The following is a 72,089-nucleotide window of genomic DNA, read 5'->3' on the forward strand; positions in this document are numbered from 1 at the left end:
CCAGTAGCTTATTGCTTATTGTGACAAAACATTTGATAAAGATCAGCATCACACCAATTTGTAATCCTGTTTGGATGTTAAATACAAATACACCAACATGCTTTTTAATCAAATCATAATTTCTCTTTTTCCAAATTAGCTGAGCTGCTCCACAGTCGTTCGTCGAACCCCCTGGCAGCTGCAGAAGTACCCCCTGGGGCACAAGCACCCCTGTTTGGGAATCCACCAACTGAGTAAGCCGAGCCCGATTGGCGGCTTCACCCTCTGGGAAGATCGGCAAACGGCAAATGACATGAAATCGCTTTGTAGCACATGCTCCATGAACTTGACACCATTGATTGGTTTATTAAACACAGCCGCGTTTTAAGACTCTAACATGGGAGTGGCGCAGCGGTATACTGCCACAGGGCAGCATTCACTGCGCGAACAATAAATCAGCTGCCCGCTCTTTATCTCGGCGCTGCCACAGCCGTTAACAGGATTGGACTGACAAGATTCCATGTAGCGTAATTACATCAATCTGATTACAAATTGTGCTAATCCTAGTACAAAAGAGTGGTAATTGAGTACAATGGAGATACTTTATGACATTCATTTGACACATTTAAAGAGCTAAAGGCACATTGATTGTGATGTTACATGGTTGTAAATATTGACTGTTCAGATTTTATTCTAAAGCTGTGAAAATTGATAAATCTATTTGCCTTTTTGGACAATTTTCTAGCAATACACCTGCCTGAATTAATATAAAGCACTCCTGAGCCTGAATGGTCTAATAATAAAGGCACCGAGTAATGTTTTAGCAGGTACTGGTGATAAATATCATTCTGAGGGTGACCTTGCCCCGTTTCAGCCCAGCAGCTGCTCTGTCTGTCAGGCTTTTCTCCGTGTGCCGCAGCAGCAGCTGAGGAGCCATTTTGGGGCCTGATGCATTCAACAGCTGGTGGTGCCAAGCCCAGGTTGGGCGTAGGAGGAGGAGAGAGGGAGGGGGAGCGCGAGGTCGTCTGTCTACCGAGCCGTGGAAACACGGGACGCGGAGCGTATTGGACGACAGGCACGCAGCCAAATGGTAAAAGAGGAACAGCGCTTCGCTCGCATCACTCCTCTCAGGGCTGACCTAAAATCACATTTAAACTGCAGCTATAAGTGTCCCGTCACTCAAACGACTCTGTAATGCACGCCGTGAGAGCGCCACGTGCGACTTGCCCATACGCCGTGTGTTTTGGGAAGGAAAAGCCAGAGCTGGCCTCGGTTCACGCCGCTGTTCCCATTCTTTTCCCGTGCGTGCGGACGCGGCGAGACAATGCACCGCTTGTGGATTTTTGAGCTTCACTTTACAGCAGTGTGTAAAAAAAAAAAAAAAAAAAGAAAGGAAAAGTGGATGGCATCCCATTTTTCTTACGATCCCAAGATGTGTTTACATAAAATCAACCTTAGCGGTGTCAGGTAATGGAAAAATCCCCGCCAGATTGAATGATTGCAGACACTGGAGGATATGAGAGAGGGAATCGTTTAGCCAGTGACCTTTGTGTTGAAGAAATCTCAGACCTCCAGCAGCATTTCACTGCAGCTCGCTGACTCTGTGATGACGACGCTCATCCAAAGCCAGATGTTCAAAGTGCCCCCCCGCCCCCTCTTCTCTGGTGCTGTTTGGAGTGTCGTGGCGTCCGCAGAGCATCGGTTTGGTTGAAATAAAGTAGAGAGTACGCCACATGAAGGTGGAGCTTCCTGTGAAGTTGTTCTCACATGTAAATCATCCTCCATCTCTGAACCAACACTCGGGGAAGAAATCAACTCTGCCTTCATGTTGCGCTCATTCACACAATCTGCTGTGTGTGTTAGAGTTTCTCTGTCTCCTGACAAATGATGTGTACTCTCTACGCTCTGTGTGTGTGTGTGTGTGTGTGTGTGTGTTTTAAGGAGATTCTGTAGAGATGACAAGACAGCTGAACAAATGAAGAAAGAGATAAACATTTGGACAGGACACACCAGGTGGATGGCGAGTAGTATCCAGATGGCACTGTGACGAATCGCAACGTGCGTCATTTCTCAGTGTGTGATTAAGAATTTAGAGGAAAATTGTAATTTAGCAAATAGTCTATCAAACGATCAAAGTTTTGGTTTGATAAAAGCGTGCATATTACAGTCAAATGTGTATGCATGCCATGATTTTCTCACTTACATCCTTCTGTGGCCAGGGCTCCTAATCAATAATCAAGCCTATAGTTTCACAGCACAAACAGCCCTCACAGATAATGTGTACAAATGGCCCTGCGGCAGATATGATCATCTGTGTGCCCACTTGTCACATGCATGCACACCGACATGCATTTATCTACAATGCATGCGCAGTCATGTACAACACGTATCGACACGTGCATTGATGAACCGAGTATCTGGGCGGTTCATATTTAATCGAGGCGAAAGACGCTTCCAGCTGAAACACGTTTGAAAGTGGAGCTGAGTGTCACGAAAAAAATGGGAAATTCGTATCCATGTACACAAATCCTGCAGATTAAATTTTGTGACTATGTCATGAGCTGCAGTGAAACTGTGTTGCATGTACACATCCACACAGTCAGTTTAATCAGCAATCTGTCACATCAATGTGCTGTTCAGTTGTTTTAACTCAAATTTAAAAGCTTCATCACAGATTCAGATGCTGTGAATTAGCTTCTGCTGGACGCCTTTTATTAATCTGTTGCGTGACTTCTTTTTACATGACTCAGTAATGCCTGGGTCTAACTTTTGCACTTTTGGCTATTGTTTTTGTTCTTAATATTTACTTTATATTCACGAAGTGAATTTTGCTGAAACATTTGCTAATCACCAGTAAAACAAAAGTGTTAGACAAGCAGAAACTTTGAAATGAAGATGGCGCTAAATGAAAGGCCAAAGACTAAGATTTTTTTACAGATCATCCTCTGGGGACCATCAATGTCTGTACCAAATTTAACGGCAATCCAACCAACAGGTGTCAAGATATCAAAGTTATTGCATGTAGGATATATATCCTCTGGTGACCATGAGTGTGTGGACTAACTTTCAAAGCAATCAATCTTTAGATATTTCAGTCTGGAACAGAGCCGCTAACGTGGCTAAAAAGGGTTAGCAGACTTGTATCAAACTTTCCTTTTAAAAGAAATTCAATTCATTTTTCTTTGCAGTATCTGAGACACACAACACGGCTCAGTGTACAGCTCCTCGTCAGATTAATGAACAACCACCTGTTGACAAACACGAAACCTCACCTGAACCTGTAACGGCCAAGTGAGAGACGAACGTATGTGGGTCAGGGTTGTTATGCAAAACATCCTAATTGCACTTAATTCCCTGCACGTTGAGTAACACTGACTCACTCATGATTGCGTACTGAATAGGATTTATTATAACCTCTTTCAAATGTAGCCTGAATGAAAAAGAGGGCATGCACATGAGATAAAGGGAAATTAATGAGTGCAGCGGACAGCTGGAGCATCTCTCTCCTCAGTAACAGAGGCCTTATAGGAAGTACAGGACCTATTTTAGTTCATAACATCGTGTGTATTTGTATGAAGCGTTAAATCACTCCTCAAAATAATAACAGAATCATTCATGCTGTTAAAAGTGTTTTTCTTGGACAAATTCCTTTCCGTTTTCCTCGTTTGGACTGATAACACAGTCGGGGCTCGGCTTTACGATGATTCACCGCGATTAACCTGCATTTTCAAGAGGTTGGACGAACGCCGCTGCCATAACCTTATTTGACACACTCTACACCTCCTCTGGTGCACCCAAGGTGTGCCAATGAATATTTCACTAAGTCAAAATGGATATTACTCCCGAGTCAGACATGCTGGCACAGGCTGCAGCGCCACAGGTGGGGCATTAGAGCACAGGGGTAATGTATCGAGACATTATGGGCCGGGGTCGCTTCGGTTTCGCTTCTGTTCCGGTGAGAGGAGGTTGCATGTGGAAGATGAAGCTGCAGTTAAAGGGGACTTTAGAAAGAGTATGACAGCTTTTGCTCAACCAAATGGATGCGACACCATCAGTTTAGACTTGCATCACTGGATGTTTGCTAACGTTTTGGCTAACTCCAGATCTGGACGCTCTGCTAACCTCTGCATAAAATATTAGCACTCACTAGCGTGCGCGTTTCCCTGGATTGTGCAGACATCAACCGCATTATGTTCGTAAAGATTTCACTAAGCACTCAAAATCACATCCATTCATCCACCTGCTTACATTGGATTAAAATATGCTATAGTGAGCATGCAAACACTGACTTCAAGCTAAACTGCAGGTTACTCAGACTCTCGCTCGAGCTACTTATGTGTCATCCAGAAGGTTTTAGGCAATAGAGTCCTCACATAGCTCATCAAAAGATAAGCTCCTCTTACAATTCTTGTATTTCAGCTGAGACCTCTCTTCTCACAATTATAAAGCCGAGTGTAAGAATTGCCTTTAACCAGTCACTGTACAAATACTTTGACGTAAGCCCTGCATGAAGGAGCTTACTTCTTCCCCCAGCAGTATTTAATGAAAGAGAATGCACAAAGGAAATATGACACTGTGCTTTTATATAAACCTCTGAAATCAACGCGTGCTTAACAAATGATAACATTGGACTTGGTAAACTGTGTAGCCATGATCTTATAAGGCTGTGCAAAGCACAGCAGCCATTATTTGGACATGAGAGACATTATCCTCTGCTGTCGGCTTTGAATTTGCTGCGAGCCCTATTCAGGGCTTTACTCTTCCCTTTCACTCTCATTGCTTACGCTACTTCTTATCGTAGAGTATCCATCTCCTTTCATGTCTCTCCTCGGGGACGAAACCAGTATCATAAGTAATGTGCCATGCATCAAACGTGGTTCTGCCCATTTATTTTCCATAAGACCATGTCAGTCAGGCTCCAAAGTAATAAGCCAGCGCCACTGGTAAAGACATTTGCAAAGTAAATAAGGCCCCCATTCTGTCGCCATGGTGCCGCCTGTCAGCATCGTTGTCACCGGTGTCGTCATGGCAGCGTGGACCGATGTTAATCTTTTCCGCGGGTGTGACAGCTTGTGGTCGGGCAGAGGGTGTGGTAAACGTGTCAGTCAGCTACTGTTTGGGCAGAGGACCAGGACAGAGTCAGAGGGCAGGGGATGGACCTGAAACAAACAAGTCTGGTTTTACTTTTTCACCACCTTGCAGCTCAGATATTTGTTTTCCCTTCTCTGGCTTTCCTTTGGTAGCCATGCTAACTGCTTGGTCAGTCCGCCACCTCCGTCTAGATAAAGAGGCAACGTGACACAGCAGAGCAGCAAATTTCACATTACAGTAAATAAGTCAAATTAATGTGTATCCATGATCCTGTATTAATTCATTCAGTACCAATTAATATAGCCTAAAATTAAACCTACACGCAGTGAATCTGGAACACAACCACATGCTACAAAGACGGAGCCAGTCCAGCTACGTGACACATGTCCCACGCACTTCGGCCGTTTGTCTTGGAGGAGCCTTGAACTGATTTTATTCAGCCAGAGAGGAAACGTGCTGCTATAAAACAAGAGTCCCTTGTAAGGCGCGGATAGTGATCAGCTGGTGTTCTGGACGAGCTGTGGAAGAAAATGAAGGACATTTTTCTTTTCTCCGCCGTTCTGTTTGTTCAGTTTGGTCTGTTTCTCTCTCTTGGGGGGAACCAGAGCCAAGCGTGGGACACATCTGGGACTGGACAGGTCTGGACTGGTCTAAATGTGTGTGTGTGTGTGTGTTGGATGAGGGGGGGTACCCACTGCAGGGTAGACTGGGTGCTGGAGAGAATCATAACTGTTTTCTTTTTCAGAGGCGTGCCCTGGGCAGGTTTACGTTGTCGCTGTGCCATATGCTCTACCAAGGAAATGGGCTTTATTAATACGTTTAAGAGCACGTCGGGCTTTGGTGACTTATGGGCTATGTAAGCCAATGTGAAGGTGCATTGTCGGCAACTTTTCACAAATAAAGGGGGAAAGAAAAACATTCTCCTGGGGCCTCTGTGGAGCAGGGGACCGACTGGCTTCAGGCCTGTCGGTGGGGGGGGGGTTTAGCCGAGCCCCTGCGTTCCAGGTGTTGCTTTTTAATTGGCAATTCCGCGAGCAATAAAGCATTTCACTTACCTTCGCTTGTAAAGTGCTTTCATTCTGTCTCCAAATGATGTAATTACCCTGCCGTCCCTGGCGAGAGGGCGGCGGGAGAGGAGAGGCGTTCGCTCTCCGTGCAGCCTGCTCTCTCAGCAAGAAGCCTGGTGAAGGGCTTCCTGGAGTATGTTTTCATTCAGGAATCCAAACACCATAAAGTGAGCTAGTCGTTCGCACAATAAACCTACGCTTTAATTTCATTTCAAGCTCCCCCTGCTCTGTGTGGGTCTAATATTTGTGAAAATATGAAAAAAAAAAAAAAAAATGTAGGTTAGTTCTCTTTGATGTGTGAAGGGCGGCGGGGGTTGTTCTTTGGAAACAGATGGCGATTGATTTTGTTTGTCCAACATTAATCTTTTTGTAGCTTTCATAAAGCCACAGGAGCATATTTTTGTTTTCATCATAGCTGGAGATCAGCTCCTTTCAAAGAATGTGATCAGTGTTTGAATTCGACTTTGCTTTCGTTGGTGCTGCGACGCAATTCTTGTTCGCAGCTTCACCCGCGGATCCAGGGCCAATGCAAATGAGTCTGAGTCCTGCGCTTCGCCTTCCCAGAAGCCTGTTTTTTAGGTAAAGGACGAGGAGGTTTACGGTTACACATATGCAAATGAAGTCAGCCAAACCGCGGCGTGATGTTATCATTTGAAGTCTTATGGGAAGGGGAGATTTTAAATAACTTGTTTTCCTGTTTATGTAGTGCGGAATCCCCTCTAAGACACGAAAAGGTCAAAACCAAAGCCAAGTGTCTGTCAGCCGAGCGTGCGGAGGCTGTAACACTAACCTGAAGTCATTTGACTAAAACGGATCCCGTGATCCACCTGAGGATTGTGAACCCTCAAGAACAAGTTCAGCCTGTCAGTTTGTGGCACGGAGCGAGCTCAGAAACATAAACGCCGTTTGATCAGCTTCGCCCGGCGATGGGTGGAAAACGCTGAGCCCCACTGAAGCCGTTTGCCCAAATAACTCAGCGTGGATGTAACAACACACAGGAGAAAGTCGGAGGGGAAACATTCTTTTCGCACGAGGCCTACCTGGCAACGCTTTTGCATATCAGACCTCCCCAGTGCCTGTCAGTATTCCAGCAGCGGCAACATTGCCAAAAAACACAAAAACAAGCTGTTCGCTATCACCGCCGTTCCCATGGGAACAGGCCCCGCAGAGGGTGTGCCCGCTCCGACACTCATCTGCACAAACAGTGTGCGAGCATACTCCCCAGCATGCTACACAGACCAGGACGAGGTAGCGAGGGGGAGAGTGCTGCACTGCTCCGCCGCCCCCAGCCTCTTGCTGCTGGAGCCGGGGCCCCTCACAGAACCCTGCTATCAGCGTGAGCGATTAGCCGGCCCCGCTTGTGAAAAGTGCCGCGAGGGGAAAAAGGATCAAGATTCCTGAGATGTTGGGCCTGCAGTGCTCATTCGCACACTTCCTCTCTTTAATAAAGACCACACATTCCCAGCGGCTGCAGCGATGCTGGGCCACAGAGGAGGGGGGGGGGGGGGGGGGGGGGGGGGGGGGGCGAACAGCACCGACTGGCAAAACAATCAACAAACAAACGCCAGGCCGCTTCAATTAGCCACACGGATCTTTGTCGGGCGGTATGAGAGAGGGAAAGTCACTTTGACGGTAGCATCTGGAAAGGCATCACATTGTTCTCTGCCTTTTTTTTTTTTTTTTTTTGGCTGGCGTTAGCCATCAGTGGGAATGAGCATCCTCTCCTCGCACCTCTACATGCTGCATCTCCACAGGTGGCACAGACACCACATAATTAGAATGGCGTGTACCTGCAATTTTTAAGGGAGCGCGTGCAAATGCACCACAAAACAGGTGTCAGTGAAAAACAGTCATGCATTTACAAATCAAGCTAGAGTGCTAAACTATATGGTAAAAAAAAATCACTTACAGAAACTATAAATGCTGAAATGTTTTTTTTTGGGGGGGGGGTTGTACATAAACATGGATTTAAAAAAAAAACTATAAAATTGAATCAAAGGGTCACTTCACCCAAATTACAAAATAACATGTTTTCACTTGAGACGTCATTCACATTTGTATTGCATGCATTGCATTGGAAACACTTCTCAGCATAATGCGCTTCAAACACACTGCGCAGACACCTTTCATTCAGTTGAACAGGGCTGCAGATGCTACCCACCTTGCCAGCTAACTCGACAGGTTGGCGTTTTAAGCTTGCATATTATTCAGTGTTACGCTGGGGAGCCGGTGTTAACAGAAGGAGCTAGCGGCGTAATTCAGAGTTATCTTGGCAGCGTCGCGGCTTTTAAAAGTGCTCTACAAAGAAAGATAAACACACGAACCGCGAGGCGCAAACACAAACTGTGACGCGGCCTGGCTGCCGCTGCCAGCGGGATGGAGCTAGCGTTAGGTAGCTGCCAGCTGTTGTGTGCACGGAAAGGTGAGGGGGCAGGAATGAGTGACAACAGTGCTGTCAAGAAGAGTGACACTATTAAAGAAAAAAGGCTTTTTGGAAAAAGGAAGTGAAGTATAAATGAAACCCAGCATAACCCCGAGGCTCCATGGAGGGGCTCCTCACTGAACGTTGTTAGTGTTTCCTTCAAGATGCAGAAGGTAATCCTCCTGTAGACACTTTCACCGTTGCTCGTGTCCTTCACACATTCTTGCTTTTCGTGGTTCCGGTTTTTAAACTGCTTGTCATCTCATCATTTCCATTTCGCTCATCATGATTGTGAATTACCTTATTGCAATCTGTCTGTCTGGCGTGAAAATAAAAACACGATTATCCGTGTGATGATTCGATCCTCATAGTTGTGTTGTTTTCATCGTATACATAATTCACATCTCTGACCCAAGACTGCTCAAATGTGAAGAACAGCAACTCCACACACAAAAAAGAAAAAAAGAAGCTTTTCTCCTGGACGAAAACACCCCCCTCTCTAAGTGAGCAATAAATCTAGCACTTAGGAGAGGTTGCCTGTGTGTGTGTGTGTGTATTTGAGCGTGTAAATGTACTCAGTGTCCTCAAGTCCGTAGCCTCCAGAGCTGTCAAACGCCGCCTGGCCCCGCAACTTCCGTAACCCGTGACCCCTGTAACTCCTGTTTTGTTCTCGCCACTCCAGGCCCCTCAGATATCCCTCCGCTGGAACTCCCCCAGATGACAGACACCCCCTCTCCCCTCTGTTCCTGCACACCGCCCCGGTAGCCTTTGACCTCCCCAGCACCTCTGCCTCTCTGTGCGACTGCCCTCGCATTCCAGTGAAGGCGCTGAAACCTGAGCCCGCGGTGAGCTCATCGCCGGGCCGCCGAATCAAGAGTTAAATGATACCAAAAAACAGCGAGGGAGAGAAGACGGAGGGAGAAGGGGGGAGAGGCGGCCGTCGGTGCAGGACAGGTCTGGAACTGGTTCTGCGCGTCTGCTTGCCGGGGCTCTTCGGGGGTTGAGTTACACCAGAGAGAGCGACGAGGAGGAGGAGGAAGAAGAGACTGCTGGCGTCTTTGAGTCCTCTCTGCTTTCGCCTGCCTCGTTCTCGCCCTCTCGCCGTCTCCAAGCGGCCTGACTGACTGGTGCCTGCAGTTTCCTCTTGACGCACTCCAGCGAGCCCGCCGCCTTTCAAGTTAACGAGCCCCGCCGGCCTCGTCCTCTTGCCTGGAGGCTGGGATGTGAGCGTAACGCCGCGGGGTCGCGCTCTCCCCTCCGTCTGCGTCTCTGTTCTCTCCTCTGACCCCGCCGTGACCACCAAGTGTCCAAAGATGGTAAGTGCCCCTCTTTAAGTTGTTTGCCAGCTTGTGGATTTTGTGTGCTGGGCTGGGCGATTGCACGGCGTCCTCCGTGTTAAAGAGTGCACAGAACAACAGGGGGAGGAAAGCTGCTCCCCAAATGTCACATCTCAGAATCATTGTGATTCATGTCTCATATTGTGATGAGTGCCATTAAGACGCTTCATCGCTGCAAACATAATTAAACCAATCAGCGATTCTCTCAAGCTGAGCTCTGAGGATAACTGTGGTAAGTTAGAAAAAGGGGCTTTTTAGCCAAGAGCATCTCCAGCTGAAAGCAAAGATCAACTTTTAAAAGTTTCAAGAGCGCCATTAGATAAACCTTTCATCCATGCATTATTCATGGCTGCCATGTTTCTTTCTAGTTCACTGCCAGTTGTTCACCGTGTCTCTGTCTGACCTTGTGCACTTGTCTTGTCGACCTTTGGGGTGACAAATCCCTTTAAAACAAAGTTTTAACCGGGGTGATGATTTTAATGGGTGGCCTACGGGAGGCTGTAAGTAAAAGGTTGAGTACATAAAATTTAAAAGAAAAAACACATATTAAAAGAGTGCATCCGCATCCTCAGGGGTTGTTTTTGAAAAATTCAGAACAGCTTAAGGGCCAGTTTACAGTCTCAAATCTGCCACCTGCACTTCCTTTCACAGCAGAAAGCAATTTAAAATAATTGTGAACGTTTCCAGCAATAACTTTTAAAAACGTCTGAGGTGAAACAGTAACAATTATCTCGAACATCTTTTGCAATGGTCTCATTATTTAAATGGGTGTGAAGTGCTCCATTGCTCCTCACAGGTAAATACACCACACTTCTTGGGAAATAATGACATCTCTATGATCAAAAGCTTTTTCTTGTTTTTCTTGTTTTTTTTTTTTTTTTTTTGCCCTGTGTGCACTTGATTTACAAAGCTGTGTTATTCACAGGTTTTACTTAACACACCGCCAGCATGCCAAATCCAGAGCCTGCCTGCCACTGGACGTAATTAATGAGTAAACATTACGACTTATGGAGGATAGCAGCACATATCTCGCCGGCTTTGACATGTAACTTCTATCACTTCATTATCTAACAAATTCACATTATTCAGTATTATCAAGCACAGAGTTTGTTTTTCTTTATTACACTGCTTCTTGCAAAGAACAAAATTACTGACATGATTTCTGTTCCAAAATGATGGGAACAAACTGCAGTCAGGGAGTCCAGGGTCAGAGCTGCAGCGTGTTGGGAGCACACATCAGTGGCTCCCAATGTGCCCATCGTCCCTGCCAGGTGAACTAAAGTACCCCCTCATCGGCTCCAACCAACCATGTGCTAAATGTGTTCCTTTCAGCTGATTTTAAAGTGGGTGTTAAGTAACACTACATAAAAAGTGGATATTGTTATAATCATTTTTTCATGCAGTTGAATTGCCGGTGTTTAGTTTGCACTCGACTAACAGAGAATCTGCTTCAAATGTTTCTGCATTACTTTTATCTGCTTATTTCAGCTGTTTCTGCATCAGTTTTAGCTACAAGGTAGTCCATTCTATTCATTTAAGAGAATGTATTAGCATTTAAAAGTGTCATGAAGGTAGAATAGCACCTGATAATATAGATTTTTATATGTAGTATTATTGGGTTATCATTACTGATGGGTTAATATATAAGCAGTAGTTTAATGTTGTAGCTGGTGGAGGTGGAGCTATTTTACCTGCTTTAAATACTCGTAGCAGAGATGCAGACCATTGTGTGTTTGCAGCGTCACTGTGAGGATTTGCTGCTTTTCTCTGTTTAGATCACTGTCAGCTGAATGTCTGACCATTGAAGGCGTTCAAAGACATCGCTGTGAGCCCATTTTTACTGTTCTCCGATGTTTAATGAAGTTTTAAGACCAAGAGATTCATTGATGAGTTAAGAAAATGACTGGCAGATTGATCAAGGAAAAAAAGTTTGTTGCAAAATGGCATTATACATATCTATATAATCGGTGAAGTAACTAGCAGTCAGAGCTGTCACATAAATGTGACGGAGTACAGCATTTTTTTTTTTTAAATGCAGTGGGATAGAAGTCTGAAGTACGGGCCTGACTGAGGTGAAACATCCAGATCTTTCCAAATCACTGCAAATTTCATGCATCACCATTCATGCATCAGTTCTGAAGGCATGTCACTGAAGTGTCAGTGCGGCTGACAGCTCAACATGCACCTTTTTGGAGCATAGGGGCTCAAGTGCTAAAAGAGAGCTCCTTCACCTATAATTGCTTTAGGGGACAGGCAGGTAGTCAGAGAGGGTTTTATATAGAAGGCCACGAACGAGCGTATTTGACAGCTGGAATGTGTTTTTGTGCGGCGACGGGGGGAAGAAAGAGGCAGTGACTCAAGCCTCTGTTTCAAACAGTCCATTTAAAGACGTTTAATAGCCAGATTTTACATCGTTATTTTGACAACAAGAATGACTCACTGTGTCTGAATATATGAGAAATAAATTATAAAGACGCTAAAGTAGAAAGATGAGAAAAAAAAGGCATATTTATGGTTGAATTCTTGGCGTTTGATTCTAAGCTGTTCTTTTAAATTAATTTCTTATTCAAGCACACTGGAATTAATCAGGATATTGAATCAATCCCCCGACAAGCTCAGTCCTTTTGTAGCACGCAGTCAGCTGAGCGCAGCAGCTAACTGCGGGCATGAATCAGACGTTGTCTGGCGCTGGACATGGCCCGAGGGCAGAGCTCAGATATGCAGCGAGGGAGCAGAAGGAGGGCAAAAAGGCAGCGCGGGGAGAGCGTTGAGAAAGATCCGAGGGCGAGGAGGGGGAGACAGAGACGGGGAGAGTAGACCGTAGGCCGCCTCTCTGGCCAACTGGGAGATCCAGCACAAGGAGAGGCCTGTTCTCGTGCTGCCTCACTGTTCTCTGGGCATGTAGCAGGAGGACATGGATGAAAGAAAAATAGACTCAAATACCAGAGGATAATGTGATTACAGGCAAATAGGAGAATGAAGGTTAATTGGAGTTAAGTGTCTATAAAAAAACGGCCCTATATATATATACATATATATACATCTGCAAGACAACCTATGTTCTGCCAGCAGGGCTAGAGTTCTCCCTGCCTCCTTTAAAATAAACACATAACTCAATAGTGCAGACAGAATGTTGCACATGTGTATTTCCTGGAGATAATGCCTGCAATCATTAGATTGTAGTTGGTGGTTCAGACATGTGAGCGGAATAACATGAGGCCCACTGTAAAAAACGCGGAGCTGCCACGGTGACTTTGCTGCAAGCATCTCACATGCGTCTGGAGGTCGAACGGAGCGATTCGGCACCACCCATGATGAATCCCAGCAGTGGCTGTTTCCATCAAACCCTCATAATCTCCCACTCGTGACCGTTTGCGGCCACTTTACGTCGGAACTGTCGTTCGGACGGGCGGACTCCCCTCGCTGAGGTAAAAATGCCACAAACCTGACCTCTTAAAGGCGACCGGAGCCGAACACTGCAGGGGGAAAAAAAAAGGCTTCTTTTTGCCATCATTCAGCTTCCAGGGTGACGTTTTTTTGACGAGAGCGCTGACATTGACGGCGTCGCGGTAAATGTGTCTTAACATCAGAGGTGACAGATGATTTTTTTTTTTTTTTTTCTCTCAAAAGAATCACTCAACATTTACCGGCACCTTCGATTGTTCTTTGCAGAGCGGTATAAAAGGAAAATCACAGCTTTGATTGCTGCGGTAACAATGTTCTGAAAAACGCTCTGCAATTCAAACCACTTAGGGATGAAGAAAGCCCATAAACATTCAGAACAGCCATTTAAACCTGGCTCGCATGCCCTTCTGTATGGAAGAGACCCAGAGGCTGCCACACTGTAAATAACAAACTGCGTTATTAAACTGGCACGCAATTGGGCTGGTTTGAAATTTGCTTTACGACGTGAGCGGTGGAAGACAAGAGTGTGACAAGGAAGTGAACGTGGCTTTGAATTAAAACCCTGAAATTGAAACCTTTTTTTCTGTATCAGAATATATTTCTTTGACTTTTGTTTGGACTTTTACCGACAGCGCCAAAAATAATTTTAGCTTGAAACACTATGAATTAGAGCTTCAAGTGTCTTATGGATGATCCTGACTAGTTAGAAACTAGAGGTTGGCTTATGAAGCTTATAATGCATCATATGAGCGCTGATACTCATCTATACACACACACCTCAGCAGTCAGCTGTAGTCAGGACTCCTCGTATGCTACAATAGTTCATGCAGTGTCATAAGTTATTATAGAACCGACACTGTGTGCTGAAAAAGGAGGGTCAGTCAGGCCTACGCCGTGTTTGACAGCTCGTCTCTTAGCAACACTGACTCTCAAATGTCAGTCAACAGCTGCCGTAATGCCTGCGCAGAGGTCTGAACCTGACCCGTCTCTACAAATATGCCAGAAAACGACTTTTCTTATAGTATTTGTTTATTGAAAATGCATGAAAAGCTATGCGCGACAGCCACAGTATGATCACAGTTTAAATGTCCTTACACAAAGGGTGAGGACGCTTCATGAAAATGGCTCGTTCACCATCATAACTTGAGCTTGATAAGGACACGCGGACTCTCCGTGCCATATTTAGAAGCGCAGCGCTGCGTATGATTGAGCGGGCTGATGCGTGAGGTTTACGGCCTGCAAGCCGGGCCCTCCGTGTTTGCTTTGGAGCCTTCGAATGCCAGCCGGAGCAGCTGCCAGCGCACAACCCAGAGCCCCGCTCCTCCACTCTCTCATCCAACCACGCCGAACTTTCAGGAGGCTTTACGCTGCTGACGCAGTTTGGGCCCAGCCGGCCCCACCACCCTCATCTCACCCCCTTATCTTAAATTTTATGTTCACACCTCATAAAAACTCAATTTGTCTGCTAAGTCTGATGCTCAGGGCTGAAATCCTGTTTGTCGTTTACAAGCAGTGGTGCAGTTTGTGTTCAGGCACTGTGAACCTGTCAGGATTAGTGTTTGTGGTAACGTGCAGGCTGAAACCAAAACAACGAGCTGCAGATGTGACGGAGAACGGAGAGCTCTCAGCAGCACAGGCAGCATCAGACTCGGCCTACCGAGTGTTTCCATTCTCCCCTGCACGTCAGGGGGGAACCTTTTGCTTTTGAATCCGCCGCATTTATTTGACGGATATAGTTGCTTTTCAGTTTAAGATCACAACCTTTTTGGCTCGTGACCTCTGACAAAAAGAAACACTTCCTGGATGGGGTTGTCACGTTTCAGACGCCCATGAGCTGTTAGCAGTTTCAACACAGAGTAGCTTTAACTGTTGGTTTTATTTAAATAACTGATCCAGCTAGTGAAAGGAGCAGTTTTATTTTTCATTATGCTGTTGGGATATTTACCCAAACTGGAATATGGGTAAAAAAAGGAGACAGGACACGTCACTATTTGTGAGTGACCATTAATAACAGGCCTGTGTGCACCGTAGGCAGTCTAAAATGTCACATGTGCATCATCATCATCAGCAGCAGCATCGTTTCCACCGATTTAAGGACACAGTGGAAACAAAAATACACTTTCCAAATTCCATTCATGTGTCCTGTGGGTTGATCAGTATCAACAATCTAATACTGTCATCTCTAACGGTTTATCAGTCACAAGTCGAACCAGAACTTTTTGACACTTTAAGTACATTTTGCTGATATAATGTCTGAACTTTAACTGACTGTACATAGGCCTTTTCACATTGTTGTCCTGGCACTTTCCCACTTCTCCCACCAGCGGTGACGGCCAGCTGTGATGTCACCATCATGTGTTCCGCGTTACGCTCCGTGAGTGACGTAAAGGACGGTTTCAAATCTGATTTGGGTGGCCCGGCTGAGCCATTTGAAATTTGATTTGAGTCAGATTTCAAACCGCCAAACAGTCGAGCCCCTACGTGTTTCTCGCCGTCCACACATGATGGAGGCAATCTGATTCCAATCTGGATATGCCAGTCTGAAGGAACCCGAGCGCCTGTCTTTGCTCATATTCTCTGTTTCCCTGCTTCTCCTCTTTATCTCCCCGGCGTATCTGTTTACAACCTCTTCCTCACCCTCTCTTCTTTTCTCACCACCCTCGGCCGGTTTCGTTGTTGCAATACCCAAACTCATGACTCAGGAATGCAGGTTGGATCAAAGGTCTAGTCAGTTCCAAACTGTGCACCATTCAGGCAGCGTGCAACTCCCTGGACTTCCTGTTATTGCTCACCTTAAGGTTTTTCTTTATTAAACCGTCCCAACCACTATAAGACCCGCTGCATAATATCGTGAAATGAAACCATCCTTTCATATGGGAACAAATTTAATCTTTCTGTTTACGTGTACCGCTTTAATACCAGCTGATACATGATTCATTCTCAATAAAGCAGTTCGGAACATGCCCGTCCAGGCCGAGGCTTCCCTGCCTGTCCTGTTTCCAGTCAGCTTTGACAGCGCTCACCGGAGAGTCTGAATATGTGCGCGTGTCTTTTAGTTTCGCGTAGGTTCATTTCACCTGTCTACGTGAGTGTGTTTTTCCCGTCTCCTCCTTGTTTACTCCGTGTCTCCGCGCTGCGGGGACGATCGTCTCTTCTGGCGCTCGACACCATTATTTTCCTATTTTGCATGTCGCTTGCTGAGTTAGCTCACGCTGTCAGCTGCCTGCTGAGTGATGCATTCCACTCCATCTCAGAAGCGTCACAGTAATTGCTGGGTAATTGTTTGTCCAGTAATACAGCGTGCAAAAGCCTGATCTCTCCTTGAATTTTGCTGAAACATCACACCATCCAAAAAAAAAAAAAAAAAATAGAAGAAAAACCAGAGATCTGTACCTGGTCACATGTTTCCAAACTCAATTATTCAAATAACCTGGACTGTATTGAAACAGGGAGGAATAATCCCTCCCAGGTGACATCCAGTTTTCACTTTGTTTTTAGAAAAAATAATCTTTCTTGACTATCGCAGCCTCTGGCGAGCATCCAGCTCAGCCACATTCCATTTTCACATGACCTTCTCTCAGACCTGGCCTGCAGCGAGAGCCGCACCGTCCATCCCTGACCAAGCCTCTGTTTGACTGGCCTAGATATTTCAAGACCTGCTTATCTTTTCTTCTTCTCCTTCTGCCTCCTCCTCCTCCTCCTCCTCCTCCTCAGTGTTTACAAGTTTGACTCAACTCCAGATATGCAATTGGCCTGTAAATTTCATTTATGTGTATTTACCGGTCTGTTTTACAAGGACAAATACGCCCCCGCTCAAACACTAGAAGCCTTTGAAATGCATCATTGTGTCGAGGTCGTGTCAGGTGTTATTCAGTCTGGCTGTGGCAGATCTGAGCGGTAGATGTTATGTTTAGACAGGTTCAATGTTAGGAATCAATCAATGAGGGCTCAGACAACAAGTGGACTTTTTCACTGCTTTGCTGCTGAAAGGATTAGCTTAGCATTTTAGGAAATGCACGTATTTGCTTTCTTTCTGCTCGAGCTGAGTGTTGGACGAGAAGAGTGATACCACGCGTATGGTTGTTAAATATTGACGTTACCACCGGCAGCAGGTTAGCTTAGCTTAGCACAAAGACTGGAAACTAGGGCAAACAGTTGGCCTGGCTCTGCGCCCTATAACCACTTTTCTAATGAGCACATTATATCTCCCAGGTGTGACAGTGACAGTTAGTGGTTTTACAGGTGATTACGTGTGTGACTAATTGTCACTTTTATGCTCCAGTTTTGGGATTAAACAAACAATGGGTTAATACGAGTAACATGCTAAATACTGACCTTTAGAGGTCCTGGTTGGCTGGTTTTTTAACCCAGCTGTTTCCCCCTGTTTCCAGTCTCTATGCTAAGCTAAGCTAATTACCTCCTGGCTGTTGCTTAGCAGTTATCCTGCAGATATGAGGGTGGCCACTAACTCTAATAAAAGGGAATGAGTGCCTATCCCAAAATGTTGAACTGTTCTTCCTCCTCTGTTCTTCTGAGGACTTGCAGCTTCTCTATTTTCAATTAATGTAAATGAAATATCTCATTCCATATAATTCATTATCTCTCATTCTTCTCTCAGAACTTTTTGTAGATTAAGTGATTTATAGCTCTAACCCTAACATCATCAGTAGATTACTAGATAATGAAAATCATCATCGCTTTCAACCCCATAATCAACACCACTGCCCCAGCGACCCTCTATCTGTTCTGAAATTCCCGGCCTGAGATTTTATTGACTTTCTGAACAACAGAGGGAGGCTGTGAAGCTAGCTTCTGAAGCAGGAAATGGAATTGGCTTTTGCAAATGATGGTGTGTGTGTGTGTGTGTGTGTGTTTGTATGAAGGAGTCAGGGAGACAGAGCCACGCAGCACTTTAATATCCCCAATAACGTCGGAGAGACGGGGCATCTGTTTGAGGATCCCACATCAAACGAGACGGCATGTCAGCGGAGGGTTATGCATATATTTCCCCTGCTCGTCCCATCCAGCAAGAGCGGGCAGGCGTGCAGGGAGCGCTGACGAGGGGAAGGAGATACACTTTTGATCAGGGCTAGAAAGTAAGGAAAGCAGAAACCAAACAGACAGGATACATGAGTAAATACATACATACAGAGCCAATACAGCTACAAGGGGAACTCGCGAATCAATTACGTCATCAAGGTTTGGCGCTCTGTCTTCGTTCCGTGGCGGTGCAGGCGGGGATGCTGTTTTCCTGCGAGGGCATCTGGAGGAGATTAGGGTCCAACCTGACACTGCAGCCCCGTGAAACATGACTCAGGGATGAATGGAGGCTTTTAGACCAGTGTCTGTCTTCCCACACGTCGCTCTGCTATTCTTTATTTGTCCGTCACCCAATAAAACACGCACGGCGCTATCTGATACCCTCGCGCTCGTCGAGCAAACAAGGTTCTGCCTATCTTTAAAAAAAAACAAAAAAAAAACAAGCCATTGTTGGGGCTTTTCACGTCAGGTGTTTTTTATCACGTACGAAAGCAAGGCCTCGGAAAAACAAGATGTCAGCGACGATATTAATTTCAAATCAGCTGTCCGCGCAGACTACACATCGCTGTAAGAGGACGTAGTTTGTAAGGTCAGCGAATGTCTGCTTTTTTTCTCTTAAAGCAACGGAGCAGAGCAAGAGGCTCGCCGAGCGGGGAGCGCGAGGGAATGTAACAGAATAACACCAGTTCAGGCCCAGCCGAGACCGAATTACCTGCAGAAAGAAGTCCGCATTCAGGGCCTTTGTTTTGATACAGTCTACGCAGCCGCGGGTCGGACTCTTATTAGATTCGGCCTGGGTTTCCACTTGTGGTCGAGACGGAGCCCTCTGACAGCCTTTATCCAGTTACGTCTGGGCCCCGGCGCTCTGGGGAGCTCGCATTTGCTCCTCCGTTAGGGGGGCGGGGGGCTAATGCATGTCGCCGATGCCACCTGCAGTTAGAGCAAACAGAGCTGACCGCCACCCAGCTGGGCGCTAATGCAGCAGGAAAAGAGGGGCGGCTTAAGCATCACGGCTGTGTCGCCGCGTCGACCGACCCGGGTCACGTAGCTGAAGGATGCGTACAACACAGATGCATTTCAAACATTGTGAGAACTTCCTGTGGCTGCTTTATGCTGCAGCTCCATGTGAAAGCTGTTTAGTTGCCTCCATGATTGAGGCTGCTGCCGTCAGCTGTATTCCTCTGGTTTTTATGGTGTGGAAATATGCGAGCTGAGGTAGTGACCTGACACGTTAGCGTAGTGTAGAGCGTATCTGCTGGTTTGACAGACATTTTCTGTGGCCCTGAGCATGTGTGTGTGTGTGTGAGAGAGAGAGAGAGAGAGAGATGCAGCAATCCTACATTGTTTTCATTTCTGCAGCAAGTCAAATGGCGCTGTTCTGTTCGAGAGCGTGCCACTGTCCCTGCATGGGTTTCAATTTCAAACCCCTCAGCACATCAGCGATGCAATTGCTTCCTACTGCAATTTATTACAGGCAAATTGAAAGATTCCAAGGTGTGAGTCGGTTTGTGTTGGCTCTGAATGTGCAGGCTGGGTACTTGCAATCCTTTTCTCCGTCTCTCTTTCTCCGGCTTGTCCCCCATCTGGCTTTGTGAGCGCTGTAGTTATTGTAACCAAGTCCTCAGGAAGCAGAGAGACAGAGAGGAAAAAGGGAATTGCTGCTTTTCCAAAGCAAAGAGGGGAAGATGGCAGTGGTCCCATTAGTTGACCCCCAGGCGAGCTCTCTGGAGGCATATAGACTTACCAGCGTCAAAGCATAAGAATATGCACCAGGCAGCATCAAAGCGCAGCGCCGGGGCAGCTGATAGCTTGTGGTGACATTGTGCTGCGGGACAGAGCACTCTGCGCCATCATTACCGTGGATCTCTCACTTCGCCTATTTATAATCAATTTTCCGTTCCGAAACATGCTGCATCTCTGTCTCCCATATGGCGGAGGAGAGAAAGAGACGAGGGACGGAGAGGAGGCCGAACAGGGAGCCGGCCGAGTATTGCTAACAAAGAGGAGAAATTATACAACAGGGACGGCTCACATAAATGGAGCCAGACGTGTAAAAGTAACAGCGGTTTAGCGAGGCCACTTCTCTAAAACCAAAGCTCAGACGAGGAATAAAACCACTCAAATTGTATGGGGCCGTACTTCAGAACGTCCCCCCTTTTAAATTAGCCTGTAAACTGCGTCAAGCCGCATCATTATTTGCAAGAAAAAGGCCTCATTTACAGGCACAACTATCAGCAGACAGTCAGCGAACATTGTTCTGCCGCTTTCATCCTCTCTTTATTATCAGGGGACTTTTTACACTCTGATTACTGCGAGTGTAGTTTTGCACATTTGTGTGTGTGTGTGTGTGTGTGTGTGTGTGTATTGAAAATGCACTCATGAGCAGAATTAGTTTTGCTTTGGTTAAATGTCATAGAGGCACCGTGTCAAGGGAAGCGCGCCGCTAAGACATGCACATTTTACTACGCCCAGGTGAGGAACAGCAGCGGCGGTGTGTGAGGGCGTGCGTCCTCCCTCCTTTCCTGAAAGGATGAGCCGCAGCATTCTTGACGGAGGTGGTGAACCCACGTTGCAGTGACAGTGTGTGTCTCTGCGTGCCTGTGGCGTTATGTTTTGTCTTTGACGCACTGATATGCGCGAGGAAGTGGATTTCAGCTCGGGGCTCATGACTGTGACAGGGAAATATGACCAAACAAGGAGACAATAGGGGTTAAGTGCCGCCCCCGTCCCCACCCCATCCAACCGCCCGCAATCCTAATATCTACCATTCATTCAGGGACACATGGATGAGGTTTGTGGCCTTGCGGCGCCACTTTATACCCACTTCCCCTGCAGCGACAGTAATGGGCCTGGAAGTGTAACCAGTTTCAGAATTTATGCAGGTTAAAGGAAATGAATGGTGGGGCTGACCTTTTTGTTAATCTCTCTCATTTTTCTGCTGCTTCAGGACATCAGACGTGTAGCCCAAAGTGGCACCGCGGCGCCCTCTGAGGCCTGTAACATTTAATTAATGTTAAAGTAATAATCTGTGACATTTGCTGTTAACTTTGGAACAGCATGAGGTTTGCTGCGCTCGCTGATGTAAACACGGTTTGACATGAGGGCCTAGTTCTGGTGCACCAGAAGCGATGCAAGTTACTCCTGCTGTCTGTTACACCCGTTACAGTGAGACTTACAGCCGTCCAGCAATATATGAATAAACTAATGAAATACTTATTTATTCTCACAAGAAAATGTGCGTCCTTGATGAGAATCTGCAGCTTAAATATGCGGAATAGATTAAATCCTAAAAAAAAAAAGCTGAAGTAGTAGCTGAAGACAGTCGAAATGCAGCTATAGAGGTTGAAATAGCAGTTAAAATGGAAGTGCTGAGAGAGGCTAACGTTTCAGTTTGAGTGGAAGCGCTGAATGAAGTTAAGGTGTCAGTTTAAATGAAAGCCCCGAGTAGAGCTGAAGCATCAGCTGGAGCATCAGCTGGAAAAGGGTTTGAAGATTCGGCTGAAACTCAGGTAGGACTTGAGCTGGAGGTGTCCGCTGAGGTGGGAGGGCTGAACGAAAGGGGTGTGAGTTAATGTAATGTCGAGTGCATAAACTGAGAGATCAGCACTTAAAAGCAGTCGCAGGAAGTTGTGCGAGAGCGGCGAACATGGTGCGACTGGGAGACGCTGAAGATTTTACACTGAAAGGGTTTGAAGTGTTGAAGCGCTGAGAGCAGAGACGAAATGAGAATTAAATAATAACATCTGAGCTAATAATAATAATCATAATAAGGATTATTAGCACTTCTGACATTGCATCTCATGTTAGTGATTTTATTTCTGCTGCTCAAGTTTAACACTTCAACTGACAATTTCTTCTCAGGACTTGTGCTGCAACAGTTCAAAGTAACAAAGTGAGATTATACCTGCTAAAAATACTAATTTCTCACACTTTATTGTGCGGTCCAATTACACAACATAGAGAACGTTCCTGCAGGAGGAACAGCAGTTTGTCACAATCATAATTGGGTAGTTACCAGGAGTAATGAGCTTTGATCGGGCAGATGAAATAATACAACTCATATGCAAAAAAAACTCCAAAGTCGGGACAGAAAATCTGGAGAACAAAGACGTCACAGCGTTGGACACATTTGATTGACTGACAAGTGATCTCGGAGGTATTGCAGGGTAAAAACGGCGGCACGTCTTCAAAGGCATCACTGAAATAAAAATACAGCAACAAAAATAAGGATCATTATTTAAAAAATTCAATCAAAATCCATCAAACATCCCCCCCGACAGGCAGTCTGTCATGTGGAGGCCAAACCAAACTTCAAGCACGGTAAACTTTAAAAACAATATGCAAAATGATTCAGTGGAAACTACGGCCCTGCTAACACTGCTGGTCATTTAAAGAGTAGATGGGTGTGTGATGGAGAAAGCTGCTCTGAAGAAAGCGACACAAAAACTCCAAAAAGAGTGAAAATGATTGAATTTCTAATCAGAGAATGGTACCAGTTTACAGTAACTGTCTCCACTGTTATGCAGCATCATTACTGGTGTGAAATGTAGGCAAACTTTTGGAGAAAATAATCATGTGTAAGTCTGCTAAATGCTGAAAATCTCTCTGAAGTTCATGAACCTGGCAGCCTTCAGACAGACTTAAAACATCCACCTCGCTTTACTTCACCGAAAAACAATTAGAACACTTTGAGGGCACTTAATACTGCAGGACAGCTTCGCCACTAATTACTCAGTTATAGGGGACCATTAATATTTTTGACAAGGCACTCATTATTCATGGATTACATTTGCATTAACAAGGTAGAAACTTGGTAGATTGACAATGGATTTTTCCTTTGACCCCCTCCCTCAGGACATCTTAAGTTTTAGTCAAAAAAGTTCCGATGATAATGACAATATGACGTGAGAGATGCACTCATCTTTACGTTAGAGTTTCGACGACAATGAGATGAGTTGAGCGTAAAGGCAGAAAAAGAAGCATCTGCTAACACTCGTCGTGGTCGGGCCGCCTGGACTCAGAGGCCCCCCACGCTCTGCCTCGACTCTAGAATTATGTGACTGCTTGATGAGTGGTTGTGTCGAGTTGGAAGGTCCTTGGCGAGAGGCCTTGGGCACCACTGGAAGACTATCAGAGTGCGGAGTCATTAGAAATCCCTCATTCTCACTCCGCTGTGTAAACGGCCCCGGCGGCCTCCAGCCGAACGAGCCCCGAGGAGGGATCACCTCCGTCCGGCTGAAATTGGATCGCGCCGAGAAGAAGGGGGCTGTGGGAGCCGAGCGGGGAGGAAAAAAATGTTATGCGTTCCTATTTATTGACTCTGCAGAGATCACTAAACTGTTTCAAAAACAGTAAAGTTTAGGGAGTTTTTCCCAGAAGCACTGCGGACATTAGGGGAGTGACAAGTTGCCTTCATAAAAGCCTCAAATGACTACGGAGAAAAGAACTCAATTGGAAATGTACTTAAAGCCACATCAGGTCAACAAATTATTTTTTTTTTTCCCTTACACAGTAGTAGTTAATCCCAGCGCAGTAAGTCCCTAAGCACGTAACGGCAAACTATCCATACTGCTGGAATAATGTTTATTTTTTAGAAAATCATGACCCTGAGGAAGCAACACAGAGCACCACCTGCAGCATCCGCAGAGAAAAAAAAATCCAGCTGAAAATGAAACGCAACATATTTCTGAACAGATAAACAGAAATGTTTCGAGCTCACCACTTGAGACCCTGAATTGGCCTCTTCAGTCTTTACGTAGCTCATCCTCCAAATGATGAGAAATGTGAATTTAACGGTTCGTGTTCCTCAAGCCAGTTCTGCATCGCTGCAGAAGGAAGGCGACTGAAAGACGAAAGCCCTCATTCACAGCAAACACAAAGCCAAAGAAAGAAAGGAAGGAACCGACATAGTGACCAATTTCATCTGAAATGTTTGCTCTGGAGGTGAGGCCTCAGAAATGTTCTGTATTAAGATTTCATCCTCATTCAAACTGTGGACACCAAAAAGAAAAGAAGAGGCAATTACATGCTACTCTCTGAATTAAGCAGCACATTTGTTCCACTATTTGTTTCATTACTGTAATTTGTCAGCGTGCCTTTAAACAAGTCCCAGACCTCCACACCCACAGATCACATCGTCTGTATTTAACTTCCAGAAGCAGCGAAGGGGACGTGACAGTTTAACAAGCCCCCAGCCTGCAGTCAGACGGCTAGCGTTAGCTTAGCTCCTTTGACAGCGCTCCAGCTTATTCTGAGACGCATGCTAACATTAGCACGTCAGCTAAAGGAGGCCAGTGGCTGACGTTAGCGAGCCAGCTCGAAGGCACAACGTGAGACAGCAGCGGGGGCGCTCGTCTCGCTTCGAGGAGAGAGTCGCTCCTGTTCTCGGCTGAGGTTCGCTGACCTCCCTGACCTTCAGCCCCTGCACCGGGCGAACACGACCCGGAGATGTGAACGCACTAAGACCACATGACCAAATCAATCCCTCATTAAACTCCAGGTTTAAGTCAGAAGCTGAACCCACGCTGTTGAAAAATGTGTTGTATACATCCAGATTTTATAACAACAACAACAGTTATCCTGCCCTAATGTGATGAGACAGCTTGTTACCATGGCGATACTCACTCATACCCACTTGACACGGCTGGCAAAGAAAGTACTGTCGCCTGAATGAGTTGTCGGCATAGATAAAACACTGTACATTTGATTTCTGCTTATTGTTGAGCTTCACCAGAGGACGAGGAGTTGTTTGTGTGATCAATCCATTTCATTCCTCTGCTTTTACGTTCACTGTCACAGAGGGACATCGGCATAGCAACCGTCATCTTTTGTCCGGAGTGTCGAGCGACCAGGCATGAACTAAGCTGAAGTTGTACAACAGAGGTACGCTGCTGTATATACCACAGCAGAAACTCTCACTACCTCCCAGGAAACCAGGCTCCGGCTCAAAAACCGACACCATTGCAATGAATGCATAATTTAATCCCTCATTTACAGTAACACGCATTACATCCTCATGCGACTATATAATACCACAAAAACTGTGCTTACAATCGTATCAAACCCACATTCATGCTGCAACAATAGAGCTGGAACTGAAATATGCCGGGACTGCGTGTAATTGCCTCCCACTTAATGTTGAGTTTTGCTTCTTCACTCGAAGTGCTGAAACTGTGTGTATCATAAAAGTGCTCAGCGATGGCAGAAGTGAAAGTAGCCCACATGGAAGACGGTAATGAGCTGTGTGATTAAGTCACATGAGGAGAAAAAAACAACACACACGTGTTGTTTAAATATGATGGAGTGCGGTGGTAAATGCGGCCGTATGCTTTGCGTTCCGCGGGCTGTTTTTAATGGAAAAAAACAACAACAACGGCAGGATCTTGTGACTTCCTGGGTGTAAGAAACCAACAAACCAAGGTTTGTTTGTTGCTGGCATGAGTGAAAAGGGGGTAATTGCAATAGAGGAGGATGTATAAGAAGTCTGCAGTGGAGAAAGAAAGAAAGAAAGAAAGAAAGAAAGAGAGAAAAGTAGCTAATGCTGTTTGGAATTAAATTGGGTCAAAAAGCCTTTTCATTTCTGCGGGCCATGTTGAGAGATTAGCGGGGCCGGGGGATGGCCGGGCTCCAGCCTGCAGGAGCGGCAGCAGCGGAGGTGACGGAGCTCTCCTCGCCTCCTGCTTTAACTCCTATCAAACACTACCATCAGTGGTCTCAGGCTCTCAGTTCATTCAGCCTTGTGTCCTTTCTCGTTTGTTGCCTGACATTAACCTTTGAGGTTTTACGTCCCGAATCAGCACCCAGCCTGGTGAGAAGAGCCGCCTTAAAGCTGCGCTAATCCTTATTTTTATATTAACAATGGACCAAATGACTATGTGTAAAATTGAAGAGCTCACTCATGGTTACTAACCCTCAGAGAGTCATCACCCAGCTCTACAGAGTGTCTTCAGCTCTCTGTTTTGGTTTTTCCAGCTCACACCTTCACGTTTTGATTCACTCCTCTGGCTCTCATCGGCCTTGTTTCTACATGAATTCTGGTGTTGCTCCGTGTCTGTATCTCAAATCAACCATATGAGACGTCAGTGACCACAAATATGAAGCAAACACACGAAAGCGTTTTATCAAGCGTGTCTTAAAGATGAACTGTGGACGGCGACGGGAGTGGCTAGCATCTCCAGAGGGAGACCATTAGAGCGCGTCGCGGCGGTTGGCGGGCGGTGGTTCACAAGTGTTAGCAATCAACGGCGCTCAGGCCGCCGCTATCTCAACAGGTCCTGAGATTCACGCTGCCCTAACGAGCAAGGTAGGCAGCGATCGCCTTGTTAGGCCAGAGAAAACACACCTGTTATTATACCATTAAGACGGTGTGTTTTTCTGTGCATGTGATGAAGCCGTTAACAAAGAGCTGTAAAATAATAGGCACGCCTCGTGTTTGTACCACCAGGAACTCCCACACCGACACAAACACACACACATCTCCCACATCTCTCTCTCCTCCCCACCTCTCTCTCTCTCTCTCTCTCTCTCTCTCTCTCTCCTGTCGTTTTTGCGTAATTCCTCCTGGTTGAAAGAATGAGTTTCCTCTTACAAGAAATAATAACAAGCGGGCAGTTCGTGTGTGTGTGTGTGTGTGTGATGAGAATCTGGACGGGCATTCCTGATGTCAACGCTGCTTTTGTACCTCACGGGTTGTGAGTGTGTGTGTGTGTCTGTCCATCTGTGTGTGTGTTTATTGCTCTCTAAGTCTGGTCGATGTGTTTGTCTCACTGTGTGTGTCCATGTTTGCATTCGCGTGTTTGTCTGTTAGTCAACTGTGTGTGAATGTACGTCCGTCTGTGAGTTTATTGCGATCCTTGATGTTCATATTTCCCTGTCTGTCTCTCGTCTGTGTGTCTGTTGATATTTCAGCATGTGTGTGTGCGCGTGTGTGTGCGCGTGCTCGTGTGTGTGTGTGTACAGCAGGAATAAAGCACCCCATTGATAAGAACAAGTTCTTCTTGTTAACGTATCAGTAGAGCTGGACCTGAGCCAGCGCTGAAGTCCCAGGGGCGTATTTCTATACAACCCCCGCTATGACACGGCAGTTACTATTTTGCAGCCCCAGACCTCCACACACACACACACACACACAGGGCTAGATAGCCCGGGAACTGAACATGTGTTAACACTCTCGTTCCAAGAGATACATTGAAGAGGACATTGAGCAATGTTTCGTCTTACATCTCTCTAGCGGCCGCCTGCTCTGCAGTCGTCTAAAATGCTTCCATCTGCAGTCTCTGCATTCCGACTACCTTTTTGAGGCATTTCGAGACTCTCCCCAAAGATACCCGATACCCAGGGGAAAGCAGATAGTCATGAGAAATACCTGCTAGCTCTTAGCAGTCTTAAATAACAGGACGGGGAATTTCTGCCATTCCCTTGGTCTTCGTTTTTTTTTTTTTTTTTTTGCACATGTGCCAGCTATTGTTTTCCTCCTCTTATACACCAGGGAGATGGAGCCAAGGCTGTTTTATGACAGTCATAATCACCACCCCTGGCGGCTGCATAGGGACATCAGCTCCAATCGGCTGTCGCGGGGCACGCCTCGCTGTCAAATAAAAGTGTCTGGATGAAGGTCGGCGGGAGAACAAAGGGGTTCAGTGCGCCGAAGGAAGCACCTACAAACGCCAGCGTCCCGGCGTGTGCGCGCTCTGCCTCTCGTCTATCCGCTTAACAGACGGCGGTGGATGTCGCAGAGCCGGGCCGCACGCTCATTCTTCGACAGCAGGGACTATCACACTAAATCTGTGCAGAACCGCACGATTAATCACAGCAGCGGGTCGTACAAGTGGCTCGGAGTGACAAATGCATGTGGGCAGCGCGCGCCGAGACAGCCCGAACAGCGTTTAGTGCGAGAATTACATACATCATGATTGTATTTAGCAAAAAGCAGGTCACTGCATCTGAAAGTAAGGCTCGTACAGGAGGGTGTTGTTGACATCTGTTTTTGTAGACAGATCGGGGAAATGTGAGGGCGTTTGGGGATGAACACAACCACAATGATAGACAAGGGTTTAGTTTGCTGCATCTAAATTTAACGTCATCGTCCTCGAGCCGTTTGAAGTGCAATCACATAGAACATTTGCATGAACTGATTCACTGACTTGCCCCCTCAACGCGGGATACAATGTGGAAATTCAAGAAACAGGATTTAAAGAGCCCAAACGCGCTTTTAAAGACAAGCGGGGACTTTTATTTTCCAGATGGCTTTGATATAGATCATAGCGGTTTTACCACCAAAGCATGCTTTCCATTATTACGATTGTTTAAAAGCTTTACCTCTTAAAGTAAATGCAAAGTGACAATCCAAAAGGGTTCAGACAAAAAAGGGGGCAGGTCGAACAAATGGAATTGTCCCCATGGGCAAACCACATAATATTCATATCAAACCTCATACATCTACCACTTGAATTTCTAACCATGTAATCAGGGGCTCTGCCAAGTTAGTGAATACACCCTGATCAATCCGGTGATAAGAGGGGCCAGCGGGGCATTGTGGCTTTGTGGACGGCCGCGCTCTCGTTAGCTATCAGACATCTTGAGCTCGTTCAGATATTAGCTCATAGCCTGTAAATGCCTCCTGTGTTGCAGAGCTCGACAATCTCATTTGTCATGGACAAAATAATCCCACGAGTTGCACGAAGCCCAGTCGGCTCTTCCTTTAATGGCCCTCTCAACTGCTGGGGTGAGCACATTTTGGGTTTTGACATGATGTTGAAACATTACCTTTTCAGGCGGCTTATGCCTCCAGGAAGTCAGCAGCACATAATCCTATCCTTATTGCTTGTATATATTTTATGGGTGGCAACATCAGTCGGTTGATTGGTCCACCACCCCAGTCCACATTGAAATAGCTCAGCAACTATCAGATGATTTACATGACATTTGTTGCACACATTCATGTCCCCCTCAGATGAATTAGTAACACTGGTGACCCCTTAACTTTTGCTTGTCCAGTACTTAATACCTGCAAAACTATTCCCATTAACCTCAGCTGTGCTTGGTGTTGAGTGCTAATGTGGCAAATGTTAGCATGCTAGGCGAACCTTGTACTTGCTTAACATCAGTATGTTGGTGTAGCACCATTGAGTTTGTACTGTGGAGTATGCTAAAGTAGCATCTGAGATTTTGCATTATGGACCCTACACTGGCACAAATATCCCACAATCCAATGCTGCATTGATGCTATCTAGATGCTATATATTAAAAAAGTGTCGGAGTGACGTTAGTTTCTTACCTTTCCCAGTAATTTAAGGATTAGTTGGTGACAAAGATGCCCGTGAGATCCATAACAGTTCATCTGTGGCTTCCATTTCTTTTTATATACCTTCTTAATACATGCATATCAAGGATGTATTAGGTGATTATCATTATTACTATGATCACTGCTAGATAAGGGAATATTGCAAATGCCCTGAGAGGTGAGGCTGGTTGGTGCGAGTTCCCATGATGTCTCCAAGGAGGCCCTTGGAAAGCGTTGTATGCCTCACTTCTGCACTGACCAGCACGTTTGAAAAGATACATATCACCCTGTATTTATTTACACAAACGTATGTTGAATATAGTTGAGCATGTAGTGCATAGTATTTGTAGTATTTTGTATTTGCAATAGCTTTTTTCATTTTACCAAAATCAGCGTTGAATACAATTATTACATCAGCATCATTTTTCTGATCATTACAATTAAGATATGTTGATCAGGCAGATGCAATGTGATACTGCTAATGCTGCTGAAAATGATTCAACAAAGCTAAATGTCAGCACTCTCCTAGTCAACCCATGCTCATAACTAAAGGCGCTACATATTAGCACTTTTTAAAATTATTTTTAATGTATTCATTGAAATAACTTACCTTGTATGTAAAAGGCTATTTTTTTTATTTTCTGTGCACGACCATCGGAGGGTTACAAAAACTTGTGTCAAGATTTATTAAGACAAACAATCCTCCTCCTGCGCGCTGCTCCCTGGGCTCGGACTGTGCATGATGTTTACATGGCAACCACGCTGTGTTGACATAAAACCCGATCGAGCTGCCTGGCAGGACACTGTTGTTAATGTCGCTTTGGTCAACAGTTCTCACTCTTTCATATTGCTTCCTTGTGAGTGCGAAAAACGCTGCTGGTGACCGCTCACTCCGTCCCCTTCTTTTACTGCTGTTATTCTGGGCAGTGGGTCTTATAAATAACTAATAAAGACCAAAGCTATGACGCATTCATCTTAATGCTAGGTGGCATCAGGGACAGGTGTGCTGGCTTATTCCTACCTTTTGTACGACAGCGCAATTAATCTGCTTTGTGCCAAGTTAAGAGCAAGGGGTGGACGGTGGAAAGAGACAAATGAAAAACCAAAAGGGAAAGTCATGAATTTTACAGTGAACTCAAAGCGATGAGTACCTGACCTTGGCTACCTTTACACTTTCTTCTTCCTCTCCTTTTTTTGTGTGTGTGTTGAGCAGGTACTTTCTTAAAAATAAGAGGAAGGAGACATGAGTGAAGTCGTCTGCGCCCGAAATAGAACACAAACGAGGAGAGGTGATGCAGGCGTGTGCTGGAGAGGGGAAAGTGGGGAGATATTAGCCATATGTGATTCATTTACAACAGCATGCTTCAATTAATCTGGGCAGGGTGGCAGGCGCCAGGGTTGGGCCCCATGCCACCTGAGCGAGAGAAGAAGAGTGATCTGCCGCTCTGCGAGGGATGAGCAATGAAAGCAGATCCCTAAGAATCGATACGCCTCGCATTATTGCTCACACCAAACTCGCCCCGTCCGCTTTCCTCCCCTCTTCCTCTCTCGCCGACTCTTCCTCTGAGCCCCTTTGTTCTTTCCCTTCTTGAAAACGGTGCCAATAAAGGCCGGACGAGGCGAGGGGAGCGGCGATTCTCATGTAGGCGTCCACCTAGACACACCCTCAGGATGTTTTGTGAGACTATTCTCTAACTGGGACGGCATGCTGCGGCAGTAAGTGAAAGCAAAGGGGGGGACAAACTGGCGAGGGGCAAAAACCACAGTGACCAGATGGAACCGCAGATTGTTTTAAAGCGGCCACTGCCTCAACAGAACCATATGGGGCAAAAATGCTATTTAGCGAAATCTCATTTATGTTTTTCACGACATGGTGAGCAGCACTGGAGGATCTTGTAAACAAAAGATAAAGCACCGCCGCTGTCGACACGTGATGGAAAGAATCCAGTAGCCTCATCTGCATGTGTGCGTCCGCGGGGCATGTAGCTGTGAGGAGTTTTATTTCAACTTGTGAGCAATATTCCAAAATAAGAGCGAATGAACACTTGCCAGACTTTAATACCGTACAGCATTAAGTTACAGCAAAGCCTGCCAAGCCTAATACTGTGATTGTTACTAGAATAAATAACCTGAAAAAAAAAAAGTTGATGATGATGAATTAACCAGAGGAAAGAAATGTATATTAAGGCATGGATAAGAATATTAAATTACTACACTTGATAGGAAAAGACAAGCAATGGCATCAGTATGGCAAAGGATTAAACAGTGTAGCTTGGCAGCGTCTGACAGTATAATTATATTTTTAGCTGTCTGTTTTGTGAGCTGTTTCACCTGGCTTCTGATGTAATCTGGATTTATCCACATTCCTGCCTCGTGCATCAGGGGGGATTTTTCACACTGAAAGACAAGGGGAGGGCTGAAAGAGATAATACAAGCCTTTCAAACACCTATTACGATGTATGCTGCCGGCCATGCTGCAAGCTAAAATGTCTCTTTGCTTCCCAGGCAATTAAAACTTTCCACGAGGAATAAAGATTGGCACAGTATTTAATCTGAGAGTGAAGACACAGGAGTATAGAAGTAAAGCGAAAATGAACAACCTTCATGCCTCATCCCCAGAGTGTGTGTGTGTGTGTGTGTGTTTGGATAACTCGCTAAATTAAAAAATGATAATAATGACGATGATAACAATAATGATCCCCTCCTTATTTGATCCAGCCTTAATAAATAAGCAGGGTTTAAAAATACATCCATCTATATGAAATGGCATTAAATGCACTATATTGTAATTATCTCTAATTAAAATCTAGTCATTAATAAGTGTCTCAGGTCACGTGAGTGTAAATTGTTCTGAGACGTTCTCCACTCAGCGCTAATTTGAAATCATGCAATAATAAATCAGCTGCAGGGAGAAGCTGTCAGAAAGGAAAGGGTTCAGGGGACCGTGGTGTTTTTGGTGTTTCAGGGCTTAGTTAATTAGTCGGAGGGGGAAGCCGAAGATAAACACGGATCGTCATTCAAGCTCAGGCTGAGCCTTTAAACAGCTGTCCGCAGCTGTGAGGTCCTGATCAAATCAAGGTGTCTGTGCAGGGTCAGGACACAGCACACACCGTGCAATGTATTTTATTATGATACAAGCCAGTTATCTGTTTTTGATGGGAAATTTACACTGAAACTTTCATTTAGTTAAAGGCCGAAATTATCACAATACACACTGTACAATCTTAATAGACATTTCACATTAAGCACTGTCATCTGTCCAAACAGCTTTTATCTGTACTGTAATACATGAACTGTGTTTTTGGCAGCTCTGGTTAATTGGCTTTAACGAAGCAGCCTCGGGCAGCAGCTTTTTTTTTTTTTTTTTTTTTTTTTTTTTTGCTGCACTTCCATGAAGTTGGAGACGTCTGAGTAAAAGAAAACTGATGCAGCAGAGGCCAAAAGTTTCAGTGTCTAGCACGGGTCAATGGATTCAACACATGACTTTGATGACATCACCGGGGTCATTTTCTGCAGCGTCGTAAAAGTTGGACAACTTTACGCGAGTGTCTCCACCGGCTGAATAGTTCGCCTCATGAGGAGTAAACCGATCTTCTCGTGTAAAATCAGTCTGAACTTGTATCAATATAAGTTCAGTCAATTTGTACAAAATGTACAATCTTAATGTGAAACAAATGAAACACTTGTGTCAAAACATACAGTGTACAAAGCCTACTACAGGAGTTTCTCTACACCTGGAATGTTGCTTCTGACCCCTTAATGCAAAGCAGTGTCTACTTGCAACCCCAGCATGCTTGCGAGATAAATTTTTGTTTCAGACTATTTCACGGGAACAACTTCAGGCCCCCAAGAGATGAAATTAGTCAATATTTCACTAATAAAAAGGAAAGATTTGAGAAAACTCAGTAAAATAAACAGAATGTGTGTGGCAGGATTAGATTTTCTTTCTTATTTCCGTCCCCTTTAATCATCTCGTGACCCCTTGGATTCATGTCGTGACCCCCCCTCACTGGAGTTTACCCAGAAGTAATTGTACACATTTTTTCCCCGTCAGCAGAGTAATAAGCAGTTTAAGGCAACCCGGCTTCCCCGCAGTGCTGAAGACTATCATAACCTTTAGTCTGAGGGGGTGTGATTACTGCAGATGTTTTATTTTGAGATTTATAGCTTTTAGCGGCCCACACCTCACACCCCCATTAATGTTAGAGTCTGGCAGGACGGATTAAAGTTATCTTCCTCACATTCTCCCCTGAGTGACTGATAGCGATAAGACATCTGTGTCATTCCCGTAGTCATCACAGATCCACCGTGATGAGCGCTGAATCAGGGTCGGGCTGCTTGTTTGGTAAGTTCTCGCTCTGGTGACTCATGGATCTGCAGTATTTGTACTGTTTAGCCTGGGAGGCAGGAGCAGCCCTGAGCTCCTTCCACCCACCCAGAAGACTTCCTTTTCGCTCAAGTCAGAAGGGGAAATTTAGCCCAGATGTGACTTCAAACAGAAGAAAAGCTGCAGGGATTGGAGGTGGGATCAGGCCCATCTTTGGCGTGACCCCGCGACCTGCTCCTTCCTGGCATCTGTCTATTTTCCTCCTCTTCTGTTCTTTCTCTGATGATCTCTCGCAAGTTGCCGTCTGGCGAGCCCTTTTACTTTTACACCTAAACAGCAAATCAGCGCTGCGTCCGTGTGGCTATCCACCGTGGTCTATGAAATGATAAGGAAGTCCTGTGTAGCAGCATATTTTCACAGAGTAAGGTGAAATTCAAGGATTTATAAAGTTCCCAGGACACACACACACTTAAGCCTTTCAGAACATGAAGTACTTCACACTTTTCTCCTAGATATCTGACCAAATTACAACACTATTTCCAGGAGTTTCCAGGAGAATGAGGATTAAGTTTTACAGTTTTACAGGTAACGCATTTGCCACTCTTACCTTTTTTCCCCCGTTTACCCAAACAGGTGTAAGCACAAAGATCTACTCCTCAAAGTCACCTGTGGAAGTACAGACGCTGATTCAAAGTATAAATGGCAGCACTTGACCAAGTTTGTGCCCTTAATGCCATGCCATTACACCCGAGTCACACAGCGTCAGATGTTGCAAAAAAAATGCACATCTGGCAATCTTTGAACAAGAGCCTAGAGCCGTGTTAGCAGCTCTGTGAGGCTGCGCCCAAGCCCAGCGGTGCTGTGAGCTAAATGCTAACATCAGTGTGAATGTTTAACAGGTACATATTTACCATATTCACCACCTCACTGTTGCATGCTAGCATGCTAACTACAGTTGCTGCTGATGGGAATTAATGATAAGTTTTGCAGATATTTGATCACAAGCAAGATAACACCTTCTGGTGACGCTACAGCTAAAAGTGAGGGGATGATCTACCCATGTCTCTACGCTGGATACCATGAATATCTGTACCAAATTCCATGCTGATCCTTCTAGTGGTTGTCAAGACATGTCACTCATAAGCAAAAATGTCAACATCCTGGTGGCGCTAGCAGACAGTGACGAATGTTTGTAGAACATGTCAGCTTAATTTCGCTGTGGCTGAAAAGAAACATGCAACAGAGAGAGACCAGATGCTTAGAGGAGTGGAAATACAGGTCTGGGTGTTGTTAAACCACCTCTGGGTTTTTTAGTGATTGGCATTTCACTGGTATTTAATTTTCTGATCAGATGCAGAGCTCTCAGACTGGAATGTAATGGTCACACATGCAGGCACTGCACATTAAAACCTGGAGATGTAGCGTTAAGTAAGACCTTCCAAGGGTGGATTGCTCCTCCGAGCTATATTATTTTTCGTGGCAGAGAGCAGCACGTGTCAGCACAAAATGGCCACCGCTTATCTCAACAATTATACGTTGCTAAGCAGTCGTCTGAGGTATTAAATCTCAGGAGGACAAGGACGACATGGCAGACACATGTCAGAAACAGCAGTAATCCACAATCGCCTCTTCCTGTCCTCTTTCGGGCCATTTTGAAGCTGCCCGCCCCTTTCCTTCTGCCTCCTTCCCTCTCTGTGTTCCCCTCTCTCCCCCTCTCACTCTGCTCCCCCCCACCCCACCCCTCCCTCAGCAGAACTACAGGGGCTTGCTTGTTGTCAAGTCAGTGTTTTTACAGCCTGGCATTAGCACAGGGCAGCATTCAGTCAGGACACTGCATTCACTCTGCCTCCCCTATAATTCACATGCTCACGTGAGGGCGCGCTGCCTTCGCCGTACTCGTGAAATGACCCTGATTGAGCATCGCCGCCCTTTTGACGGACCATTTTTCTCATCTTATAAAAGCAACTTTAAGCCCTCCAAAAAAATCTTTTATGCATTTTAAGTGTCACATATAACACCCCGTGTGACATTAGGAGGGCTCAGATGGAGTGGCGCTGTATTGAGTTTTCTTACATGACAGTCAGGGGGCGATTTGTTTGACTTCGACAAGGAAGGAAGGCGGGGAGGTAAACGTTGTTTAGCCCTGCCATCTAATTAGAGGGCCACATTTCATCCTCTTACAAAGTGCCTTATTTTCTGTTTCTTGTGTGTGCACTGCATGCGTTGTTTATTGTATTTTTCAGTGTCTGTCATTCATGATATGTTTGCACAGAGACAGAGCAACAAAAAAAGAATCCAAAAGTGGGAGAAAAAAATGAGTTTTGGTGTCGAGGTGCTCTGGAGTTGGTGCAATCCTCTGACTGCCTCGTCTCCTCTCAGCTCCTTGAGTAAAACACACAGTATGTTGTCGGCTGACTGGTTTCCTCAGCAGTGAAAATGCGCCGTTCTCATCTGGGAGCCCTGCTGTGACATTAGAGGCATGTAGATTGATAATCGACGGGGGTAAACATAATTACATCGCCTTAGAAATTAATGAACGCATTGATCGCCCACACTAAACCCTATCAGCATATTTTTCTTTAAGCCACTGAAATCTCGAGGGAAGGGCCTGATTATATCACGGCTGCAGCGATTTGCAATATTACTGTGGCTTCCCACAGTTAGCTCTCGCAAAGATCTTGCCAATACTTGCGGGGAGGTTTTTAAGCACTGACGCTGTTGGCACCTTTGAAGTGCCTTGCAGTGTCCAGATGTAAATTCATGCAGGGAGAAATGTGATAAGCTAATGATGTCTCCGGGGACTGGAATGAATATAACTGAGGGATAAACATATCTGCATATCTGAGTGGACTTTTCTCCCCCCCCCCCCCTCCTACCCTCCTTTAACGCTGTTTGGGGCCTGAACAGGAGCAGATGGACAGAGCAGGCTTTGATGTGCTCTGGGGTCATGTGTATCTGCAGTTTTATCAAGGTACACAAGCGTGCAGAGTAAATATGCCACACCAAAACTCCCTGGGTAAGGCAGAGAAGGGAATTTCCACTCTGAGATTCAAGCGAGGGTGTAGACTGAAATATTTAGCTGCATGTGTGCAATATAGAGCTTAAATGTATGCAGTGTAGCCTTACCAGGCTTTCAAGCAAGGCTGCCAGAAGACGGCATGACACGGATGGCTCACTTTTTCACTTACAGAATCTGTTCAATTAAGCTTTGCATTTTTAAAGTCATTTCTCGATCTAATGCAATCAGTGTGTTCAGGCCATTTTACTTCTAGCTGTTGCTCAGCTATTTTGCCTGACAAGAATGACCAAAATAAAATTAACATAGTGGATAATGGCTTAAGCATATTTGCCTATAGCCCTGCTTTCACCCATTTGAGTGTCTGTCATTTTACCCCCATTTGCGTGCTTAATGCTGCACCGACCAGGAGCAGAGCGCACTATTGCAAAACATGTCCATCAAGGAGAAAATAAAAATAGGCTGTTTCCTCTAAATTCACTCAATCAATAATTCATGCCGTGCACAGAAGCTTGATTTATGAAGGAATTAAATGTTGTGGACTGGGCCCGCAACAGCCGTCCATCTCGGGAATGCGGCTGCCGAAATTAAACATGAAAGGCAAACACTGAGAACAACCAAATCATCCCGGGGAGACTTGACGTATTAGCGGACTTCAATGGAACACGCACCGGACCGCCTGATTGGACAAAATGACACAGGTGATTTGATCGGGAGCCGCATAATTTGTTCGGAAAATGTTCATGCCTTGTGTATGTAGACGTGGGTCGCCAAAGGCCACGGTGTGACATTAATGCTATTTGGCAACTGCAGGCAGAGATGAAAGGCAAACGTGCACATGCTGACCTGTGGGGATCTTGTGACTCCTGTGTGCCATTCTGACCCTCACTTTGGCTATAAACTAACATGGGAAACACAGGAACATGACACTTTTAGTGTTGTTGTAATTTATATTTCCTTTCCTGTGTAAGGAAGTATAAATTCTAACGATACTGTGGCTATTATACATATTTTTAACATCTTCAAAACGGGATAAAACTCTTTTGTACGTATTTGCAAAAATGACATGGAAGCTTAAAAGCCTCTGGGTGGGTATTTACCATGGCAACATTGATAGCCAGCACTGCTGTGAGACACACGGTCAACTTCCACGATTGCACGCTAACTGCCGTGACGCAACCTTAGCCTTCCAGCGTTTATGTAATCCAGCTGTCCTCGACACAAAAATGAACATATACGTCGACTGTGCATGCAGGTTATTATGACCCATATTTCCGTTTATTGCCCGGTGGACACCTCTAGTGGCAGTAGTGATTATGACGGGAGCATAAGAGGAAGTCTTAGGAGTATAAAGAGCAAGAAAGTCTGCATATGAACGTTGTTGAGGTGGATCAATGGATGGATGTCACATACCAACAGGAACATGCTTATTTTAACCCACAGTGTTTTCCACAACTTAACCCAGTAGTTCTGTTGGCTAAACCTCACCAAACTGTGTCCGTTTTACAAGTTAACGACATGATGATGAAGGGCCTGTCGATAGTACTCTCCAACTGTGTTGTTTTTGAAGTCATTGGCAAATCTATTTAGTTAGGTATAGGTATGAGGACATGTTGTGTAATATGTTTATTTTTTCCCATTTTCAACATGCCCACATAATGTTGACTATCAGCTGTCTGTCCCTTCACAACATTCAGCATAAGGAGAAACGTTCTTAAGTTAGTATTTCACTCAGAAAGTGGACATTAGCGAGCTAATGAAAGTTACGTTATTTAGTCTGCTTCGTACAGTTAGTCACATGACACTGACAGCTTGTACCACAAATCCACGTCCTAGAACACTAAAGTAGGAGGTGCTGTCACAACAATAAATCATTTACATTAAAATGTATTCCTTTTGGTAATTAATAAGTAGGCCTACACATGTCAAAAGCAAGCATGAAAGATATACCAACAACAACAACAGTACAACTGTGTGATAATTACAGGCTAATGGCGAATGCTAAAAGTTGGTCTAACAGAAGCACAAATAAAAGAAGAGCCACAAAGTCAGCAAATTAATCTGGTAATGTCTGCTGCAGCAGTATCTATTTTAAATTAGCTAACATTAGCGACCCTAAGCTAATGGTCAGTCTAGCCAATTAAGACTGTAGACCAAAAAGCTAAACCTCAGAGTGTAGAGGACTGGTCAATGGTGTGTTTTATTGCTCCTTGTTCGGCCTCTCATTTGTAAGGCCGAGGCTGTTTTAGTTCCTCTCTCCAAAGTCAGGCTGCAAAGTCTCACTTTAATTTCACTTCAGTTTCAGTCAATCTCACGTGTGTTTAAATATTTGAACGGTTATCTCTCTGGATGCATGTATGTGTGTGTGAGCTTTTCGTGGTGCGCGCGGAGACGGCGGGGAGAACGCAGCTAGGCGCAGGGGCTCGCGTGTGCGTGCGCGCGCGGGTGTGCTCGCGGGGGAGAGAGTGGGCAGCGCAGCGGCGCGCTGCTGAATCAGTGTTAGCGCGAAGAAGAAGCGATGGAGTCAGATGAAATGACTTTGGCTGTGTCTGAATGCTTCAAATCACTGGAAGAGAGCACAGGAAGCAGAGAGGAGACTGTGCTCTCCACTCGGGGCTAATTGTCTGCGATTAAAAAAAGAACACTCATCAGAAAATAACTTCAAAAATCTTACCCAACAAATACTCCAGCAGAACTACAGGATCGCTAAGGCCAGTAACCAACTGTAGGGACATTAAAGGACTCAGGCCCGGAGTGGTTATTCATTGGGAATGTGACTCCAGGCCCAATTCCTGGATTTTGTGATTAAAATGTTAATGAAAGCTCAGACGTGGTCGCGGGGTTAGGTGGGCCAGAGTAAAGAGCATGGAGGAATGAAGTGCGCTGAGAGAGACGAACTATATTCTGCAGTGTGAGGGCAGCGGGGAGGATCTGTGGCTCGAAGCCATCACGGAGCTGCTGGAGGAGATGCATTCTTCATCCTGAGGAGGGGAGGAGGGACAGAGGGAGAGAGAGAGGGAGGGAGGTAGAGAGAGAGAGAGAGGGGGAGAGAGGTGAGCAGAGCACACACGTCGCACTATCAGCTGAATCCATAAGAAAACAACTCGCAGGGAGTCCGGCTCTGAGCTGCGCACACATTAAAGGCAAGTTTGCGCTCCCCACTGAACAGCGCGGCGGACGGACGCATCTGGCCGTCATGGCCCGTGGCGGATCGGGCGGCGGACACTTCGACGAGTGCGTCCTCAGCGTTCGGGCAGAGTGTGGAAGGGGAGAAGTGGGCTCCGCTGTCGCCCTGCCGCCGCTTTCCTCGGTCCTCATGCGCCGCAGACGGTGTTGAGTTAAAGCGGAGGAGCTCGGGAGCTGGAACACACACACATACAAAAACACACACACAAAAAAAATAGAAAGAATAAGGAGAAGTGGTGGACAGCGGTGCGGACGGACGCGCAGACACAGCCGCGAGGGGACCCATGCAGGGAAATATGCTGGACCGCAGACTCGCCGGGTTCACGCTGCTGATCGGAAACGACTCGCTCCGGCTTTACCGAGCGGACCTTTACGCACGGGCGTCCAGCGGGACCGCATGAAGGACGGGGGCGCAGAGGAAGGGGAAAAGTTGAACGCTGTAACGCGGTTTGTAATGGATAAAGGCTCGCCAAAGGTACGGTAGCTGTTTCTCAATAACCCGGGACGTAGTTGGAGAGAAACGTAGAGGAGGGGACCTTACGGGCCTAAGTTGAATGTCAATCGGCTACTTTTCAAATGAAATTCTGAATGAAATATATAATATCCGAACCTTATCTCAACCGTGTGAAAGCAGATCACCTCTCTAACCTACAGCCCCGAGCATCCTGCAAGCAAAGATAAACTGACGTTAATTCACCTATTTCCAACCACTTTTTTAAAGCATTAATTAAAAGCGTTAGCCCATTTAGCTGTAGGTTAATTAGATGTTTGGTAGAGTTGAAGATTACTGCGCTACAAGGCGCAGCGCTCCACATTTTTCACCCCGGAGAAAACCTGACTTTTTTTGGGTGGGGGGGCTTTCACTCTCAATGCACTGCACGGTTTTCAATTCCCCCCTTTGAAATAATTCATTCAAATGAACACCGCTCACCGGGCAGGCTTTGAAGTATACCTGATCCGCCTCTTATCGCCTCTTAAATACCCTATCCATTTTAAACTTTTAATTGCGTTTCTGTCGCTAAATCCACTTCTAATCGGATTGTCCTGGCCACATATCACAGCGTTCATCTGGCGGTGAGAAACTGTGCTCCGTCGGCTGGAAATTAAATAAAAAGGGGAGAAAAAGAAAAGGAGAAAAAAAAGTCTTTCTATCACTTTCCCTCCTCCATCTATTCATGTCCACTATCCAAGGGGTTTGGTGTTGTTAACAAGGACCAACGTGGCATCCTGCTGCTTTTTTAAGGTTATTATTGGGTTTCTTGGTGACATTTTATTTATTCAGCTATAATAATCTTGATGCTGCTGCCTTCTGCTGTTGATTCTGCTGCTGTGGCAGCACATTTTATGCCTCATGTGGTTGCTTATACCCTCCCCGAAGCTTATTTGATTAAATTTAGCTCTTTCAATTTAGAAAAGTAGATCACAGATGTGTGTCAAAGGATTGTTTCTCCATCTCTGCCTCAGAGAGCCCGTGCAGGCTCCGTCTCGTCAACAAACAGCACAGTTTAAAGAAGGAGGCAAATACATGGATTTGCTTCACTTGCTATTTTCTGTTTTACTATTTTCTCCTTCCTTTGCGAAATATAGTTCCCTATCATGACATGAAAAAAAAAATCCTAAAAATTTAGGTTAAAAACGACCAAAGGCAGCAGGAATTCTGCCTCTTTTCTGAATTATGTGGCTACCCCTCTCCCTGACAAACCCTGCAGGACACCTTAATCCACGCTCATGGCCGTCCCTGTGCTTAACATTCAACCCATCCTTCCCATTATTGTGTGTCATCCGGCATCGACTCGGGGTGGAGCTTCAGTTAAGCTGAAATCTACCGATGACAACCAGTATCTTTCAATCGTGTGGGGGAAGAGGGAGGGGGGGGTATGTGATGGGTCATAAAACTTGGAATAATGGATCTGGGGGTCTACTGTAATCCAATGGCCTTGTGCTTTACTACGAGCCTCTCCATGCTGAAAAATAGCCTGTATCGATCATTTATTGCAGGTGGAGGGACTAAATTATTTTCCAATCCCATTTCATTTGACAGCTGATATATGTCACTCTGGCGAGAGGAGGAGCCGACATGCAGGGTTTCTGTTCCTCGATTGCCTCTCCTTTTGTTTCGTAATCCCTCTCTGCACGCCCTTAAATCTTAAGTTTGGTGGTGAGTTCGGGCCTACCCTTAATAACGAGCTCCTCCTCAGGCCACCAGCAAAACAATTGCCTCTGTTTACTGTATGCACTCGTGTGTTTACTCATGTACCTCTGCCCAGAGTGTCGGCTCAAGCAGACAGAAAAACGACAGTTGTAACTTGTTTTCTGTTACGTTTTTTTTTTTTTTTTGAGTGTCTTTTTTCCAGAAAATATTCTGTGCCTGCATGTTGGCACAGAAAGAGGTGATGTCTTTTTTAGCCTAATCTCTTTTTAGCCTGTTTTCCATTAAGCGGCATTGATGTTGCTCAGAACCTCCGTGAATCCGCGGGTGTGTGTCCTTGCAGTGCTCTATTCCCTCCTTTGATAGAGCGGAAGGGATAAAAGCCTTCTTTATGTCTGTGAAACCGGATGTGCAAGAGCTGTTCTGAATATTTATCAGATGGTTTGACTCTTTAAAAAAAAAAAAAAAAAGCCATCGCATAATTTGACATCAGCAGTGAACGATATGTGTTGTGACTGTTAGCGAGAGAGGCAATGAGTGTGTGAGAAGGAAAGACAGTTGGCGTGTGTGTGTGTGTGTGTGTGTGTGCACGAGTGTTTGTATGTCAAATAAAGAGACAGAGGAAGGGAGGGAAAAGAGAGGCCTCTCTTTTCTGAGAACAGACCACCCCTAAATACACTAATCCAGCATTTCTCTGTTTTCACACAGGTCTGTGGATCCAAATGTCACCCCCCTTGGACTCTGCCCCAGTCGGGGACCAGCAGTGTGTGACGGACAGGCGAGCGGAGCCTGTGGTGGCTCTCTACTGCGTGGCTTCAAATTGGCCCTGGCTGAGCTCTGCATGGAGCAACGAGTGAAGAGTCCTGCTATGGTCTGACGTCTCAGCATGGATGGAGTCAGTCAGAGGACCGGCCACCACTAATGAGACCATCGCTCCTCAGCTTAGGACTAGCATTTACAGGATTACTCCCACGGTTTCCTGCTCATTTGCCAGCTAACTGCATCATTACCAAACTCTCCTAGGTGGACCTTTCGTGGGTCTGCTTTTTGGTGGATATATACATCATTGCCTTTCTGATTTTCATATTTGTTTTATTCCCTCCCAGTTCTTTTTTTATTTTTGGTTTCCTTTTTCCTGTTTTGTTTTTCCACTATGGAGTTTCTTGCTGGACCCTGGATTAAAGATTGGGCTTCATTCTTGCAATTTTGGTTGACTGTCATCCTAAGCCTCCAAATGCAATTCAGCTTGGCTGCCTCTTGCCCGGAGGAGTGTCGTTGTGACAACCAGTTTGTGTACTGCAATGAACGCAGCCTGACATCAGTGCCTCTGGGGATACAGGAGGGCTTCAAGGTCCTCTTCCTACATAACAACCAGATAAACAATGCTGGCTTCCCTTTGGAACTTCACAATCTGGCTTCCGTGGAGACTGTGTATCTCTACGGCAACCAGCTGGACGAGTTCCCCGTCAATCTGCCCAAAAACACCAGGGTCCTGCATCTCCAGGAGAACAATATTCAAACGATCTCCAAGGCAGCCCTGGCCCAGTTGACTCGACTAGAGGAGCTGCACCTTGATGATAACTCCATCTCCACAGTAGGGGTGGAGGAAGGGGCCTTTAGGGAGGCAGTAAGCCTCAAACTCCTCTTCCTTACCAAGAACCACTTAAGCAGCGTTCCCATTGGCCTTCCAGAGGACCTTAAAGAGTTGCGGTTGGATGAGAACCGCATTGCTGTCATTGCAGAGGAGGCCTTTCAGAATGTGACACGCCTGCAGCGCCTCCTGCTGGACGGGAACCTGCTGACGGATGAGGGCATTGCACCAGGGACCTTCCAGGATCTGGTCAACCTCCGTGAGCTGGCCCTGGCCCGCAATTCACTCACCTTCCCCCCTCCCCTGCTACCCAGCCAGTCACTGGTCAAGCTCAGCCTGCAGGAAAACCAGATTGACCAGATCCCTGTGGCAGCCTTCGCTGCCCTAAATAGGTTGGAAAAACTGGATGTCTCCACCAACCAGCTTCAGACTCTTACACAGGGTGTGTTTGATGGCCTGTCGAGCCTAAGGCATCTCATGGTGCGAAATAACCCCTGGCGTTGTGACTGTGCTGTGAAATGGGTGGTGGTGTGGCTCAAGTCTTTGCCGTCCGCCATCAATGCCCGAGGGTTCGTGTGCCTGAGTCCAGACAGGGTGCGTGGCATGGCAATCAGAGAACTCACACTGGATATTATAGAGTGCCCAGTTGATGCTGACCTGCCGCCCTGGCCAACCCTCCGCTCCACACCCCCTCCCCCACCCACAACCATCCCTATCACCACCATGATCTCCACCCTCATCACCACATCCATCCCTTACTACTTTGACTCACCCTCCCCTCCCTTACCCCCAGTCCATAACAACCCTCCTGGTCCCCTGCCTCCTTATGAGGACCCCCTTCAGATCTCCTTCCATGTGGTCAACTCCACCAACATTGAGGTGAGCTGGGCTTCTTATTTCACCGTCACAGCCTACAAGGTCACTTGGGTCAAAAGGGGCCAAAGCCAAATAAACGAAGGAATGCGGGAGAGGACGGTGAGCGGAGACCGGCGGCATATTAGCCTCACCAACCTGGATCCCCGGTCTGTGTATCGGATCTGCGTGCACGTGCTGGACACCCTTAATTCCTACAGGCCCGGAGAGGATACTATATGCTCTGAGGCCAGGACCAAGCCTGCCACGTCTACTAAGCCTCCTGGTAGAGAGCAAGCTCCCCAGGAGAGCATCAACTCCACACTGCTAATGGCTGGGATCATAGGTGGGGCAGTGCTCATCATCCTGGTAACGCTGCTCAGCCTGTTCTGCTGGCACATGCACAGGAAGAGCCGGTCATCTTCGACCAAGTGGAAATACAACCGGGGCAGGAGAAAAGACGACTACTGCGAGGCTGGAACCAAGAAGGATAACTCCATTCTGGAGATGACTGAGACCAGTTTCCAGATAGTGGCGCTGAACAATGAGCAGCTGCTCAAGGGAGATTTCCGCATTCAGCCCATCTACACGCCCAACGGGGGCATTGGATTTAGAGACTGTCACCTCAGTAACAACAGCATAGCCTACTGCAAGAGCAGCAACGTGCCCAGTACAGAGTTCTGCCACACGTGATGCAGCAGCAAATAGTACAGAGGCATTCACACATGCACACACACACACACACACACACACACACACTCAACAAAAACACTTAACAATACATGCATTAGTACACAGACATACATCATTTGTGTAGACAACAAAAAACATAAAACTTCTAGTCAAATATAACTGTACTATATATATTTCCAAGTTCTGTCTACGATGTAATTTATACTGTGGATAATAATGTGGGATTCTCTGCTATCTTTTTTATTCTTAGAAAAGAGATACAAGTGTTTCTTTTTTTATAACCAGCAGGGTTTTGAAAGTTGTTTTAATGGTCAGTACTGTACATGAACATGGATTTGTACAATCACGGCACCCTGGGTGTAGCTTCTGACGAACGCTGTCAGCCTTGGAAATGTAAGGGCGCTTAGAGGGCTGGGATCCTTTGCTAACCACAGAAGCAAAATATGGCCTTTTTGCGCTTTGAAACACTGCAAGCTCTCCCCAGTACAACAGAACAGTAGTAAAGACAACACAGCACAAGGGAAATCAAAACACTGCTGATTAGAGCGCTGTGGAAATATAGCACTGGTTCACTGGTGGCATGTTGTAAAAAAGATTTGAAGTGCACTTTCTTATTAATGGAAGCAAGGCAGGAAATGAGCAGAGGTGCGGGATTGTGAGCGGCTGTGTGGGGAGAATGTCATTGATACGGTGGAAAAATCTGCACTGAGATTTCCAAAAAGTGCCTGAACACTAAAAGCATTTTTGTTCTACTGGTGGAGCAAAGGTGGTGTTAGTAAAGGCTCTTTTTTGGGAAAACTCTGAAAAAGGATTTGTCATTTTCAGCATTTTTTTTTTTGTTATGAGCTGCAATTATTAACATGAGTTTAACAAGCAACAAAGGATTATTGTCCCTAATGAGGTGCATAGATGTGCGGACACTTGCAGAGAAGAAAATTAATCTGCTTCTTTTTTCCACATTTTCCCTGTTTTGGCAAGTGAGGCCACAAGGGGGCAGTTTCCCTCAGCGTCGTGTGTGGGACAGAGGAACGAGGGAGGGCGAGACAGACAGAGCGAAAGGGGGGAAAAAAGCTGCATAGATCACTTTACCTCCACAATTCCCCTGGAGTCCATTACCCAGACGACATTACTCATGCTCAAACAGCATTGTTTAGAGTATTATTGCTCATCGAGCTACTTAATGATGTGGAATCATTTAAAACTAACAGTGTTTTCTGTGTTTGGTGGCTAAATGATATGGATTTTCACCACTGTGGTCTATCATGGGTGTGGGGGGGGCTCTGTTCGTTCTGTGTGTGTGTGTGCATGTGTGTGTGTGTGGAGCATGCGTGATGAATTGATGAGTTCTGAGAAAGCACACACATAATGCTAATTACACTCCCACTTATTTCAACCTCGTCCCAGCGTTCATTAGGCTTTTTGATAAATTAGGAAATTACAACAATAAGATGACACCCCGCCCATGATCCTCACAATGCACGGTTGTGACTGAGCAGCTCATCTGGCGCCTCATCATTTACCCCTTTGTGTACACTTATGAGACTGTCGACTTCATTTATTGGTCGCTCACCTGAACAATACACGTGCCCCCGCCGCATTAGCTACTGCGGCGGTGATTCTCACCCGACCTCCCCTCGCTTTCTGTCTCACCGTCCCCCCTGTCTGTCTCTGCAGCTCTGATCCCTGCATGGGCTCAATTAAAACAGTTTTCCTGCCCTTCAGCTCCGGGGGCTGCGGTGGCAGCTCTTTGCATGTGAGGTGCCAGTGAGAGGTCTTCATTATACACTTCTTAAGAAGACTTTATTTGATTTGACAAGATTTTATTTTGAGGGGCCAAGCTTAAAGAATTCCCACCGCTGACCCCTCGCGCCCCCCCTCTCTCCTCATAATCCTCGACCAAAAAAGGGAGAAAAATATGTAGACCTTATTTTCACTTGGCTGCGTGGAGCTCACGCTGGGAGAGGGAGAGTGTTAACTCTTTGTGAGGCGCACAGATTCAGCTGCGCCGGCGCTCGCGGCAGAGAATCACCACAGGCTGGGCTGAGCGTTTCACGTGACGTGATTTTAAAGGGCTTGCACTCGAATTATTCCAGAGGGTTCAGATTATCTCTGATAGGGTTCACCTCTGCAGCTGGAATATCTCAATGTAGCTGCACTTGCTGAAATTCATGCAATAGCTCAGATCACAGTGGGCGACTGCAGTGTTGTGGGAACTGACAAACACAATGACTGAATGAAATCTGTCTAAACATGTCGTTCAGCGTCATATCACGTCTTAAAATCATGTTTTTACCTACTGATACTTTTTGTTGGAGTTTTATTTGACTTTAATTCAGAGTATCGCGACAACCAAGAAAACATTTGATAATAATAATTGGACATTTTGCGAGATGCGCTTTTCCACTTTCTCACCAAGAGCTCGATGAGAAGTTTGACTCCACTGTCATGTTTGTGAGGCAAATATTAAGCATTGAAACCACAATGTGTCACTTTTACATGAATTTAACAAACAAGGTGTTAATTAGTGAGCTTTAGAGGAGCTTTATGCTAATTTTGTGACGTTAAGACGGTGCTAGGCTTGCTGTTTCCCCCTGCCTCCTGTCTTTATGCTAAGCTAGGCTAACCTTAGCCTAACTGTAGCTTAATATTTACAGTACGAGCATGAGAGGGGCATCAATCATCGATCTGTCGGTCTTGTCAGAAATGAAATAAGCGTATTTCACAAAATGTCTATAACTAAATAAATAACTATTCTTTTAAGTGAAAACTGCTGGGGAAATAAGTTGATTTGCATTGCAACAAAATGAACGAATGAAGGCTCTCGCTCTGCAGGTGAGGCGCATTTATTTCAAGCAAAATAAGATTTTAAGACTTCCATACATGACTGGTTTAGATGGATGCTTTCATGTTGGTTTTATCAATAAACCCTATATAAAATATATATCTTCTGTGGTTATCAAAGCACCTCCACTTTTTATTTAAACTTTTTCTACTAATATCCACAGCGGACCATCAACACTTGAACATTTGCATCAGATCCTGTTTTGATTTTTCTTTATATATCGTCGTCGACCCCATTTGAAGTCACGCGCAGGTCAAACGGGCAGGGTCAAATTATTGCAACACATAGTATTATCTCCTCTGTCTGTGAATGTGTAACGGAGACAGATATTTGCCTTACCTTTTATGCAGGATTGAATGATTAACTGGAGAGACAGAGAGAGTTAAGTGGGAGGAAGAAAAGGAGAGAAGAGGCGACGAGACATTAAAAAAATAAAAGACGGCAACAAGAACGCTGAGCAGAAAGCACATTTCTCCCAACAGATTGCAGCCGCGGCGACAACAATAACAGTATTAACAGGAAGAACAACACGGAGCGTGACACGCAGTAGCTAACGAGAGACTGTTCATCCATGGTGCCAGACCTTAAGCGTTGCATGGCTAATGATCCAACCAGACGGGGGGAGGAAGTGGAATGGTGGTTGCTTTGCAGTGTTCATTACTCTTAATTTTCTACTTGCTTGATAAAAGAACGCGGCTGCGGCGCCGTGACCAATGGAATTACACGAAACATATTAAAGACTGCTAGCGTCAGATTATTACTGTTTCAGGCTGCGGAGAGGTAATATCCCTTAAAGCTCGTTGAATCACGGTGAAATAATTATGCTTAATCTCTGAGAGGTCGATTCAGACAAAACGCAAGTGGTTGAAACGAAATATATTTAAAGTCATCTTTTCTTCCTGTAAGCTAAACTGCAAATATCTATTAGCCAGTGACATTCATTCAAGGATTTTTGCATGTACTGTATTTAGCTTCATAGCCCTTCATTTTTGTCATGCTGGGTTTCGGACTTTCAAGTATTTTTTCAGCGGCGGTTGAGGTTCAGTTTGAAATCCACAGTGCATGTAAAACGGCGATGTCGGGATACTTTGCCATCCGAGCTTCTCGTTGGAGACGCTGCAGTGTTGCGTTAGCCACCCACACCAAGTTTTCTTAGGAACCAAAGTTAAATTTCTGTTCTCATGATGAAATATTGATGTTGTTCCATGTATGTGCCTTGAGGTTGAACTTACAATGTAAAGTCCTTGAAACCTTTAAATGTTTTTGCACAAACTGTAAATACTTAAGTGAAGCTTTTTGAAAATAAAAGAGCCATTGGATTTGAGCGATCACTCCTTTTTATTCACGCAAGCTATTGCCTCTATCCAAATGAAACTTTATATTCTGTTGTGCTTCAATGAGTGATCCTGCGTTCTTTGTCTTTTACACATTAGTTTTGGGTGCTGGCATGAGCTGTCAAGCTATCTGAGGAGGGAGTTTGCACAGAAACACGGGCCTAGCTAAATCTATTTTGGGTCAGACACTAGTAATTCTGGGTCAAAGATTTGTGCTGTACACACCATGCCAAGTTATCCTCTTATTTCTATACGGGAAGCTTGAGACATCTTAGCGTAGCCACCGCAGCTTAGCGTTCAGCTGGGGAAAATCCAGGATACGCTCCCATTCTACTTGTACGGCACAACTAAATCCCAGAATGGGCTCTTTCTTCAAATCCCTGTGTTCCACCAAAGTCCAACTTTTTTTCCTCCCCATGACCACATCCCAGTGTTGACTTTGTAACCTCCAGCCCGCTGAAAAACCCACATTAGCCCAATCTTAATTCACTATGACAATTAACCACATGCATTCGGATGAAACACGAGAGGGTGCGCCACTCCGGTATTTTGAGCGGGAAATTGGTATTTTTCTGAAAATCCCCAAATGTCAGAATGTAATTTGTTATTGCAGAATTGTAGGCTTTTTGGGGAGGCAACATGAATGAAGGGAACTGAGGCTTTGGCACTAAAATCATCTACATTGCTGTTCTCCCCTCCCTGTGTGTTGTGCAACGGGCACCATGAAAGATTCAGTGCGTGATCTGACCCCTGTGCTTTCATCAGCATTGTGAGTCCATTGCTAAGTTTGTGCGTAAAGTTGTTAACAGCTACTGGCTAGTTTCACCAAACCATGAGGACAGGAGATAAGAAATGTCTCATACTAACGACTGCATTCCTGTGCAAGATCTGCACCAATGTCCATTAAAAGCAATTAGCTATGTAAACAGGAAGTGAGTGAAGCCTCACAAGCTGTAGCGTGACTTCTGAAAATGAGAGTTTTAGGGGCCAAATGGTAAAACGGCCGTGCCTGCCAGTCCTTTAAATGCAGGTATGACTTCTGTTCTATTTGCAAATGCACACATAGATAAATACGTCCAGTCCAACAGTAAGTATTCATGCAGTTTAAATGGGTTGGAAATATCCAAATATGCTATGGGACCTTACATTATTAGGTTGTTGTAGTTTTTGTGCCCAGATTACATTATAATGACTCAGCATTTTAATAAGCATCAGGTCACATGTGTTGACCATATTCAGCATCATCTCTCTTCATGTCATTGTGTTCTATTAGCAAGCTTAATGCTATTTAATTCAGTTTAACTAGAGCAGTTCCACCTGGCTGCTGCAGGTGTAAATACTTTGTAACAGCAAGTAATTAGGTACATTTAGCCAGGTATTATATTTACATACAAATCTGAGGTACTTTACTAATAGAAATTTGACAAAAAATGGAGGGTGAGCTTTTAAAACATTATGCATTTGGATAGATGAAACTACCCAGCAGTAAAAAAAAATAATGTTTTAACAGTAAAAATCTACTTAAACATTACAGTAGTAGTAATAATAATACAATAATAGAAGTGAATATTAGTGAAACACTAACAGGGGCCATTTTCCTGCTTCATGGTAATGTTTCTTTAAGTTCAGTTAGCACCTAATGCACACATACCTGTACTTATGGTACATTTCCAATGCCGGGCTGTTCCTTGGATGGGAACACTTCCTTCACCGATGGTAAGAACATATGGCTGTGTCAGAACTGTGCTGCCGCCTCTTTTAAATCTCCACTGAGTAAATACTGAGTTATAACCAGACTCAGTTTGAACTTAGAGCTGGCGCAGTCGTCCCCAGGCCACCAAGATGGTTGTCAGAACGCTGAAAAACAGTATCACAGCAGTGCCTTCGTACACAGTTTGTGCCCCAACGCTTGTGAATGTTGTGATTCCTTTAAGCGAAAGCGGCTGTGTTTGTCATATTCCATATGGCAGGAACTAATGAAATGTGGATTTTTGCCTTTGAATTGCTCAATGAACAGGTGTTAGCTGAAGCTGTTTTTTTTTAATCGCTCCCTGCCAAAAGAACATTCAATTTGCTGCTTAGGACAAGCTCTCTAACAGCTCCCATTTGTGATCCTCGTTTAAGCATCTTCTATCAGCCTCAATATGGAGGAGAAGTCATTAAAGGACGCAATTTAAAGCAATCTTATTCCAGGTATTACAAACACAGACGTCTGGTAGACTTTCCGTTGAACTGCCTGAATTAAAGCTGTTGTTATTCCCATCCTCCATTGCCCTCAGTAGCCTTTAATTAAAGACTGAATGCAGGTGAGGCCTTTGCCTCTTTCGCAGTACTTCAGGTTAATGTGTGTCAGGATGGGTCGCTGGATTTCTGCCCAGTTGCTGCCAACGGTGAATGCCACGTACATTAAGGAAAAAGCAGACTAAATCAATTTAGGCTCACCTTGCTGTACTTAGAAATTACATGGAAAAAAGCAAATGAATGGGAAATTGGTCAAAACAGGCCACATGGTTTGCATTTATTCCTGTAATGAAAGAGAAAATAGCCTCGCGAGCTCTGCTTTCTCTTTTCTCCTTTCTTGAGCACTGCTGTTTCCTGAAGGTACCAACTCTATTTGATGCAACTCATTAAAATTTGATGTTGTGAGTTGAAAGAGACCAAAACACAGCATGGGCTCTATAGGAATTCCTCTGATAGCATTTAAACATTGAACACAGGATATTTTAAGCAATCACCAATCAAGGGACTGTTTTGAGATGCAAATTAAATTTGTCCTCCCGATTTTAGACTACTGAGCTGAAGATTGCCGTGTGAGGGTGAAATGTATACAGAATTCTTGCCTTCTTTTCTGTTTCAGTTGGAAAGAAAATGTGCTTTGTGCCACTGAGATAAGCAAGATATGTTCTGAACCAAAATGAGCATGCCTGACAAAGTCTTTGGTGTCTGAAAGGAGGTTTGTTTAAAAAAAAAAAAAAAAGAAAACCACAGCACTTTCTTCAAAAATTGACACAATTTTCTTCTCTTTTACAACTTATGAAAAGTGACTCGCCAACTGCACCGAGTCCTAATTGGTGACAAAATGATTTTACACTGAAAACCGCTGCCGAACTGCCTGAGATCTTCTCAGGCCTGGAGGGAATTTACAGGTGTCGACACAGTAAAGAGCAACTGCTGCTGCATGCAGTATGATGCAACCCGCGAACAGAGCTCTGCAACAATACTACCATTGTGAAGCGTACAACTGTCAGTTTGTGTTGACAGTATGTCCTACGGGCATTGATTCAACTATTTGGTCATTTGTATGCTGTACTTTATGGTGTTGCCATGTTAGATTCCATTAGGTCAAAACATTTTGGGTGATGGTTCAAAAGAAGGCACACCATTTAATAATAATGCAATCAAATACACAGTAGGCAGTTTGAGGGGGATTAAGGGTGTTGCTTTGTATTTTAACTGCCTGTCTTCACTTCATGGGTGTTTTAAGGAGACTTTGACGCTACATGCATGTGTCGCTCTGCCAACATATGCTCAGGATTTGTGTTTTGAGACGCGAACGTGTGAATGAAGCTGTGTTTCATCACACTCCACTCCCTGCAGTGCACGACAGGCAGGAACAGACTGTGAGGAGGTGAGACTGTAGCAAGTGTAACAGTGGTGGAGGAAACAGTGGAAACAGTGATACCAGCATTCAAAACCTTTCTTTAATAAAAAGCTATAAATATTATCAGCTAAATGCAATGAAAAAAGTAAAAGTAGGAGGACTGGTCACGCAGAAAAATGGCCCCTGTGTTATATCATTACATCATATGTGCTATTGCACTTAATTGCAGCTTGGGGGCAGCAGAAATAAGAGCGCAGCACTAACATTGTGTTTTAAGTTGATTGAGTTGTTTGCTAACAGTTGCTTATTAAAACATCCAGCAGTTACAGAGCAGCATTACCATTCATTTAGAGTCCTGTTTCTATCCACCTGATGAATTTACGTGCTATAATCACTCCGTTTTAGCTCTGCTTTTGGTCTCTACCAACTCCTGAGGGAAATATCTGGCTCTTTATCTGCTAAATTCTTCACTTGTTGACCAGCAGTGTCTGCTTACTGTTTGGTGCTGAGCAGCTAGTGCACAATTAGTTTGCAGAGCAGCAGCAAATTATACTGCGAGAGCAGCGAGTGTGAACCAAAACAGCAAAATTTGTGGGACTGGCGTCTTAACGATGGGCTGAAACTCGTTAAAAAGCTCAGTAAGGCTGAGAGGGGCTGCAGATTCAGGTGATAATTCTCTGTGAGTTCAGTACAAGCTACTCCTTTCACTATATCACACTGTTTCCACACAGTGTTATTTATACCTTCCTATTATAAAATGATCAGTTCCAGCTGCTTTCAGTACAGTGCTTCATTAAATGCACCGAGTTGCATTCCTCTGGAGTGCAGCATGTTAGCTTGAACATTATACAGTAAATACAGGGGCTCCCCTTAAAAGCTACTGGTCTAAATGTGCATCCATGTAGTCAGCTTTAAATATGCATTATGAATTCCCTCATGATAAATTTACCTGCTGCATGATGGGCAGGTGAACGAAGTCAGAGGCAACCGGAGAGATCGCGGGGTAAAAAAAAATTTAAATAAAAATCTACAACGCACAATTTCCCTCATCTGTTTTTAAACGCTGCCTAAATAAGTCTTAATTATAAGCATCCATAACTGAGCTGCACAGTGGTTGAGCAGACTCAGTTCATTAGTCGCATGAAATATCAACTTGTCCTTTCATTTGTTTTCAAGCTAACAGTGTGTTCTGTATGTCTTCCTTGTCTACGACACATTTTTCTGTGGTATAAAACTCATCTTTAGTTCTTTCTACACGAAGCTACAGAGTGAAACTTGTGCATATTTGTATGCTAATTGGTGATTTCTCTGTGCAGCGTGTATTGCGGGTGTTCGACGCCTTAGAGAGGCTGTTATCATGGGAAAGGTGGTTTCTCCAAACACGTCAGTATAGAGAAATAATTGGTATGGAGCTAAACAACATTTCTTCCCTGTCTGGTTTCCTCCATTGAAAGTGCTTGTGCTTTCACCAACAGCCACTTGAATTTTCAAAAATATACAATTTTAATGTTGTAGAGGGGCGAGCTGGATGAGGTGCTTAACAGAGAAGATGTTCAAGCATGCACGGCACATAACGGCACAATGGGGAGGAAGGCAGAAATGCTTAATATTACTTCACATTTGCTGCAAATTTGCAGTTCTGGCTGCAAGTTGCTGTTCTTGATGAGAAAGTTATTCATGGCTAAGCTAAATATGAACTGAGCATTTTCAATAATTAAAACGCCACCTGTCAGGGAAATTGGGAGCAAATTCCCCAGTAGCTGGCCAGATTAAAGTTTAACTTTCTCCCCTGGACCGCACGGAGCACAGTAGAGCCTCCATATGTTGGGCCAGTGGGTCAGAGGAGTCACAATTCCAGGTGGGACAGAGCAGCTGTGACCTCGAGCGAGACTCGCCGTCTGGAAAGGCCCGTAATGAATGAAGACGGTGATGAATAGTGAAGGCGAAAGGCTCAAGGCTTTCTGGAGGTGACCACGAGGAAACTTGGAAAATGGGTTCACTTTTTTTTTTTTTTTTTTTAAATTTTCATGTTAGATACAAGTCCAGACGTGCAAGGCCTTGGCCCAGGGAGATGTACTGACATTGCCGAAGCTCTGCAGAGATTTAAAATGTAGGAAGGTGGGTTACTCACAGGGCTAATTAGGGTCATGCTGCTTTTTTAGGAAAGGAAACATTTCCAGTATAAAAGTTAAATAAAGTGCTTGTTTTAGTGCTTTTATGTCCTCATGAGAAAACAAAAAATAAAGACCAAGGAGGGGAAAAGAAAGGGGAACAATTCTGCGTTTGGGAGCAAAGCTCTGACCCATAATGTTACGATGGAGATGTGACCCATTTGGGATGTCACTCGAGACGAGTTCATCCCACAACAAGGCCTCATGGGATGTATTTATGACTCTGACAATGACTCGCTCGTTGGGGGTCAAGTTTTCCAAACATGAGTGATGAGGAACCTTGATAGTAGACGATGAAGTCTGCACACTGTAAAAATGCCATCTTAAATTCTTTGGCATAAATAAGCTCCACAGGTGCTCACAACCTGCAGACCAAGACAGTTTTTATTCTATTTTCTTTCTTGTGGAATGCAGGAAAACCAGCATTTGGAGTTCAACGTCACCCGTCTAGTTCAGTCTCAAAACTTTCCAGCGATTATTATTTGAAAGACGTTGCATGCTGGTGCCTCTTTATTCACTGTCAGTCTTAGTGTTTCTCAGTTTACATGGTTGTTTCTCTGGTCTCAGTCCAATATGGTGACTGTTATCCACTTCAAGCACCCCTGTACTCCTTCACTGTAACTCACTCAAGCCACAGGAGTCATAGCTATTAGCGCTGATCTTGGTTTCAAAGGGTCTGACTGCAACGCACTGATCAGACGTGACGCCAGGTTTAGGTATGCTGTTGGCTCAGGTTTCAGCATTGTTCCATTGTTTCAGACCCTCCTCTGCTTTGTGTTCTTTTAATCATGTGAGAAATCAACTGCAAGTGTAACATTAGAGCCGAGCGAGGACCGTCCTGAGCCACAAAGTCCTCTTGAGTCATGAGCTCCTTGTTCGCAGCTGCATTCTTCGGGCCGAAGTCATAAATACCCTCCCGAGTGAAAGTAAAGTCTGTGGTGGTGCAGGCTCAGAGCAAGGCTTTTATGAGCAAAACATGTCATCTGTGATGGAAAGACTGCGAAGTGTTTGTTTGTTGCCGGGCAAACCGCTCCAGCTGATGCAACTCCAGAAAACAGCTTTTTGATGTGCGTTCATTTGTAGTCAGACTGAAATTAGAACTCATCTGTGCTAAGAAAGACGTCTATATATCTCCTTGGTAATTGTTTTGACTTGAGTTGTCCTTTATTGCAAATTGCAAAAAAGAGCTTGAGGTTTGAGTTCCTTTACCCAACGTTCTGGGGCCTGTGAGTTAGCCAGCTGGGGACAGATGTTGACAGCTATTGCTTTGTCATTCCTATGCCGCTCTGTTACTCCTTACGCACTGTGTACTTCCTGGAAGTCTTCCACTTTCTGAGTGCGAACACAACAGCACAATAAATCCAGGAACATTTGTACATCATTTCCTGACACAAAAAGTAAGAAGAACTCAAAAGAATATCAGAAAAGTTGCGCCTTAGCTATAGCTAATATTCATTTCAAACCCAACTCCCATGTTTGAAGTCAGTCAGTTAGTTAACACTGCGCCGTGCGGCTCATCATGTTTTCCTGACACCAACTTTACTGCAGAAGTGGTGTCCTTTCTGTGCGATAATTAAAGATTAGCTTTGTTCGTTTACTGTCATTGTTGTTCTCTTGCTCCTGGAGTTTGCAGTAGTTTCTAATGAGCTCTAAACTCTTCACGTGGTTTTAATAGAATCCATGCAAGCAGGAATATGTATGCGTGTGTGTGTGTGTGTGTGTGTGTGTGTGTGTGTGTGTGTGTGTGGTAGCTACTGTAAGTGATTTTATCACAGAAAAAACAAATCAAGATTTGAGTCTTTTCCTTGGCGGCAACACATAAACAGGAAATACACTGCTGTTTCCTCTTGTCTTTGCGTCTATTTTTTCACTCGTGGAAAATCCAAGCGTCTGCCTCACTCTCTTGAACTCCCGTATCCAGCTTCGTGTCTTCTCGCTGAACCTTCCTCTTAGAAGGAATAAATTCCTCCGCTCCCAAACAAACATTTCGGTCTAAATTGGGAGCTCATTAGAGTCTCGCACATCCACTGAGAGCGTGGAAAAGCGAGACATTATGAATTGATTCCTCTATATCTGGACTGTAAAAGCGGAGTGCATTAGCGTTAGAGGAGATGAACGTTGCATTTGAGATGAGCAGCGGGGTAAGAGCGGTGTTGAATTAAACAGATGTGTTTAACAAGCTGTTAACAACTCCCACCATCCCGCTCTCTCCCTCTTTTTCTCCCCCTCTCGCTGTGAGTAGCGGAGACCGGGCCCGGACGTGAGTAAAGTCCCGGGAGGAAGCGGCGGGAGAAGGGCCGCGGAGAGGTGGTGACAGTTCACACAGCGAGACTGCAGAGGAGTCCACCGGAGACAAGAAGCAGAAGCCCTTTGTCTCACAGCTGGAGGAAGTGTGGCCCAAAGCTGTTTAAATGTTATGGCGGCGAGGAATGGTTCTTCGGAGCCCCGGGTCCGGAGTGCACATTACATGTTAATGACTTGGAACACGGACAGCAGAGCTGAGGCTCAAACTGCCAATTAAGCATATGCTGCAGACGCCACTGGTGTTCAGACACAACCATCTGATCGCGCTCAAGCTTGGCCTGCAGATCTGAATCTCTCCATGGGACGTGGAGGCACTCCAACGGTGAGTCATTAACCACAGACATCCCTGAAAACCACCGAGGAATGTAAGCAGCTGCTGATTGGCTATCGCTCATTCAGCTCCATCGATGGTTCATCCTTTCGATGGGCTCACCGCTGTCTCGTTGTCTCTGGCTCAGCCGTCGAGTCTAACGCCTGATGATGATGTTTGTCTGCGAACAAGTAAACAAACTGTACAGAAAGCGAATTAGCACTTCAATCCTAGCGTGGAAGTGGTGAGCAGCTGAAGAATGGCTTGTTATTAAAGTGACATTAAGTTGGTAAAGTGTTATCACTGAACTGGTGGGAACTCTGCTGTTATGCATTACTTTTTAGAAACACTGTACTACAGTGCCTGAGAGAATGGGGCACATTTTGGAAATGAGCAAACTCTATTTTATTAGTAATTACACTATTTATTCAGTGTAAAAATATATGTATTCTAATATGTTGTGATGTCAGTAAATATCTGCTATTTGTAAATGTGAATATCCCACAGCCATGGACAGATTATGAGACACTGGGCCTCTGGACACAGATATATAAAGAGGCCTCGCACCTCCCACACATGAGCAACACACCCAGGCTGAAAGAGCGAAACAATGGATCTCTTTCTGGTCATCTGTTTGTTTTTGTTTGATTGACTTTCCAAGATGAAATGTTATCAGTCCCTTCACACAGAGGCTCTGGTCCAGGGGCCCCAGGCTCCTCATCCAGCAGGCCAGTTCAGCTCCAGGGGATCCAGTCAGCTTCCAGGGGGAGGCCCATGCCACTCTTGTCCATTCCTCTCGCCCTGCCCCCTGTTTCCAATTCTTTTTTTTTTCTTCGAATCACTGCATCAATAAGACCAGAAAATCTAAAGTTTAGAAAAGTGAAATGACTCAGCACGTGAAACAATGAAAAGCAGTAACGTATTAAACGAAAACCAAACCGTCACAAACACCCGGCACCAAAAAATACATAAAAACAAGCAAAGAGGTTCAAAACAAACAACAAAACAAGATCCATGTCAGAATTCACCTATTTGTGTTTTAGTGACCTGAAAGAAAATCTGCTTTTGATCAGTCTGATGTCGTCAGGGAGCAGAAGAACAACTGTCATCATAAAATTTGTTTGTGGACCAAACAATTCACATTTGGCACAATTAAGCATTTTTTTATTAAAGAAAAAAGCAAAGAGAACTCTCTACAGATTGATCTAAATTAGGACCACAGATAAAACACAAAAGAACTGATGGCATAACTCCTCCACTTGAAGTGGCTGGTAAGTGAAGGCACCTTTTGGCAGCTGCAGACTCGAGTCTGTGTCGATAGGTCTGTCTCAGTTTGCGTGTCTGGACACTGGAGGTTTCCCCTGTTTCCTCTGCCAAGTTGCTCAAACTCTGTCGAGCTGCATGGATCGCGTGTTTGATGTCCAGCCACAAATTCTGGATTTGATTGAGGTCTGGCTCGGCTGCTTCACGACAACAACTTGTGTGGAAACTGTCCCCGTGTGGCTTCGGCTCTTTGTTTATCTTCTCAGGAGTTCTCTTCAACACTTGCCGCCACGATTTCTCTGTGTGTTGCTCAATTTGATTGATCTTTTCTGTCCAGGGCCTGCGGAGAAGTGTTCCCACAGCATGACACTGCCACTGCCAGACTTCAGGGTGGGGGTGGTGTTTTTGCTGACGCCAAACCTCGCGAATATAGGGCCAGATTTACTGAGAAAGTGGTGTTCCTGGTGAAGAGGAGCTCGCAGGCACAGCTCAGAGGCGGGAATGACAGCAGAAAAACTGTTAAGTGTTGCTCAAAATGATATTGTAATATCAAGAGGATGTAAACAGGAAGGAGAGGAATTGATAAGACAAATTAAGGATGCACATAAGGCAACGAAACAAGAGGAGGAGTGAGCAGCTCCAGCACAGCGGAGCAGGTGGGGGTGGAGGTGGAGATGGCGTAGACGTGGATGTGAAGCTGGCTGAGGTAAATGTGGCCAAAGACACGTTCGGTTGCAGCCTGCAGTGATTTTACAGTCCACTGACAGTCAAGTTCAAATTCAAGTTTCTAATCATCAGATTTCGCTTCCTGGCGCCTCCGGTAGACCTCATCTGCTCTGCGTTTACGCCTCCGTTTCAGAAGCCGAGAGTTTTCCCTGCGACACTGACAGCTGCAAATAGCGTGACCCCGGCGAATCCAGCAGAACGCACAACCAACCTCTGTCATTAACACGTCTCCTCTTGTTATTTCGCCGCACAGATGCAACAAAGCGAGAGGTGCGCCCCGCAGACACTCGCACCAGCGACACGCAAACTACGACTGCAGCCTGCCGCGTGAATGAATCTGGCCCTCGGCGCGCCATCATCAGACGTCTCATCGCGAAACGGCCATATGAGTTTTATTCAGCGGTGCGGTCTCTTTGCCAGCAACAGTTGTGACCGTGTGGCTCTTTGAAAGACGCCTCAGATCTTTTGCTGGCCTCTCTTACTGGTGCCCCTCTCAAACAGACACTTCATTTATGAGGACGGCCTCCTCTGGGCAGATTTACAGCTGCGCTGCATTATTTCCATTTTTCTTATTGACCTTTCTGTTCTCAGAGATGTATTCATTGTCTTGGGGATTTTACTGCATTTTATCCCTATTGGCAATTTCTGTTAACCTTGTTGTGGACTTGTTTGGAATACCTCTTGTCACTGTCATGTAGTTTTAACCGAGAACTTTTTGCCAGTAAGACTTGTACAACCAGTATAACCAATCCTTAAAGGGCGCGTCACCAGTTTTATACTTCAAGATCAGCTAATGAAAAATGAAAAGCCAAGTGACTTCACTCAGTGGCAGTGAACAGTGAGGATAATATCAATGAGATCCAATTAAGAAGAGGAAGCTGGATCACATGCATGCATCATTTCCTGTGAATCCCTTGTGTGCAGGCAGGTAATCTGAATCCGGGGGTTGGGGGCAACATCACTAACAATGAAAACTAAATAACGCAAGCCATGTGCTTTGATTTCATTAAAATCATGCCAACATCCAACAAACATCAACAGTCTCTGGAACTCGAGTGAAGAAATAAACCTCATTTAGTCTTTTGATTGGCCTTCTGATGGCGGTGTTGCCGAGCACCGTCTGGCACGTCGCTCTCACATAGGTGTGTAATTGGGTTGAGCTCTGGTGACTGTGAAGGCCACAGCATATGATACACATCATTTTATACTCATTAAACCATTCAGTGACCCTTCGCGCCCTGCACGGAAGCATCTGCATTCATTAAATATACTGAATGATGGGATACATGTCATATAAATAGCTGAGAAGGTAATCAAAAGAGCTCGTCTGAAAAAAACGCCAAATCTCAGTGACGGAGACAAGCAGACGGCGATCTGATTCTCTCAGGCTGCTCGGGATCTTTGTCGTACAAGGCACAGGACCGGGACCTCATATTGTGCTATTGTTGAAAGTTCATTTTCTCCCTGATGTGCAAGCAGCAAAATCAACAGTGACAATTCAATTTTCCACGTTCTACGACGGTTCAGCCACTCCTGAGCCTAAACCACACACATCTGCTGATAAGCGTCTCCACACACCGAGGAAAGTTGGTGCCAAAAGCAGTTTGCACAGCATCTCTTTGACCTTGGCATGATTGCCTGTGAGGCACTTTAATTTAATCAGCTTCCCCAAGCTTGAAGCTGTGCTCATTGTTAAGGAGAGCAGGACTGGAGAGCGCTATCCACACGTGTACACACACACACACACACACACACACACACACACACACAGGCACATGAAGGCATACTCCTCCTCGTGCTGAGGCAAGGTTAGCGACAGACCAAAGCTCCAGGGACCTGGGCCTCACGTCCACACAAAGGCCAACAGACAGAGGAGTTTGCCAGGCATCTCCATCAAACAGGCCCGTCTCTAATTATGTCATCAATCAGGGACGAGATGACGGGCAGGTACTCAATTAATGACCATTGGAATGCAGCGCAGGGTCTTCGGGCACGGTGCCATCTCTGTCATCTTCGGCAGGCAACAGGACATACACATCAATGCACTTTGAAAATGCATGAGGCCGGGGCTAGGACAAACACACGCAGCCATTGTACAAGACCCGAAGAATGTTAAGGCTGCATTCTTGCTGCACTGCTGCTGAATTAATCTGCTACTTCTGAGAGAATTCGTAAATGCATGTCATGAAGATTATTATTCCATATTGGCCAGTTAGTGCTGAGATGTCCTCCTTCTTTTGCTGTCCTGGTTGCAATGAAAATCACTTTTATAGATGAAAATCTGCTGTAACATCCTCAAATAATGCACTGTAATGGTCTTAAGGCCTAGAATAGGCCTAATATAGCTATACTATTTTATTTTATTTTATTTTTTACTTATTTGGTTCAATTTGGACCAAAGGAGAGGATGCTGGTACCTTGGGACTATGTAAGACTCTACCTTTGAAAGGCATCCTATGGACCGCTAGTGTTCTTATGATGCTGGTCCCTGTCTGCCACCACGCACATGAGACACCATGGATGTATTGGGACAGCTGAACACTGTTTTCCAAGATGGCCCCCATTCATTCCACTACAGGTTGCTAATGTGGGCACACGGGCCGAAAAAGTGGGCTTTTTTGGGGTTCCACATTTTCGGGCCCATAGAGCATGTGCATTAGAGCTGCTCTCTGGTCAAGCTGGTTGGGAGCATGCTGGCTGCAGCGTGCATGACTGTCCTGCAGTTACAACTATGACCACTATGCCAACACCGTGTTACAGCCTGCAGACACAAGAACATGCACACAAGCGCTTGGGCAATGCAGTGCACACTCCTGGCAAATGCAGTGCATGCAAGGCACGATACTTAATCGACTGAGAGCTTGTAGCAAACAAACATGGATGTATGGTTTTTGAGGGAGTATATACTTTCAACTCAATGCATTTCGATGAGTGTAAACCTGCGTACCCTGCAAGATACCTAACTGTTTTGCTGTGACTGCTAATGCATCAATGAATCACAGTGGGTGCAATGTTAACTTCCATGATGCATCTTCAGTTTGATTGTTGTATTCAGTCAAACCTTTGAAAAGAGACTAGTACAGGTTAAGTATTACTTTTAGCAGTACTTGGTAGTACACAGTGTGTTAGAACAACAGGCTTTACAATACTTTAGCATTCTAGTGTGTGCAAGGCAGATGCGAAGCCATGCAGTTACAGTTGAAGTCAATCATCGAATGAGATTAATCATTTCATTCACAAATGGGAGATAATATTGAACTTTACATGTAATCATTGCATTTAATCAAGGATGAAGACACATATGGAATCCACATAATTTGTTTACTGAGATGCAGAGGCCTGTCATCAGGGCCTCTGTTTTTTCCGTCGGAGCTATTACAGCGTGCTCAAATGGACTTTGATCGGTGATTTGGTTACAAAATGAATCGCACTGGAATTAATGATGTTCGATTACTGTGCCAGCCCACTTGTGAGATGCTAACTGCACTCATTAGCCCCTGAACTGGGCAGGCGTGAAATGGGTGCCCACAGTGTGTCAATGCTAGCCTCTGCCTCAATGTGCACTGCACAGCATTATCAGCTGCCGTTCAGACAGAGCCAGCTGATAAATAGGGAGGCAGAAATGCACTTCAACTGATTCATTTGATTAGTATTGGACTTGTTTTTTTTTTTCCTTCCTGCTGGAGACAACCTGTGCCTTTCCAGGAGGGGGTTGAGGGCTGTGTGTCTGGGTGTTTGCTCATGTGTGTGCTGGCTGACAGATGTTCTTTCAGTCAAACCATGAAAATACCTCCCAAACAGGTGAATTAAGGTGAAGTCAATACTTATGCCCACACTAACAGATTCTTTTGTCCAGCCGGATCAATATTCTTCTGCAGTGCAAAGATATCCTGCAAACAACAGGCTGGACCTTCCTTTCTGCCTCTGCATCTTCTTGCACGTATCATTAGCAGCAATATGCAAGAGGTGCAACAAAGAGGAAAAGTGAAATCAGTACAGCTGACAGCAAATGCAGGTTTCTGGCCAGTGTCAACTGGAGCTTGCACATTTTACCTGCAGCCTAGCAAGCAGGGTAATTAAGCTAATGTTAGTTGTTTGAAAATAGTTTTTGATGCTTCCAGCTGACTCATCTTAAAAGGTGAAGCCTGTAAAACAGGTTCTGAATGTGCACTCAATGGCTACACATTATATCCTACCAGAGGTCTGAGGCTGAAGCTGCACGACCCAGGCAAAAAGTCAGCATCCTCATCAGCTGAGTCATGTTGAAGGCTTTAGAATAAAGGGGCAGCATTGTTCTTGCATTGTAGAGTGGCCAGAGTCAGAATTTTACATCACTCTGATCTTAGACAAATGTACTGGTTCTGAGCGGCCCATTGGGAGAATGAAGAGTCAGTCTATTCTTGATTAAAAGCTCTGTTGTCTACTTTTCTCTTTTAATGGCATGTGAAATTACATTTCTCTGATGTCCTCCCACTGTCGTCTCTTGTTTCGTCTCTCCCCTGTGTGCGCATTTCACTTACAGACTCCATTTGCGGTGCTTATCAGAATGCAGAGATTTGATTGGCTCAGTAGCATCATGTGAGATGATGAAACGTGTGCAATTCATCTGTGATTTTCCTGGGCCTCTAAACCAGTGCTGTAAAGGCTAGGGAAGCTGTGTCAGTTAAAATAGAAATGCTATGTCAGATTTTTTGAATTCAGGACCAGCCTCCACACAGTGAGGAGACACCACATGTGCTTCCATGAATGGGGGGTTTTTCTAAACATAACATTCTTGTTGCACCTGGCTAATGTCCCTGCATGTGCCATGGGCCTCTGTAGCTCATCCAGAATACAGCAGGTCGGCTGGCCTTCAACCTACCTACTCTGCACACTGGCTGCCGGTGGATGCTCAAATCCACTTCCATCCTACAAACTAGACACGGTCAAAGCATACACCAACCCGTCCACTATGTTCTGCTACTGCTAATCGGTTTTCTACCCCCTCACTGCAGTGGAGGCTCAGCTACAGCTCTCTGCTGTCCTGGCTCCTCCTCACAGACCAAATTCCCCTTGTTCAGATTCCCCTATGGCCCATAAAAACCCCACCCAGCTCTTTCTCTATTGGTTCTGAATGAAGCAGCTCAGTGTATTTGATTCAGTTGATGCATTTGCATCATTCTTGCAATTTTGGGGTTGTATCAACATGGCTGGCTGCACTTCATCCAATGTTTATCCAAGTGCTGTCAGTTGGATATTCAGGCAGACATGCTAACATTTACACCAGCCTCAAAACTAAGTGGCATTTGACATCACTTGTGTAATGACAATAAACGCTTCTGATTCTGATAAGGTTACTGAAAATATAGTAAACAATGCCGTTTCTGGGTGCTGTAGGAAAATTTTCGCATGCTGTAGCACATTTTATTCAGGCGTAGGTATCTCAAGCCCGGAAGTAAAGAGCAGCTGAGAGCATCATAGTGATACACGTTTGTATCACTATGAAATACTTTTAGCTTCAGCCCTCTTGAAATCCTGTCGACAGATAATAACGCACTTCAGTTTCAAGTGTTTAACAAGGGGAAGCCTCATTCTTTCTGCTGCTCCTTTCTCACACTGGGAATGGTGAAGAATGGAAAAAAGAAAAGGTTAAAACCACGTAAAAAGAAAGGATGTAAGTGATGCTGATAAACAAAAGCCCACCATCCCCTGCTCTGCTCTCAGGGCTTCTCATTAGTCCTTGAATACATCTGCACTTCCGCAAAACTAAACTGATCATCTTCATTCTTTTTCATCTTCAGCCTGCGTCAGTCAACATATAATAGTCTTCGACCACTTCCACTGCAGAGGATGGCATGTAGAGGGCCGAGTTAACCTTTAATTACAGCTTTATAGTGCAAAGTGTTGAAAGGCAGCCATTCACAGACTTAATATCTCATGCATTAAAGGATAGTGGGGTATTCATGGCACACACTCGCAGGGGCATCATCAGAGACTGAAAGGAACATGACCTGATTTTTTTTTTTTTTTCGTGCAGTCTGGCCTGCAGCACAGGCGGCTTTTGGAAATTCAGAATGTTGACACGGATGTGTGCCTCCGCTGGTCCACCTGACAACATCACTGTGCTCTGAGAGCTCAGTTTCATTGCCCGACTTGGCGAGCACAGGTTGGATTTAGGGTTCAGAGGTCCTCTCCGATCAGTATGATTGATCACCTACCTCTGTGCTGAACTAGCACCGACTATTGATCCACTGCATTGACTGGTGTTGATCCAAGCATCTGCTTTCAGGCATGCAACGACTCGCAGAATAATTGTAATACTTGATGAGTTTTTTTTTTGTGTGTGTTTGTGTGTTTTTAGCTTTTTTGATCACAGCTTTCAGAAATAATTTTAATTCCGCTAAATGACAGCGGAAAGAAATAATTGTCTCAGTGGTTGATTTTGTTTTCTCTGCAGTGATTTACCTCTCATGATTGTTCATTTTCAAAGAGCTAAATCTTTGTATTTAACAATCTATTCATTGGCAAAGGTTCAAATCATAATTTTGGAGCCATTAATTAGTGCTTTATTAAAGGAAGGTACACTGAGAAGGTCAAACAGATGAAGTCTGTTATGTGTTAAAACATGCAGACAATGCTAGTGTGCCATAGACGAAATGGTAATATTAGATAAATCACCAAAATAATGTTCAGTGAAGATTTTTCAATCCAGTGCAAGTCTTGCTTTCTGCAGCTGCATGGCAGCTTTGGTTCACATCAGGGAAATATTGCGCCTTTGAAAAATAAACTATGGTCAAGGTTAGGCAACAGGTGTGTGATGGGACGCAAACTCCACTCTCCTGCATGGACGACACACAGGCTCCACTTATCCACCACTCCATCCTCCACACTCTCACTGTCAGTCTGCATAAAGGGAATACTAATTCATGCACTGTAACTTTACAGCAGCATTGCGGACGTGAATCACGAGGTGAGACTCCTGAAGAAACTGAGCTGCCTAGTGTCGAAGACGGCCCACATGTACCTAAAGTGGTCTAAGAAATGCATACTATCTACTCATTTCGTTGAAAACCTCATAACATGCATCCACATGTGAAAACATGTACCTACAGCAGATGTATACATATACTCAGTTGCCCACAGCTCAGTGGGGAACTGCAGCTGCATGTTCAGAAATGATGGCCTCAGGGCACGAGCACCACTCCAACATATGATGATAACTCATCAGTTACTCTAAACAGCTGCCTCTGCTAGTTGTAGTTTGCATCAGGCTACCACAAGGTATATAAATGAGAGATTGAGCCTTTCCACATAAATAAATGAATAAGGTGCTCAAAGGCAGATGATCAATAACCAAATGTTACTTACTTTTATTACAGATTAGTTACTGTTTTTGTGTCACCTCAAGCAAATACAGTATTATGCTTATGATTAGTTAAGCGGTGTTCATTACCTAGTTTTAGATTGCGGTATTTATTAGCAGATTACTACTCCACACCAAGTTACTGCCTTGAATCCTGGATCTCCAGCAAAAGGAATGTTACGGTGGAGGCTAATGAAGGCTGACTGGGTGAAAGAGCAGAATGGCGCCAGGGAGCCCGCCTGGCCTCAGCCCCTCCAGGGAATCACAAAAGACCTGCAAGTAGAGGAGATCATGGCCCTGCCAATCCCTGATACCCTTTGAAAAGGACAGACATTGTCTGGCCTGCGCTCTGATGCCTGAAAATAAGCATTCCTCTGGGCAATTTGAGCTGTTGTGGGTGCCAGGGAGGGAAAAGGGATCTGGTGATGCAAGGTTAACTTTGGCAGATCAAGAGGACTGTTTCATAGCTGCTTTAGTTTTTGTGTAGGTAAATTCAGGTATTTGCAGGTATTTGTATCTAAAATATGGATATATTAACTAATGTTAGGCGCGTGCTTTCAAAAATGCGACCATTAGACAACATCTAAAGCAACAGTCACATTGATTGTTAGCTGCTTTACTTTTTTTACATTCTGTTTTTAACATGTGTAGAAACAAAGGGCAAGACGTTGGTTTAACAGTTTGGTTGGATACTGACTGTCGACAGCTGTCCAAAAGCTCTGAACCCTCCAACTCTCAACAAAACCCGCTGAATGAAGGCTCAGCACTTGCTTATGTTAGCAAGTCAGTTAAGCGGACATGTTAATAAGACAATTATGGTCGAATCAATCATCAGAAAGCTGGCTTGATGTTTATTTTATGTTTTCAGCTGAGTTCTGTGTCTTTTCCTATTAAAACTAGGGGCTTTTGAAAGTGAGGAAGGGGCTTTAGAGATTCTTGGGGTATTCAACGTGCTGTACAGAGAGAAGACCTGAAAAAGGCGAAGCTATTCTAGCGCTGAATAATTTGTGTTTAATGTTCGATCTCACGGTTATCAGAGACAAAGTGACATTTCCCATAATGAAACCGGTCATTTGGAAGCAGAGCTTTTCAGCACTGGCACCTTGTTGCAATCCCACAGCAACATGGAAAGTCACCAAATGGGCCAGCTGGAGGAAGTAGAACTGCGTAGCAAGAGTGGCTCAATAATTGCCATAATCACAGAGAACGTGTTTCAATCAGCGAGAGGAGCTTGCTCAGAAAACTTGACCAAAGCGGTTAGCAGGTTAGAACAGCTGGCTGGTCCCTGAATGCAGCAGCTGAAAGGATTTACATAGAGAAGATAAAAACACTGCAGACGCCGTCCACATATCAATCACTTCTCTGAGTGCTTTCGCATGTAATCATGAGCTATGGATGAGCAGGGACGTCAGGGGAAATTGTCCAGGCCGAAGGAAAATGGAAACACTCATCACAGACATCAAAAAAATGCGGAATAATTTTATGGAGGATGTCGGGGACACATTTAACACAATGTCTGCTGTTTGTGTTATCTCTTTCGCCTCTTTTGTAAAGGGACATTGAACACCATCAATCAGAATAAAGATATAGGTTTATGAGTTTACCGCTCCTTCGTTCTCCCTTTTCCCTCTTCCTGCCATATTGGGCCATAGATCTACGAGGCCTGACACTTCGATGAGCCCATTCCAAGGGAGTGATATTGCGCCATAGATTTTAACAACGTGACAGAAACACCAATACAGTGCTGAACAAAGAGGCATTAAGGCAAAGATAAACCTCTGTGAAAAGCACATAAATCTAAAGGGGTCTGGTTTAAGATGGAGCCCAGAGGGTTGATGGCCACCCTTAATCAATAAGAACCTCATCAAGAAGGGTTCCCGACACACCAATGAAACTCATACCAAGACTGGAAGCGGGATCTGCTTTAAGAGTACACTTAGCTCTGCCGGTCCAATTAGTTAGCAATTGTGCAGTCACAATTTGGCTCTATTATTAGATCCTCGGCCAGACTGATCTCACTGAGAGTTCTTCAAACTTTATGAAGTCTTCTTTAGAGAAGGTCATTTTCTGCGTCTCTTGTAGCTTTGATCGTCTGAAAGTGCAGCGCACTGGAGCTTCTGCCCAAGACGGAAAATGAAAAATACTCTTTTGCTAGTGGGTTGTCAACAAGATTTCACTCAACAGAGAAGCGACGGATACCCGGCTCGCCACCTGAGCACTAGAAAGGTCGTCTCAAGTGCCAGTTCTCAGACTCCATCAGTGAAGTGGACGGCGGCTGGCAATGAGCTGGAAGTTCACTATGAGTTCACTCTGGAGAGGCCTGAGATCAGCTGACGTGACCTCCCGCTCTCCGCCTTTCCACTCAATGGAAGGTCAAATTAGTCGAACCGATTTGTTGCCTAACGCATCGAGGCATTTTGCTGGCATTTTTCCACATCTTCCAACAAAGTCTTGGTCAGTTTAAGACATAAAGTCAGAGAAGAAGCCGGCAATCACTCACTGTTTTTAACTGCTGCTTCTTTCTTTTTGTTGCAACATGGGGATGAATCCTGCAGAGTTTGGTGATTCTTGTATTTAATATTGCGATAGATTTTCATGAAATTTCAACGTCAACATCAATGAACATTTGTGATTCCCCTCAAGTTGAATTGTAATAACTTGATATTGATCTGTTGACTCTGGCGTCATCAACACGTAATTCGTCTGGTGACAACGGTAAACATTATACGTGCTAAACATCAGCGTGTTTGCATTGCCAATGTGAGCATGTTGGCATACTGAAGTTTCCACTCAGCTCAAAGCGCACTTGCTCAGCTGTCCTTGGTTCTGTTTCCCTGAGCTCGGTGTTAAAAACCGTGTAGGATGAAGGATTCAGCCAGGTCACAACATACATATTAGCAGAGGACAGCCTGAAGACAGATCTGAATGTGGCGTGAGGCAGGGGCATCTGAACATAGTCCCTATTGTATGAGGTTAGGACAACAGTCGTGCCTTGGCAGACACCGTGACGCGCTCATGTCCTTGACATTTACTGCCGCACTGCTGAAATAATTACACAGCTCCAGACATCAGGCCGGCACTATGCAAAGAGAAGCGAATTTAGACCAACTGCAGACAAAATAATGTCGCTCAGTGCCACCCCTGAGGTGCCGTACAGTTCTGCTTGTCAAGGACGGTGCACCATCATTTGGAGAGTTTAGTAAAGAGAGTGTTTGAGAAATAGCTCTGTTAGTCATTACCAAAAGGAATGTGTATGAAAACGTTGAGGGTCGAATGAACAGAAAAATAAGAGGAAAGTCTGACCACTGGCCTCTGTAGGAGAGTCTGTATTTACTTGCTGGAGTCCAGAACTACACGGACCATCTCTTGGAGTGTTTTAGGTCTTTGCCTGTGGTCGATCATCATGTTATATTAAACATGTGAAAGACGCATCATGTGAAAGAATCATCTGAGGGAGGCCTTTGAAGAGGCCCTCAGACGCACCTTTGAAGGCAGGTTGATGTGGAAAGGCGGGTAAAGGCAAAATAAATCACAAGTCAACTTCTGTCCGCTCGGAAATAAACATTTATGAAATATAATTTTCCATTACGGTAATCACACAGTAATTACACACCTTCTTTCACTAGCATTTTACAGCACTGCTGGCTGCAGCTTGCTCGGGTCTTCAGTATGAACGGGTATAGAGTTAGGGGTGTTTGTTGCCTGTGCTTTCTCTTCTAAATGTGTCTCTGTACATATAGGTTGGTTAATTAAGCTCAGAGCAAACGAATGCTGACATTCTGTATTCTTTGGCCAGCAAATGATGCAGAGTGAAAAACAAAATGCTGGCCACACGCTGTTGTAGGATTTATTTTCTGTTGTTTTGTAGTTTGGGATCCTTGTGACAGACGTCTGTAGAAATACTAGAACTTGAGCCAGATGCCACTTAAAGCACAAACAGCAGCTGACCCCAAATTTATTCCTTTATTAAAGTTGTGGCGCGGCTCAGACAAACTCATTTTCCGTTTGTTATGGTCCATTTAGGCCGGCGTAAAAGCTGCCGGCTCAACTCTGATGCAGACCAAACAACCAGACGGAGGAGGGTCCTCGTCTTCCTCAGAGCAGACTGCGATGCAGTTCATACAGCATGCATATGTAGAGATACACATACTTAAACATCGGAAAGTGAAACGGACAAGCTGTGTTTAACAGTTCCATAATTAAAGCGAGTGAAACGAAGTGACCATACAGTAGCACCAGAGGACATAAATATATACATATAAGAAGCATTAAAGTACTGCGTGCTTCACTGTCAGTCACCGAATTTGATTTACCCTCATGGGTACATGTATGCAGGATGGCACCCCCAAAACTGTCCAATCAGCCTGTCAGTCTGTGTAAAGTTGTGTTTACAGCTTTTGGTTCCTTTGTAATAAGTCAGGATGAACACAAAATGAACCAGGCGACACAGTGTCTCTTGTTCTTGGTCTGGGCGGATGATTTCTGTCGTTTATTATTATTGTTTTTTGTCTCAGCGAGGATCAAATTCAGCTTCTTCAGGCTATGGTGAAGAAACCCTTCACAGGGACGGCTCCATCAGCGGTAAGGCAGAAAGAGCTGAGGCGCACTGCGGACCGAATTACATTCAGTTTCTAATTATTACCGTTTTGATTCTTAATTAACTTCCACAATGAGGTTACGGAGAAATGAAGCACTTCCAGTCGATGATGATCTAATTCATTCATTCCAAATTTAAAGCCGTTATACACTTATATTCAGAG

General features: G+C 45.0%; 1 protein-coding gene across 2 annotated transcripts; it reads left to right on the forward strand.

Moving 5' to 3' along the window:
* The first annotated feature begins 9,540 nt into the window (after positions 1-9,540).
* Positions 9,541-49,597, forward strand: flrt2 (fibronectin leucine rich transmembrane protein 2). 2 transcript variants are annotated; one of them, XM_041958871.1, is made up of 2 exons: positions 9,541-9,875; positions 43,009-49,597. In XM_041958871.1, the coding sequence occupies exon 2, from the start codon at positions 43,454-43,456 to the stop codon at positions 45,434-45,436; it is 1,983 nt and encodes a 660-aa protein (XP_041814805.1). In that variant the 5' UTR covers positions 9,541-9,875; positions 43,009-43,453; the 3' UTR covers positions 45,437-49,597. The 2 variants fall into 2 exon arrangements, with proteins under 2 accessions (XP_041814805.1, XP_041814804.1); XM_041958870.1 differs by lacking the exon at positions 9,541-9,875 and adding an exon at positions 40,053-40,626.
* The last annotated feature ends 22,492 nt before the right edge of the window (positions 49,598-72,089 follow it).

This window comes from Chelmon rostratus, chromosome 18 (genome assembly GCF_017976325.1).
Source record: "Chelmon rostratus isolate fCheRos1 chromosome 18, fCheRos1.pri, whole genome shotgun sequence".
Classification (NCBI taxonomy): domain Eukaryota; kingdom Metazoa; phylum Chordata; class Actinopteri; order Chaetodontiformes; family Chaetodontidae; genus Chelmon; species Chelmon rostratus.

Excerpts from the sequence above, each read along its gene's own strand:
- flrt2 (XM_041958871.1), top strand. The coding sequence starts at position 43,454 with ATGGAGTTTCTTGCTGGACCCTGGATTAAAGATTGGGCTTCATTCTTG.